The sequence below is a fragment of the Oncorhynchus nerka genome, linkage group LG27 (assembly GCF_034236695.1).
Source record: "Oncorhynchus nerka isolate Pitt River linkage group LG27, Oner_Uvic_2.0, whole genome shotgun sequence".
Classification (NCBI taxonomy): Eukaryota; Metazoa; Chordata; class Actinopteri; order Salmoniformes; family Salmonidae; genus Oncorhynchus; species Oncorhynchus nerka.
In genome coordinates this window covers 28478813-28550901 of record NC_088422.1, presented here as the reverse complement: position 1 = coordinate 28550901, position 72089 = coordinate 28478813, and the positions used below count along the sequence as shown (strand labels likewise).

Genomic DNA, 72089 nt, shown 5'->3' with positions numbered 1-72089 from the left:
AGTTGAATGACTAGTCTTGAAACCTGACTGATTTGGATCAAGAAGGTCATTCTGAGAGAGATAGCGGGAGAGCTGGCCAAGGACGGCACGTTCAAGAGTTTTGGAGAGAAAAGAAAGAAGGGATACTAGTCTGTAGTTGTTGACATCGGAGGGATCGAGTGTAGGTTTTTCAGAAGGGGTGCAACTCTCGCTCTCTTGAAGACGGAAGGGACGTAGCCAGCAGTCAGGGATGAGTTGATGAGCGAGGTGAGGTAAGGGAGAAGGTCTCCGGAAATGGTCTGGAGAAGAGAGGAGGGGATAGGGTCAAGCGGGCAGGTTGTTGGGCGGCCGGCCGTCACAAGACGCGAGATTTCAACTGGAGAGAGAGGAGAAAGAGGTCAGAGCACAGGGTAGGGCAGTGTGAGCAGAACCAGCGGTGTCGTTTGACTTAGCAAACGAGGATCGGATGTCGTCGACCTTCTTTTCAAAATGGTTGACGAAGTCATCTGCAGAGAGGGAGGAGGGGGAGGGGGGAGGATTCAGGAGGGAGGAGAAGGTTGCAAAGAGCTTCCTAGGGTTAGAGGCAGATGCTTGGAATTTAGAGTGGTAGAAAGTGGCTTTAGCAGCAGAGAGAGAAGAGGAAAATGTAGAGAGGAGGGAGTGAAAGGATGTCAGGTCCGCAGGGAGGCGAGATTTCCTCCATTTCCGCTCGGCTGCCCGGAGCCCTGTTCTGTGAGCTCGCAATGAGTCGTCGAGCCACGGAGCGGGAGGGGAGGACCGAGCCGGCCTGGAGGATAGGGGACATAGAGAGTCAAAGGATGCAGAAAGGGAGGAGAGGAGGGTTGAGGAGGCAGAATCAGGAGATAGGTTGGAGAAGGTTTGAGCAGAGGGAAGAGATGATAGGATGGAAGAGGAGAGAGTAGCGGGGGAGAGAGAGCGAAGGTTGGGACGGCGCGATACCATCCGAGTAGGGGCAGTGTGGGAAGTGTTGGATGAGAGCGAGAGGGAAAAGGATACAAGGTAGTGGTCGGAGACTTGGAGGGGAGTTGCAACGAGGTTAGTGGAAGAACAGCATCTAGTAAAGATGAGGTCGAGCGTATTTCCTGCCTTGTGAGTAGGGGGAAGGTGAGAGGGTGAGGTCAAAAGAGGAGAGGAGTGGAAAGAAGGAGGCAGAGAGGAATGAGTCAAAGGTAGACGTGGGGAGGTTAAAGTCGCCCAGAACTGTGAGAGGTGAGCTGTCCTCAGGAAAGGAGCTTATCAAGGCATCAAGCTCATTGATGAACTCTCCGAGGGAACCTGGAGGGCGATAAATGATAAGGATGTTAAGCTTGAAAGGGCTGGTAACTGTGACAGCATGGAATTCAAAGGAGGCGATAGACAGATGGGTAAGGGGAGAAAGAGAGAATGACCACTTGGGAGAGATGAGGATACCGGTGCCACCACCCCGCTGACCAGAAGCTCTCGGGGTGTGCGAGAACACGTGGGCAGACGAAGAGAGAGCAGTAGGAGTAGCAGTGTTGTCTGTGGTGATCCATGTTTCCGTCAGTGCCAAGAAGTCGAGGGACTGGAGGGAGGCATAGGCTGAGATGAACTCTGCCTTGTTGGCCGCAGATCGGCAGTTCCAGAGGCTACCGGAGACCTGGAACTCCACGTGGGTCGTGCGCGCTGGGACCACCAGATTAGGGTGGCCGCGGCCACGCGGTGTGGAGCGTTTGTATGGTCTGTGCAGAGAGGAGAGAACAGGGATAGACAGACACATAGTTGACAGGCTACACAAGAGGCTACGCTAATGCAAAGGAGATTGGAATGACAAGTGGACTACACGTCTCGAGTGTTCAGAAAGTTAAGCTTACGTAGCAAGAATCTTATTGACTAAAATGATTAAAATGATACAGTACTGCTGAAGTAGGCTAGCTGGCAGAGGCTGCGTTGTTGACTATGTAGGCTAGCTGGCATTGGCTGCGTTGTTGACACTACACTAATCAAGTCGTTCCGTTGAGTGTAATAGTTTCTACTGTGCTGCTATTCGGGGCTAGCTGGCTAGCTAGCAGTGTTGATTACGTTACGTTGCGTTAAAAGAACGACAATAGCTGGCTAGCTAACTTAGGAAATCGCTCTAGACTACACAATTATCTTTGATACAAAGACGGCTATGTAGCTAGCTATGTAGCTAGCTACGATCAAACAAATCAAGCCGTTGTACTGTAATGAAATGAAATGAAAAATGTGATACTACCTGTGGAGCGAAGCGAAATGCGACCGGATTGTTGAGTGCAGAAGTTCTGTTCGGTAGACGTTGGCTAGCTGTTGGCTAGCTAGCAGAGTCTCCTACGTTAAGGACGACATAAAACTACACACTCTAAACTACACAATTATCTTGGATACGAAGACAGCAAAGACAACTATGTAGCTAGCTAACACTACACTAATCAAGTCGTTCAGTTGAGTGTAATAGTTGTGCTGCTAATCGGTAGACGGTGGACTAGCTAACGGTGGACGTTAGCTAGCTGGCTAGCTGCAGGGCAGTGTAGACTGCGTTAGGACGACGAAATACGATAATTACGCAATTATCTATGATACAAAGACGGCTATGTAGCTAGCTAAGAAGAAATTGCTAAGATTAGACAAATCAAACCGTTGTACTATAATGAAATGTAATGAAATGTAATACTACCTGTGTGCAGATGCGACCACTCGCTCCAACGTAAGAGAAAAGTTAAATAGAAATTATATATATATATATGGGTATATATGCATATGATGATGTCTTTCTGCAAAACAATTTCACACAGGTTCTGTTATTCTGTCCACTAAAGTTACTATATTGATATCTGTATCATGACTAGCATTGACTAGTAATCACTGATGTCATACTTTATATTGTCTCCCTGACCCTTCTATCTTTGTAAATCCCAGCGTTGCTTCTGGACGATGAGTATTTTCAAGCAAGATCATTTGCATGTGATACACATGCGCATCAAATATCACATTTAAATTCTGAAAGCGATAAGCATGACAATAAAACAAAGAAAAGAAAACAGCAGCTTGCTTGCAGCGTCTTTGACCTAAATTGCTATGTTGCTAGGACTTTGCAGTGGGCCAGCTAATGCACGCAGATCCCACAGCACAATTAATCAGATTGGGCACCCCACCCTGACCCCAATCTCTGAAAATACAGGATTAATCTCTGAAAATACAGGATTTTCAGAGAATGATTTGGCTATGTTAGAAATGATAAGCTGTGCCATTGTTGTGTATCTTATGGTCATGATTAAGGCATGGCTGTCATTATCTCATGGAGGGTAGAGGTATGGACTCAGAACTGTAAAAAGGTAGAAGTATGTACTATGCAGTACCTAGGCTACTACTCAATTCTAGGTCTCTGTAGCCTACAGTATTCAGTACAGATCAGAACAGTCCTCTTCCCAAGGAAGTCATATATTCCTTTTGTAGAGTGCCCTGCATGTATTTCAATACATTCTTGAAAAATCAACAAATGCTCAAGATTAATACATAGTTAAACAGCATAAAGTCTAACCTGCTTTGACTGGAATGTAGAAACTATTTACCAACAGATTAATCATGTCAAAAGGTATATTTTAAAATGGTTATTTTCTCTGATTTTTTGTCTTAGATTAATTCTTTTTTTTAATTGAAGAAGTAAAAGCAATCAGGTAAAAGGCAAAAGGTAAAGCCTTTAAAACTTTTCTTTCATGGTTATCAGTTAAGTAGAACTTTAGGGCTGACTAAAGATATATGCCAAACTGATCTAGAGCCTGCCATTTCTGAGAGAAATTCAAAGACGCCCGGCTTATCTTACGCTTTATCTCGTGTGACCCAAGAGAGCATGTAAACAAACGTTGCTTATGTCTGCTGTAGTGTTAGCAGAATGCTAATTAAAAAGAAGTAATCTAACTTGTTATCATGCATCATGCCGTGCATCACGCCCTGCCACTCCTCCTGCCCATTATTCACTGCTGTGGTGAGCCCCGAGGTGAGTCCTGTGGTGAGCCCCGAGGTGAGTCCTGTGGTGAGCCCCGAGGTGAGTCCTGTGGTGAGCCCCGAGGTGAGCCCCGTGGTGAATCCCGTGGTGATTCCTGTGGTGAGCCCCGAGGTGAGCCCAGTGGTGAGTCCTGTGGTGAGCCCCGAGGTGAGTCCTGTGGTGAGCCCCGAGGTGAGCCCCGTGGTGAGTCCCGTGGTGATTCCTGTGGTGAGCCCTGAGGTGAGCCCCGTGGTGAGCCCCGTGGTGAGTCCTGTGGTGAGCCCCGAGGTGAGCCCCGTGGTGAGTCCCGTGGTGAGCCCCGAGGTGAGTCCCGTGGTGAGCCCCGAGGTGAGTCCTGTGGTGAGCCCCGAGGTGAGCCCCGTGGTGAGTCCTGTGGTGAGCCCCGAGGTGAGCCCCGTGGTGAGTCCCGAGGTGAGCCCCGGGGTGAGTCCTGTGGTGAGCCCCGAGGTGAGTCCTGTGGTGAGTCCCGTGGTGAGCCCTGTGGTGAGCCCTGTGGTGAGCCCTGTGGTGAGCCCCGAGGTGAGCTCCGTGGTGAGCTCCGTGGTGAGTCCCGTGGTGAGTCCCGTGGTGAGTCCCGTGGTGAGCCCTGTGTCACACAGTGCGCTGCTACTGCTGTGTTTCTCCAGATCAACAGGACAGAAGCCCTGGTTAACAGTTCAGTCTCAGAGGGGATGTCCTCGGAGAGTGAGGGATCACTATATAGGGCATAGTCAGGAAACATCTTTTTATCATCATAGTCATCATTGTCATAATTTTCAGTGGCATGCTCCGCCCCAAAAATATATCACAATGTATATTTTGTATCCGGCTCAGTTGGTGTAAGGTGTAGTTCTTTCAAGGCACCAATATTCATTACTACTCCAACTTGGGGACCTCATTATTTGCTTAGTGTTATCTGACCCGTGCCTGAACAATTATAATAATGAATAGCTTGTCATACTATCTTTTTATTCTTGTCATAGAGAATGGGGTGTAATCCTGTTAATCTGTTTTAATTACTGTAGATTAAAACGATCCACAGAAGGCTTAAACCCTGATTAGCATGTTTCACTTCAACAACCTGCTGAGGGGGTATTACCTGAATTAATTACAATGAAGTCCCAAGGGGATACCTACAAGTAAAGTCAATAAAGGCAGGTAGGTATCTAGCTAGCTAACAATAGCAGTTGTCAGGAGTGTGGGGTTTGATGTAGCTGTATCTGTTTCATGTTCTGTGTTGTTCAGGCAATGGATCTGGAGGTACCAGTGGAAATGCAGAAGAAAGACATAGCCACCAGCTGTAGCAACATAACTGAGCATAGCAGTACTTTTGGCTACTTGGCTACTTTAGGTATGAGGAGAGAGGCTTACGACCACTGAGGTGTATCAGACCCACTTAGAATGGGACGGTCTTTCCCCTGACACAGTCTGCTGTTTCTGAGGATTAACCTACTGAACTAGACACACTCTCCTCATGCTATTGTTTTTTGTAAAGCTTAAAATTACAACCATAATTTGACATGTCTCAGACGCTTAGACTTTCGTGAGAATGTACACTCAGGTGAAAGAGTCAAGATACAATAGTATCCACTGAACTATACAGTATAATGGTACACATTAGCAACCAAGCATGTGGAGAAAAAGAGAGTTCCTTGAAGGGTCTCTTTGACTGCTCAAAGAGAGGTTTGATGTGAAAAGAGTAAAGGTAGGTGTCAGCTGGCAGGGGGTACGTTCTCAGCCTGGCGTGGTGGCAGACAGGAGGGCAACATTAGCGTGATGCTACTATGATGCCATGAGATAAGGGACTGTACATTATTTATAATGAGGGTTACCTGGAGAAAATCGGATCTCTCTGAAATGAAAATGGATGGCCCTCTCTTCAGTGAAATATGTTTTTACCCGACCCTACCTGAACGCTTGAAAACAAAAAGTGACCCTATCCTATACCCAAAATATGAATGAAAACATAAAGTGGAAAGCAGAGGACATGCCAACCATTTAACCTCACTCCTAGTACAGACCAGAGCCTTAGATATGCAGTTTTAGAAACTGTTCTTTGTTTTTTAAGCATTACATGACAAAGTAGCCAAAAGGTTGTGGATTCGCAAACCACCGCGGACAAAGGTGAAAAGATATCCATTAAAAACACTGCATGAATTTATCTTATTTGCGGTCTGAGAAAAAAAACTGCCTTTAATAAACGCATTACATGCAATTATACCTCATTTCACATGACTGGAGACCAGCAGAATATTTTTTTTAATACCACAACAGAGCATGACAACATATGAGCTTATGCTGCAGCACCGGAGACGTTTTGATATCTATACGGGCTGTTGTTTAAAAAGAGGGCAGTCTAAGTTTGGAACAGTGCTAAAGTTGTCTGTCAACTTCAAAAATGTAGAACAACAGAACCAGCTACAACTGAAGTATCTGATCATCAATGATTTTGAGAAAAAGCCATTCAACACAGCAACCACATATTATCAGGTAATGCACTTGTAACTTTTTAAATTTGGGAAACTATCATTTTCTAATTTATTCTATTTTACTCAATGATATTGTTGTTACAACAGATTTGTGTTGACTGTGATTAGGGCATGGGAATATAAGAGCATCTGCTAGGCTAAATTAACAAACTAGGAATGCATAGCTCACCTCTCCGGGGAAGGTCACGACGCAAGTGCTCAGCTGAGCCATGGAGAAATCACTCTAACGGTGAACCTCACACACAGATGGCTGCAGAGACGAGGGTAAGCTAAACCATGACCTCTACCTAGTTTCAATTGGAACTCTCTCTGGCTGACACAACTTTCTCACACAGGATCATTTGCATGTTGCACAAGCCTTTCCCAGCACTGGCAATGTGTTATCAGCCATTCATTCATTTGTGTTGTTGACTTGTTCATTTGATACACCACAAACACTCCTCAAGAGTGTTGGAAAGGCACTATAGATCAAGCACTTGAATGCCTGGAGCCAGAACAACTGTAGTATATTTATTATAGAGTCCATTGATTATAGCATACTGCTCATAACTTGACGTTTAATTGTATTGGCGCCAACGATGGTTGCCCTCTTGCTAGCGCCTAGCCGATGTTGCAGTCTTTTGTTTCAGTACAGGGACATGGAATCGCTTTTCAACAGCTCCGACGCGAGATGCATGTGGCAAGGACTAGAAACCATTACGGATTTCAAAGGGAAAACCAGCTGCGCGGCAAACACGATGCCTCTCTCCAAGACGAGCAAAAACACTTTCTATGCTCGCTTACAGGTAATCAACACTGATCCTCCTACGAGAGCCCCCACTGCTGAAGAGGACAGTGAGCTCTCGATATCTGTGGCCGACCTAAGGCCTTCAAGCGTGTGCATACTCGCAAATCAGCCAGCCCAGACGGTATCCCCGGGCACGTCGTCAGAGCATGCAAAGACAAGTAGGCGGGAGTGTTTAAGGACATATTCAATCTCTCCCTGTAACAGTCTGTGATCACCACATGCTTCAAGATGTCCACCATTTTGCCTATACCCAAGCAAACTAAGAAACTGGTCAAGGACCATATCAGCTCCACCTTACCTGACACCCTGGGCCACGTCCAATATGCATACCGCCCAAAAAGATCCACAGATGATGCAATCGCCATTGCTCTGCACAATGCTCTATCCCACTTGGACAAACAGACACCTATGTGGAATACTGCTTCTCAACTACAGCTCAGCTTTCAACACCATAGTCCCCTCCAAGCTCCAAGCTCAGCATGTGCCCTCAGATCCTCAAGAAGTTCTACAGCTGCACAATCTAGAAGGTCTTGGCCGGCTCCATCACTGCCTTGTACAGCAACTGCACCACCCTCAGCCGGAAGGCTCTACAGAGGGTGGAACAGACGGCCAAATACATCACTGGGGGCGAGCTCCCTGCCCTCCAGGACATCTACACCAGTCGGTCTGAGGAAGGCCTGAAAGATCGTCAAGGATTCCAGTCAACCGAGCCACAGATTGTTCACTCTGTTACCATCTGGCAAGAGGTATCAGAGCATCAGGCCGTGGTCCAACAGGCTCCGTGACAGCTTCTACCACCAGGCCATCAGGCTGCTGAACAGCTAACCCTAGCTGTCACCTTGCACAGACCTGCACCGTAGAGAATATTTGAACCTTAAGGACTATCTGCACCTTAGAGATGATTTTCGCTGACCAACACACCCAACCATTACACACAAACTTACACACACTCGCACACATAAACACCCATAAACACACACACAAGAATATTTGGGGCGGCAGGGTAGCCTAGTGGTTAGAGCGTTGGACTAGTAACCGGAAGGTTGCAAGTTCAAATCCTTGAGCTGACAAGGTACAAATCTGTCGTTCTGCCCCTAAACAGGCAGTTAACCCAACTATTCCTAGGCCGTCATTGAAAATAAGAAATTGTTCTTAACTGACTTGCCTAGTTAAATAAAAAATATACATCCACTCAGAACTCTTTCTCACACACCACAATGCTGGTATTCTGTTACACAGTGCATTTGGAAAGTATTCAGACCCCTTGACTTTATCCACATTTTGTTACGTTAAAATGGATTAAATAAAAAAAAATCTTCTTCAATCTGATATAATGATGAAGTGAAAACAGGTAAAAAAAATGTTTTGAAACTTAATTACAGAATTATTCAGACTTATTCAGACCCTTTACTATGAGACTCGAAATTGACTCGAAATTGAGCTCAGGTGCATCCTGTGTCCGTAGATCATCCTTGAGATCATCCTTGAGATGTTTCCACAACTTGATTGGAGTCAAACTGTTGTAAATTAAATTGATTGGAAATTATTTGGAAAGGCACACACCTGTCTATATAAGGTCCCGCAGTTGATAGTGCAGTCACTACGGTGAAGCATGGTGGTGGCAGCATCATGCTGTGGGGATGTTTTTCAGTGGCAGGGACTGGGAGACTAGTCAGGATTGAGGCAAAGATGAACGTAGGAAAGTACAGAGAGCCTTGATGAAAACCTGCTCCAGAGCGCTCAGGACCTCAGACTGGGGTGAAGGTTCACCTTCCAACAGGACAATGACCCGAAGTACACAGCCAAGACAACACAGGAGTGGCTTCGGGACAAGTCTTTGAATGTCCTTGAAAATATCTGGAGAGACCTGAAAATAGAAGCATGTGCAGCGACGCTCCCCATCCAACCTGACAAAGCTTGAGAGGCTCTGTAATAGAAGAATGGGAGAAACTCCCCAAATACAGGTGTACCAAGCTCGTAGCATCATACAAAAATATTTGAGGCTGTAATCTCTACCAAAGGTCCTTCAACAAAGTACTGATTAAAGGGTCTGAATACTTATGTAAATGTGATATTTCTTTCTTTATTTTTTTACATTTCTTTGCAAACATTTCTACAACTCTGTTTTTGCTTTGTCATTATGGGGTATTGTGTGTAGAATGATGAGGGAAAAAATATTTAAATCCATTTTAGAGTAAGGCTGTAACGTAACAAAATGTGGAAAAAGTCAAGGGGTCTGAATACTTTCCGAATGCACTGTATACTATTTGTCATTACCCACTTCATATTTTTTAAATACAGTGCATTATTACTATGCATACTACCTCTTCCATTACTTCTAACACTTCTTATTTTTGACTTGACTCTTTTACTGTTATTTATATTGCTCAATATACTGCATGGTTGAGGGAGCTAGCACAAAAGCATTCCACTGCACCTTTTATACCTGCTGTGAATTGTGTATGTGACTAATACAGTTTTAATGTATTTATTGCTGGGAATTAATGGCTTCCTCGTATGGCTCCATCTCAAATGAAGATGCCCTCCAAACATGATCACATCACTTGAGTGAAGTGAAACAGCCTGCTGTTCTGGCGTTGGCTGCAGCTCTGTTTACCCACAAGGCTCTTTGCTCCAGGAGATCTTGGCTGCAGTGCCGGAGCAGGAGTCCTCACTGAACGGCTGTGTGAGTCTGTATTATGTTACGGGTCTGGTCCCAGCCTCCCAGGCCACTAAATGAGCTGCCAGAATCCAAAAAGGACCTTATGGGCTCCAAACATTTCCACCGGCGCTCAGGGATAATGTCATTACTCATTTCGTAATTGCTTGATATTTCTCCCCATCTCCTCCATCTCCTCCTGACAGCTGGTGTGGCAGGGCCATTAAATAGCATCAGACAGACACAGTTTGTGTTCTGCTCCCTTCATAAGCAAATAGGAAGCAGCAGACATCAGAATAGGTTGCAAAGGGCCATTGCACAGGCCTATTTGGAACTGGTCACAGATATCTCCATCAATTAGCAAGGCAATATGAGTTTACCTTTCAGAATAGCAACACTCCCTCATGTTATTCACTGCTGTTGTTGGTTACACCTCATAAACTCACTGCTTTCATGGGCTCTTAGAGGCTTGTTTCATAACAATTTTTTAGCAAGTAGTTTACTTTTGAGTAAAATACGAGTAAATATTTATACCGAAGCATTGATTGTACTCATCCCTCCTCCTCCAGGAATTTGTGCATGTGTCCCAGAGGGTGCTGGTAGATGGGGAGCTGAGGGAGCTGAGGGAGCTTTTGGTGAGGAATGGGAAGCGCTATGTGGAGGAGCACCACTGCCTGGACCATGAGAGGGAGGCCTACCAGCGGCTGGTGGACATACTGCACTGAGGCTGAGGCAGCCTTACTGTCTCTCAGGAATAACACCAACGCTGACCTAGACCTTCTCTCCATCTGGGGCTTAACATATCGCCGTGTGCTCATATATGAACTCTGCTGCTCCCTAACTATGCAGAGTTACAGCTGGGTTACACTTAAATCAGAAAGGCCAAAAGAGAGGCATTGCTTTAATGATCAGGTACACAACATGGCCAAAAGTAGGAGGACACCCCTTCAAATTAGTACATTTGGTTAATTCAGCCACACCCACTGCTGACAGGTGTATACAATTGAGCACACAGCCATGGAATCTCCATAGACAAACATGGGCAGTAAAATGGCCCGTACTGAAGAGCTCAGTGACTTTCAATGTGGCACTTTCATAGGATGCCACCTTTCCAACAAGTCAATTCGTCAAATTTCTGCCCTGCTAGAGCTGCCATGGTCAACTGTAAGTGCTGTTAAGTTGAAAGGTCTAGGAGCTACAATAGCTCAGCCGCAAAGTAGTAGGCCACACAAGCTCACAGAATGGGACCGCCAAGCGCGTAGGGCGCAACACTCACTACTGAATTCCAAACTGTCTCTGGAAGCAACGTCAGCACAAGAACTGTTCGTCGGGAGCTTCATGAAATGGGTTTCCATGTCCGAGCAGCCGCACATAAGCCTAAGATCACCATGTGCAATGCCATGTGTCCGATCGGACGGTGTAAAGCTTGCCACCATTGGACTCTGGAAACGCATTCACCATTGTTTTTATTTGACCTTTATTTAACTATTTAACTAAGTCAGTTAAGAACACATTCTTATTTTCAATGACGGCCTAGGAACAGTGGGTTAACTGCCTGTTCAGGGGCAGAACGACAGATTTGTACCTTGTCAGCTCGGGGGTTTGAACGTGCAACCTTCCGGTTACTAGTCCAACGCTCTAACCACTAGGCTACTCTGCCACCCCAACCACTAGGCTACCATCTGGCAGTCTGAAAAATGAATCTGGGTTTGGCGGATGCCAGGAGAACGCCACCTGCCCGAATGCATAGTGCCAACTATAAAGTTTGGTTGATTAGGAATAAGGGTCTAGGGCTGTTTTCCGTGGTTCAAGCTAGGCCCCTTAGTTCCAGTGAAGAGAAATCTTAACACTACAGCATACTATGGGATACTAGACGATTCTGGGCTTCCAACTTTGTGGTAACAGTTTGGGGAAGGCCCTTTCCTTTTTCAGCATGACAATGCCTCCGTGCACAAAACGAGGTCCATACAAAAATGGTTTGTCGAGATCGGTGTGGAAGAACTTGACTGGCCTGCACAGAGCTCTGACCTCAACCCCATCGAACAACTTTGGGAGCCTAATCTCCCTACACTAATGCTCTTGCGGCTGAATGGAAGCAAGTCCCTGCAGCAATGTTCCAACATCTAGTAGAAAGCCTTCCCAGATGAGTGGAGGTCATAGCAGGAAGAGGGGACCAACTCCATATTAATGCCCATGATTTTGGAATGAGATGTTCGACGAGCAGGTGTCCACATCGCTTGTCTTTTTTACAGGTATCTGTAAAAATCTACACTGCACAATCAAACCTGATTAGCCAAATGTACTTTAGGTACTGAAGGTGGCTGTTAACTTTTTATTCAAAACACAACAGTAGTCTTATTGAATTACTGGGTGAATTGGTGTCCATTGAAAGAAATATGTTCTGTGCTGCTACTCTATCATGCTTACTTTGCTTGATATATTCCAAGTAGCCTACAGAAAAACATTTTTTACTTATTTATTGACAGGTTGTAATGAAAGTTAATCTGTGAAAAATATGTATATTCTGCTTCTTACTGATGTATCATGTTCAATAAAATATGGTTAAATGATGCGTTGCTTTTGGTTAGGTGTCTATCCTTCAAAAAAAATCATTGAACAAATTGAGATCATAATCAGTCAACGTCTCTATGAAAGTCCTCCATATTTAGGTTGCCAATGGTCCTAGAATGTATAACTCCGACACTACAGTACCTCAGTGTCCATCTACAGTAGCATACCTTTTTCAAAGTGCAGAGGTTCGTGTCGTGCCAGATTACTCACATTCAAAGTCCCTACTATGGATACTCAATCTAGTTCCAAAGGGTAACTGGGCACTACAGGTCGATCTAATTTATGGTCTGAAATTATTATCTTTCCTGCAAGTCAAAGAAAGGAAAGTTCTCTCATTCTTATGTTTGTAAAATGTATTCATTCATAGAGGACAACACAGAGGTGGCAACATTCATTTTACTTCACTCAAAAGCTTGTGTCCACAATGAGCATACAGAGGAAGTATTGTGTTAATTTAAAGGATAAATCAAATGTCCTTTGCAGAACATCTTAGACCGGGCTTTGGCCTGCCGTAGACTGTCTCAGTCTAACAATTCCAACAACTATACTGAACAAAAACATAAAAATCAACATGCAACAATTTCAAAGATTTTACATAGAGTTACAGTTCATAAGGAAATCAGTCAATTGAAATAAATTCATTTGGCCCTAATCTCTAATCTCTGGATTGCACATGACATGGAATACAGAAATGCATCTTTTGCTCACAGACACAAAAACAAAATGGGTCTCACAATGTGCCTCAGGATCTCGTCACGGTATCGCTGCGTTCAAATTGCCATCGATAAAATGCAATTGTGTTTGTTGTCCTTAGCTTATGCCTGCCCATACCATTAACCCACCGCCACCATGGGGCACTCTGTTTACAACATTGACATCAGTAAACCGTTCACTCACACAACACCATACACATGGCCTGTGGTTGTGAGGCCGGCTGGACGTACTGCCAAATTCTCTAAAACAACGTTGACGGCAGCTTATGGTCGAGAAATTAACAATAAATTCTCTGGCAAACTCTCAGGTGGACAGGTAGCAGGTGTGCGCAATGATGGGGAGCAGGTGTGCGTAATGATGGGGAGCAGGTGTGCATAATGATGGTTGTCAGGACTGGTGGTTAGTAGACCGGCAACGTCTAGTGCTTGAGAGGGGGAGCGGGAGTAGGCGTAATGGCATTGTGGCATTGTGGATTTGTTTTGTGTGACAAAGCTACACATTTTAGAGTGGCCTTTTATTGTCCCAGCACAAGGTGCACCTGTGTAATGATTATGCTGTTCAATCAGCTTCTTGATATGCCACACCTATCAGGTGGATGGATTATCTTGGCAAAGAATAAATGCTCACTAACATGGATGTAAACACATTTGTGCTCATGAAACATGGTACCAACACTTTACATGTTACGTTTATATTTTTTTGCAGTGAATATAAACTCCCTATAGATTAGATTTTTAAAAACGCATCAACATTTACAGTAGCCTAACTCATACTGTGACATGGTGCATGGGGTGAAACTGTCTCTAAAATGTGAAGCTTAAAATAATAGAATTATTCAGGAATAAATCCTGTCTAGAAATGGTCATTCCCAGAGGCCCGATCCCAACCCGATTTGGAACATAATTCCCTTTTATGCACTTTTCTCTCTATGCATATTCTGACCTTGAACTCAAGCATGAGAATTCTGTGCTATTCACCTGCTATTCGTTAGGTCCCGGATTCCGGACCAAGTTATGTGGGCGTCAATGGAATTCAATTCCCTTTTTATACACAATTCCCTTTTTATGTGCTTTTCTCTATGCTATTCTGACCATGAACTTAAGCATGAGAATAACATGCTATTCTGATCATGAACTTAAGCATGAGAATAACATGCTATTCACCCACTATTCGTTTGAGGTGGAAATCAAATAAATGAAGGTCAGGTGGAGGTGTCTACAGATACACCATATTCTGACTTTGACTTAATTCCCTAGAAATGAGCGAGGAAACCATGAATAAGGTCAAGCGAACCTACCGGTTCCAAGTGGGAAAAGCATTTACTTTAATTTTTCTGATAGAAATAACAGCATTCTCCATGCACTGTAATGTATAAATGGATAAGGGCTATTATAAGAGAAAGTGAGTAATCCATTTGGAGAAGGGGATTGTAAATACACAACATTTGTTTTAGATGATTTTTCCTTATGGTCCCTGGGGAAGAATGTGAAACCAGTCCTATGGAAGCTAACTGAAAATCATACCAACATGACATGCATTGCAGCCCCTTTTCCACTGTCAAGTAGGCTATAAATGGCTGCACCTTTATTCAGAACTTTTATTGCGTGCCCTCATAATTTGCACGGATTAAATTTGGACACCCAAGCTACAGTCTTCTGTAGGACTAAACCTTGATGTATGCGCTTTAGAATGTTTTAATTGTGGCCTATGCCACGGCTTTTCTCAGTTTTATTTGACAAGGTTTATAATGTTAAATATTAGCCACTATCGAGAGTCACCCTCAGTAATACACATACATTTATAACATTTTGCGTCATTCCATTCCGTTTACCTTTCTTTCTTCTGTCACATCCGTGCTAGAATTAGTGGATCATATTAAGCTGATGTTGCGCAATGATTTGGGACATGTAGCCTATTTGAATCATTATGGAAATCAGACCACACCTAGCAGGTTAAACCTGAAGACTGTTGCATGGTTCACGACGTCTCACAGTTTCATGATTAGTGAGAATTAGGGTAGATTTATAGGACTTTCTTCCCACCTTCCAATATTTCATGAATTGAACTTGAAATTGACATCTTTCAGGATCCATCAAACTACTGTATTTTTGATTCATCAATATATTTAATGTGTAAAGTCTCTCCAAACCATTTTTTTGTATGATTTATACTTTACTAACCCTACAATTTGCCTAAATAATCTAATCTCAGCAACAAAAAAAGAAACGTCCCTTTTCAGGACCCTGTCTTTCAAAGATAATTTGTAAAAATCCAAATATCTTCACAGATCTTCATTGTAAAGCGTTTAAACACAGTTTCCCATGCTTGTTCAATGAACCATTTCCCCATCTGAGAAACAAAGTCAACGTTTTTGACTGTCTGTAATGTGGTGTGTAGCAGTGCACGGTGAAGGATTTTACCAGCTTCCTTCATTCAACAAAAATGTTTGTGAAAATCTAGAGGAGACCTCAGACTGAAAACAGGTGTGTTGCTCATTAACAGAAACGTGCTGAGGGAAGCAGAAATGAAACAATAGGTGAACCTTATCAACCCAAACACTTGTTACAGTCAGGTGGGGTTCTAGTCAATTCAATGGTGAAGTCAAGGCAAGACAGCTGTGGGAAAAGGATAGACCGTTCGTGTAACCGGTCTGTGACTTCATGTTTGAGCAGCTAATTAGGTCAGAACAACGTCTCCAGGAAGTTGTTAGGAGAGTAAGCTCCTACAGGCCTAGTTACGGTAAGGGAAACGGCGGGCCGTAAGTCTGATTTATAATAAAGATAAATCATTTTCTGCTCTCCCTTGTTCCCATTGGGATTCACTCATTAATTTATGACTTTTTTTCACAAGATACAGTCACTCACCCACAAGTAGGTCACTTCAAGTGACCTAGTATCAAGAGTAGGAACATGCAATATTATCCCCAAAAAAGCAGGAGAGTGCTCACCTTCTCTGTAAATCAAATGGGGTTGTGACAGGTTAGCAGCTCTGCCAATCACCACAGTAGGAGCTGTGCCCTTACATAGGGGGTGGGGTGATGATGTGGGCTCGTGACACAGGAGTGTGATGTCGGCTGACACAGCAGTCCCAGTGCTTAGCAAGCTGATGTGAAAGGTCAGAAGCCCTGGTTTATAACAACCTGCTGTAGGCATCGGCACGAGGGAGAAGAGATATACAAACCCCACTGGGCACAACATCAATTAAACGTCTACACCACGTTGGTTCAATGTCATTTAATTGAAATTATGTGTAAACAACATTGATTCAACCTGTGTGTCCCCAGTGGGACAAATATTAGAAACATTAGCCTCGCCCTCGTCAGCGTCTGCAAACAACTACAGCAACGAGTCAGTCTTTTTGGGTGGCACTCCAGACATACACATAGAAACAAACCCAGTCTACACAGACACAAACAACATATGTGTCATGTTATAATGTTACATAACTTATTTCAAAGTGTCAGACAGAGTCATGTACACAACCTTCCCCATAGTTCTTCAGGAGCTGACAGACACCCTATGTCCAGCGACTTACCTCAGCCCCAGGCCCAGGCCTACTCAGGTGACACCAGGCTGTGACCCCGGCCCCCTCGTCCCCCTGTCCCTGGGCGCCTGGGCATGATTTGTGGGGCCTGGGGTCTGGTGCATTGGTCGACAAATCAGGAGGGCCAATCTGTTTGTGGCTGACAGCTTTACATTTCAGGTCCCTGGTCACAGATTACACCCTCCATGACTTATGTCTCCCCCCAACTACTCCTCACCAGACTAGAGCTGACAGGTGTCCATTATAAATGTCCACAAGTTCCCTGTTATTGATCCCACTGAACTTTGTGTGAGTGAGATGCACAACAGACAAATTGCACCCTCTGCTCACTTGGTGTTAAGGGTATAATGGATGTTCAAAGAAATCCAGCTGTGTACATAGTTATTGTTTTATACTGAGGTAATTTAAGGCGATTTAAGCCAATAACCTGGTCTCAAACCATTTTGTATTATTCTGTACAGAAATCTGAGACACACCATTTTAACTCAGCAAAAAAGAAACTGACCTTTTTCAGGACCCTGTCTTTCAAAGATAACTAGTAAAAATCCAAATAACTTCACAGATCTTCATTGTAAAGGGTTTTAACACTGTTTTCCATGCTTGTTCAATGAACCATAAACAATTAATGAACATGCACCTGTGGAATGGTCGTTAAGACACTAACAGCTTACAAACGGTAGGCAATTAAGGTCACAGTTATGAAAACTTAGGACACTAAAGAGGCCTTTCTGCTGACTCTGAAAAACACCAAAAGAAAGATGCCCAGGGTCCCTGCTCATCTGTGTGAACGTGCCTTAGGCATGCTGCAAGGAGGCATGAGGACTGCAGATGTGGCCAGGGCAATAAATTGCAATGTCCGTACTGTGAGATGCCTAAGACAACGCTACAGGGAAACAAGATAGACAGCTGATCGTCCTCGCAGTGGCAGACCATGTGTAACAACACCTGCACAGGATCGGGACATGCGAACATCACACCTGGGTGACATTTACGTGGTGGCAACAATAACTGCCCGAGTTACATCAAGAGCAAACAATCCCTCCATCAGTGCTCAGCCTGTCCGCAATAGGCTGAGAGAGGCTGGACTGAGGGCTTATAGGCCTGTTGTAAGGCAGGTTCTCACCAGACATCACCGGCAACAACGTCGCCTATGGGCACAAACCCACCGTTGCTGGACCAGACAGGACTGGCAAAAAGTGCTCTTCACTGACGAGTCGCGGTTTTGTTCCATCAGTGGTGATGGCCGGATTTGCGTTTATCGTCGAAGGGATGAGCGTTACACCGAGGCTTGTACTCTGGAGCGGGATCAATTTGGAAGTGGAGGGTCTGTCATGGTCTGGGACTGTGTGTCACAGCATCATCGGATTGAGCTTGTTGTCATTACAGTCAATCTCAACGCTGTGCGTTACAGGGAAGACATCCTCCTCCCTCATGTGGTACTCTTCCTGCAGGCTCAACCGGACATGACCCTCCATCATGACAATGCCACCAGCCACACAGCTCGTTCTGTGCGTGAATTCCTGCAAGACAGGAATGTCAGTGTTCTGTCATTGCCAGCGAAGAGCCCAGATCTCAATCCCATTGAGCACGTCTGGGACCTGTTGGATCCGAAGGTGAGGGCTAGAGCCATTCCCCCCAGACATGTTCGGGAACTCTCAGGTGCCTTGGTGGAAGAGTGGGGTAACATCTCATAGCAAGAACTGGCAAATCTGGTGCAGTCCATGAGGAGGAGATGCACTACAGTACTTAATGCAGCTGGTGGCCACACAAGATACTGACTGTTACTTTTGATTTTGACCCCCCCCCCCCCTTTGTTCAGGGACACATTATTCCATTTCTGTTAGTCACATGTCTGTGGAACTTGTTCAGTTTATGTCTCACTTGTTGAATCTAGTTATGTTCATACAAATATTTACACATGTTAAGTTTCCTGAAAATAAACGCAGTTGACAGTGAGAGGACGTTTCTTTTTCTGCTGAGTTTACAAAATCAGAGCGTTTTTAAATCTACCAGTTGGTGCTAAATCGGAGATGAAGATGCATAGATAGCATTCTTTCATTGATCATATATTCTGAACACATTCTCTCTATGTATTCTATTGAGGCTGTGGACAAATTCCTAATTAAAGATACACTAAAGGGATGGCTTAAGATACGTTTACTGAAAACCCTATTAAATGAAAACTCTATTAGCCAGAAAATCTGTTGGCCAGCAAGCGGGAGGGTTTTCAGCAGTAGGTAGCCATACCTGCAGAGTGTGAATACCAAATACTAAGAAGTGTGTAGGGAAGGCATGTGTAGGAAAGGCGTCAATTCCTAAATCGGAAATTGCCCCAGACTGCAAAATAAATCAAGAATTCTAGGACTAACAGATTCGTCGAGTGCAGTATCTAGTCTACAATCATCGGATAGATCACATGATCAATACCATAGAACTAAATATATAATAGTGGAACTCTATGGAATACACACATCATTGAGATATATCTTTAATGAAAAATAATTTCAGACACAATCAAAAAACAAATCAAACATGAATGTACACAATATGAAGACATAAACAGTGCATATAGAAAAATACCACTTGCTTATGTTTAGTACCTTTAGGAGTGGCTCATATAATCACTCTGGATAAATTGTTTGTAAAGCGTGTCCGTTTATGGGTGAGGGGGATACCACCATGTGAGTAAAGGTAAGAGAATAAAAAATTTCACATGCAACAAAGACTCTCTTTAGCCCCGTTTATACTTGGTTCTAACATGCATTCTTTGTCCTGATCTAGTCCACAACTTCTGATTGATTTTCAGACAGGTGTAGACGATTAAAATATGCATTGCAATCTGATCTTCCTAACCACCTCTGGAGGTAGTCAGTGACCCGCTGTTACCTTACAAGTGTGGACGGATCCCGCTTTATAAAATTATTGACTTATGACATCAATATGGGTCTTAAAATAAATAAATATAATTTTGAAAGAACAGCTGTCAAACTATTTGCATACGGAGAGGGACCAGGAAATCTCGTCACGATGCGGACAAATACGACACACCTTTCAATACCATGTGTAGACATATTTCTGAAAATGTGGGCACAATCAGAATGTGGACAAAGCAGGAAAAAAGACACATGTTAGCACCAGGTATAAAAGAGGCTTTTGTGTCTATAAGCTTTGTAAAAATAAATCCTTCAACTAGTCAAATGGTTAAACCTCTCTCCACCACACAAAGTGCCATCAGTCAGTTTATGACAAGCATCCTCACACGTATTCACAGCATTTTGTCCAATATCTAATATAAAAATGTATCTCGCAAACCATTTGAGATATTTACATGTACAGTAAGACGCCTTTACAGATATTGAAATGAAGAAGGATCTTTGCGTAATCACATATAATGAATAAGTATAACCAGTAGTAGTGATGCTCCTTATGTTGTCTGCTTTTATCCATGAATAAAGGCATTGAGGTGATCGAAGCCACATATACACCCACAGTTGGGGTGAAACAGTCCCGATACGTATTATAAATGGTCCACGGGCTCTGTGATGGGCACTTGGGGTTCAACACAGTTCTCCTCCTTCCCCACCCAGTGGATCCCATGGCCGTTCTCTCTGGGGGGGTGTGGGGAGTGCTGACGGTCCAGAGAGGCAAAGGTGGTGAACTGGACCCTCTTCCTCTTGCTGGTGGGCGAATGGATGGACTCGTTGCGGTTCATGGGCTTGGCCCTGACAGAGCCCCCACAGCCCAGAGGAGAGGAGGGGCTGGAGGAGACTAGGCAGCTGGGTCGCCTGGGCAGAGAGGCAGTCTTATCAGACCCAATGTCTATGACTGTGGTGGCGCTTTGGTTGTCCTGCTGGGGAGGACTGCCAGGCACGTTCATCACCAGCTCAGCGTCCGTGCCCAGCCACACCCAGTCGTGCCTGTGCCCCGTGGGCTCCTGGCCATGAGAGGGGGGCTGTTTGTGCCTGAACTTTACCACATAGGAGATGCAGTTCACCAGGAAGACCAGGATGGCCAGACAGAAGACCCCCAGCAGGGCGTACATGCCAATCTCCAGGTCTGAGAGAGGCCGGTTGGACAGCATGTCCTCGCTGCCCATGTCCACCCCCATTGGCTCCTGGTCAGGCACCTCCTCTTGATAGGGGTTATTGTAGTTGACCAGGTTACCAGGTGCCTTCACAGTGCTACTGACTGCAACACTACCTATATCTTCAACTAGCCCACTGTCTGTCCCCTCAGCTGTCCTATAGTCACTAGGGCTACTATAATCACTGTCATTGATAGGGCTGGCAGGGCTGTTGAGGGTTCCAGCATTTAAGAAACTTCCTGTTTCAATGACTCCGCCTACACCGCCTTGGCTGTTTCCATCACTGGACACGCCTGGAGCAGAGTCACGCTCGGTGGATTTGGCGGTGGTGGTGACCTTGCGCATGGCACTCTCCTCCCGCTCAGAGGCAGAACTACTGGGCAGGGTCTGCTGGGGCTTCTGCTGCTTCCTCTCACTGTCCACCTCCTCCCCATCGTTCCCATAGTCACTGCTGCTGTCCTTACTTCTGCCACCGCCAACCCCACCTCCACCTCCATTACTGCTGCTGCTGTTGCTGCTGTCAAAGCGCCGGCTGTTGACCTGGAACTTGACCTTGAGGCTGCCACTGCCCACGGCAAGGGTGCTCTTCCGTTTGGACTTCTGGCAGGCCTCACAGATGGCCATCTCCACCCTGACCAGTACTCCCTGTCCCTCACCCTCTGCCACCACTGCAGGCGGGGAGCCCTGCACCGACACCACGCCCTCATCCAGAGAGGTCACCGTCACACGGTAGTAGGCAGGGTTATAGATGTCCAGAGGGGTCATGGAGTCATCGCTGAATTGGACCCAGGAACTAACCACAGCCTCCTGATGAGAACAAATAGCAATATTATTTTTTACTTGAATTGAATATTATTAAACTCAACAGTGCACCGGTGTCTGATCTGACTGACATTCAAGAAGATCGTAAACAGCACCTGTTTGGGGCTCTGCAGTACTTCCTGTGTGGTTGCCGTGGCGAGGATGGCCCTGTTGCTTCCTGGGCTGAGCTGCAGGGACAGAGCCAGGCCAGTGACCAGCTGCACCCCCAGTTCTGTGATGGTCACTTTGTCATCTACCACCGTCACAGTCTTCTCTGCCAGAATGGAGTCAGACAGCGGGGAGAACACCTGCTCAGGCACAAAACACAGACAGCATTACATATCCTATCATGTCAATATACAATGTCACATCTCTGGATGAAGGCCCAGTTAAACATTCAGTTAAACAGGCAATCAGCCATGCTTCCAATCAGACCTGATGGTTACCATACCTGGATGGAGGTGCTCCCCACGTCTCGTCCTGACAGCACCCTGCCTGCCTGCAGTCTGGCGATGTGAGGGTCCTCCACCTTGAGGAAGTAACGCACCAGCCTGGTAACGTCCACCTGCCAGTCTGAGCCCAGGAAGTAGGCCTGTGGCTCCCGGGGGTCCGACTGCTCGGCTATAAAGTGTGTGATCACCCGCACCAAGGCATGCTGGAACTGTAACATGCAGCCTTTGCCCTTCTTATCCTCCTCCTTCTCCTCGCTGTTCCAGCTGAGCCTAGGGAATGAAGAGAAACACTGTATTACGTTACAGCACAGGGCACACCTGTCTCAACACACCCGGGCATGCACGCACACAGACTCTTCCCTGTTAATCTCATCACTGTTTGTCATTGTCATTCTCTTACTCTGTAGATCCAAATAAAAAAATGGAAATCGGATCACATTGAGGTATTGTAATACATTAGGTAATGGTATTAAAACACAAGCCTGAGCTCTTTGCAAAGTATTATTTTTTATAAAAATGTAGACTCATTTTAGAGATAAGGCTGCCTTTCAGGCAACTAGCCCTCTATACTGGTCCCTTTACCCACTGTACCTACAGTATGTACGTACACTAGTATGTACAATGGGTGAAGGTTTTACTGTGTGACAGGAATGGGGGGTGGCTGTTGTATGGGTCCTACTGTACCTCTTGGTGGTGATGATGGGCACCCTCCACCCCTTGATCTGGCTGAGCACTGTGTCAGACACCTCGATCTGGAGGGGCAGCCGTGGGATCCACACGTTCATCTCCAGCTGAGCACTCAGGTAGCTGTAGGTGAAGTTCACCATCATCCCCACCTTGCCCTTCATCTCCTTCCCATTCACAAACACATAGTCACACCTGTCCGACACCTGGACACAGGAGGAGCAGACAAAATAACAATGGCTAAATCATCAAAACAGGTCTAACCAAAAACATACATTTCCTGTCATATGATATTCATGGGTAAATACTCAGTGGAGTAAAGTACTTACGTAAAAAATACTTTAAAGTACTACTGAAGTAGTACTGTACTTTACTTTACTATTCATATTTTTGGCAACTTTTACTTCACTACATTCCCGAAGGAAAATAATGTACTTTTTACTCAATACATTTTCCCTGACACCTAAAAGTATTCATTACATTTTAACAGGAAGATTGTCCAATTCACACACTTATCCAGAGAACATTCACACTAAACACAAAGCACAGGTCATAACAAGATATAACATTGCAAATGTATGTTAATTCAATAACACACTGTGCTATATTGGACATCAAAACACACAGAAAACACATTCATTACATTTTAATTTAATGTAACCTTGGCGAGTAGTTTCTGTCAGCCCATTGAGAAATCTCATGTGCTTTTTGAAACCCTGGAAGACATTGTGCAGAGTCGGCTTGGTTCTATCAACATCCCTTGCTTTAATCAATTGGATAATTTACTGAGCATCGAAATACAGTTGTCATTGGCTCCCGTAAGTGCTCAGGGTAGCAGAAAAAAAGATCAGTGACTTTGACAGACGGCTCAAGGAGGAATGCAAATGGCAGAGATTGCTTATCTATCTATTCATGAATTTAGCAATTAGAAGATGTACTGTCAGAGTAATGTCCTGTTGGTTGTGGGGGGGTCCTGTGACATCCTGTGACAATAATTAGCTTGCACTCATTAACTAAAATGGTGTTCTGGTTAAATGACTCTACCCCGATTCAACATGGAGAATTGAGTTGGAAAGGGAGTAAAAAGGTTCTGCAGCTACCTCGTCTAATCAAGCACTTATGTAACATTAGGGCCCACAATGCAGTTATGCAAAGTTATGAACAACTGTCCGTGCTATTATGCACTGATCTTTTTTCAATGAGATCATCAAGAGTTTTCATCCAGGCGGTAGACGAGGTCAGACAATCATCCTTAATCTGAGAGCATCTGTTCAGCCTGAGGCTCCCAGGTAAGAGTCCTCGTCCTCTCATCTCCAAAATACGCCATTTAGTTAACGCTCATTGAGTCACAAACCCTTCCATATTAACATGGCAACATAATCAAATAATTTCCCCAAAATATTTAATATACACTACATTACCATAAGAATGTGGACACCTGCTCATCGAACATCTCATTCCAAAATCATGGACATTAATATGGAGTTGATACCCCCTTTGCGGCCATAACAGCTTCGACTCTTCTGGGAAGGCTTTCCACTAGATGTTGGAAGATTGAAAGCAAATCCCTGAAGCATTCAGCCACAACCATTAGTGAGGTTGGGCACTGATGTTGGGAGATTAGGCCTGTTTCACAGTTGGCATTCCAATTCACCCGAAAGGTTTTTGATGGGGTTGAGGTCAGGGCTCTGTGCAGACCAGTCAAGTTCTTCCACACTGATCTCGACAAACTATTTCTATATAGACCTCGCTTTGTGCACAGGGGCATTGTTATGCTGAAACAGGAAAGGGCCTTCCCAAACTGTTGCCACAAAGTCAGTTGACAAAGAATCGTCTAGAATGTAATTGTGTGCTGTAGCATTAAGATTTCCCTTCACTGGAATTAAGACACCTAGCCCAAACCATTAAAAACATCCCCAGACCATTATTCCTCCTCCACCAAACTTTACAGTTGGCCCTATGCATCCAGGCAGGTAGCATTCTCCTGGCATCTGCCAAACCTAGATTCGTCATTCAGACTGCCAGATGGTGAAGCGTAATTCATCACTCCAGAGAACGCGTTTCCATTGCTCCAGAGTTCAGTGGCGGTGAGCTTTACACCACTCCAGCTGACGCTTGGCATTGTGCATGGTGATCTTAGGCTTGTGTGCGGTTGCTCGGCTATGGAGACCCATTTCATGAAATTCCCGAAGCACAGTCCTTGTGCTGATGTTGCTTCCAGAGGCAGTTTGGAACTCGGTAGTGAGTGTTGCAACAGAGGACAGGCAATTTTTGGGCACTACGCACCTCAGCAGTCAGTTGTCAAATTCTGTGAGCTTGTGTGGCCTACCACTTCACAACTGAGCCGTTGTTGCTCCTGGACATTTCCACTTCACAATGACAATTACAATTGGCCAGGGCAGCTTTAGCAAGGTAGAAATTTGACCAACTGACTTGTTGGAAAGGTGGCGTCTTATGGCGGTGCCACGTTGAAAGTCACTGAGCTCCTCAGTACCGGCCATTCTACTGCCAATGTTTGTCTATGGAGATTGCATGGCTGTGTGCTTGATTTTATACAACTGTCAGCAACGGGTGTGGCTGAAATAGCCAAATCCACTAATAGTTTTGTATATATAGTGTATATAATAATATATGCCATTTAGCAGACACTTTTATCCGCTTTTATTCACAGTCATGCGTACATACAATTGAAGTACAGTGGTCCCGGGAATCAAGCTTTCTATCCTCCTGAGTGTCACAGCGGTCTAAGACACTGCATCTCAGTGCTAAGAGGTGTCACTGCAGTCCCTGGTTTGAATCCAGGCTGCATCACATCCAGCCATGATTGAGAGTACCATAGGATGGTGCACACTTGGTCTGGGTTGGCCGGGGTAGGCTGTCGTTGTAAATAAAAATGTGTTCTTAACTGACTTGCCTACTAAAATAAAGGTTAAATAAAAGCCAAGGCTCCAAAGACACAATCTCAACATGGAGCACAGAATATAGCACAGAGTATAGCACAGAGTATAACTCAGTGTTGTACCGTGTCTGAAAGTTACGTTTCATTTGATGTTACTGATAAATGTTTGTGAGTCGAGTGAAAGATGCAAAGGAAATTCATCTTGTTGACCTGAAGGAGAGATGATCTCACTCTCCCTTGATACTGAGTGAAGTGAAGGAAGACAAATGACAGTGTGTGAAGTGATGAAAGACAAGTGGCATAGCAGTGAAAAGATCTCTTTTTCAGGTCAACAAAATGAATTTAATCTTTCTCTCGACTCACAAACTTTTATCAGTAACTGTGCTGACAGGGTGGATACCAACTGCATGGATTAGTGATCTTCCAAATAACCATCAAAGGTTGCAGTGAGTATACTGTATTCATGACACAAGATCCTAAAAATGTACAGAGAATAGACTTTTATTAATAGCCATTTGTCATTGTGCTTGATTTTGATATTTGATGTGCCAGATTAATCTTAATCTCATTGTTTTTCACAAAAGTACCCATTACTCTCTTCACACATAACTGACAAGGCAAATGTTTCCATACTTATTAAAAGCCTCTTTATCATCACAGATTTGACCTTGTTTTGGCATTTCAGCCCAGAATTATTTTTATGGAATAAAGCCTTGCCATTTATCATCTGTAGATATCATACTTTTTTTTCACTTGCATCATAAGAGCAAAGATATCTGAGTAGAGCCGCTAAACCAAGAAGCTTAGGGCAAATTTTGCGACTCAAACTTACTGATATCTGATCAGCAAACAAACACACACAGCTTGGGGGGGTCATTTTTTTAAATGAATGAACAGTGATTTACATTTTGTTGTCACTATCATAATCCCACTGATCTCATATCTAAAACATTACATTATATTACACAACAGACACTACACATTTCCAGTGGTCATGTACTAATGGGTCTCCTAAAATACAGAATAACAATAAAGAAATGTGTCTTGGATAAGCATTTGTTATATTCTATAATTATACTTATACTGGCCGAATGGCTGTAATAACAAAGTGACATTGTGCAACAATAACAAAAAGGAATATGAGTTTAGTTTTTCCCTTTGTTTCCCTGTCATTTCCTGTTATGTGTCCATTTCAGCAGCTGATTGGCTTGATGGAGGACATCACTGGAGTGTCACTCACTCTTCGTTTTCTGATGTGGTAGAGAGAATGTGGAGAGGTGACTTTGGTACAACTTCTTTGCCTTTAGCAGTCTCTCCTCCCCTCTTACACCCACCCTACATGGCCCTCCTGTCTCATTGGAGCCAGACAGGAAAAACATACATCCAGCACTATACTCCCTCCTGACCACAGTCAAAACAGTCTCGTCTTCATATGACCTCAAATCACCTCCTTGGTTATTGGACATGATTGTTCACACCACAGACCTGCAAAGTACCTGTCATGGCACTGACACCTGTACAAAAAGGTCCCTATAGGAGAACCCTTTGAAGAACCCTTTTGTGTTCCATGTAGAACCCTTTCCACAGAGGGTTCTACATGGAACCCAAACATGTTCTTCCTGGAACCAAAAATGTTCTATGAGGACAGCCAAAGAACCCCTTTGGAACCCTTTTTTCTAAGAGTGTTTGTACAGTAAAGTTGCTTTCAGTGAAAGAAATGAAGGTGAATGTTAGAGTAGCCCCAAAACCTCTGTGTTGCAATGCTCTGTGTTTAGCAACACTCAGTCTGACGTCTCCATGTCTACACGTTGAAGAAACACACTCTCACTTTCTTATTTGTGTCTGTTAAAGTGCCAAGTACTTCCACCAATAAGATGAGGTTTTAAAACACATACACCTTCTACACAACTGTAAATGCTAGGTACCACTGTGGCATCAAGTGGCAGGCAGCCTGCTGTACAGTACCTTCAGGATGTCCTCATCAGTGGAGCTGCAGTCGGTGAAGTCTGAGACATCAGTGACTGACCCATCCTCCTCCACAGCCACGGTCCTGACAGGCATCACCACCTTCTTCCCAGTTAGCACAGCCGTGTTCAGGATCGCTGAGTCCTAAAGGGAACACATCATCAGTCTGGCTATACACTAAGTGTACAAAACATTAGGAACACCTTCCTAATAGTGAGTTGCACCCCATTTTGCCCTCAGAACAGACTCAATTCGTTGGGGTAATGGATTCTATAAGGCATCGAAGGCATTCCACAGGCATGCTGACTCCAATGCCTCCCACAGTTGTGTCAAGTTGGCTGAATATCCTTTGGGTGTTGGACCATTCTTGATGCACACCGGAAATTGTTGAGCGTGAAAACCCCAGCAGCATTGCAGTTCTTAACACACTCAAACTGGCACCTACTAGCATACCCCGTTCAAAGGCACTTAAATATTTTGTTTTTCCCATTCACCCTTTCATTGGCACACATATACAATCCATGTCTCAATTGTCTCAAGGCTTAAAACTCCTTCTTTAACCAGTCTCCTCCCCTTCATCTACACTGATTGAAGTGGATTTAACATCAATAAGGGATCATAGCTGTCAACTGGATTTACCTGGTCAGTCTTTGTCATGGAAAGAGCATGTTTTGTACACTCAGTGTAGGTTTAATGAGATATCAGCCCACTGTAACCTCCTAACTACTGATGCTTAAGATATACAGGGCCTTCAGAAAGTAATCATACCCCTTGACTTATTCCACGTTTTGTTGTGATACAGCCTGAATTCAAAATATATGGACTCAATTGAAAACATGTTTTCACACATTTTTACTCCTGATGTTATGCAGGTGAGTGAGGACCCAAAAGCGGTTTAACAGAAACAGAGTATTTTAATGTCCAAACACAGGGAAGACATAAATCCTCTTCAGATGTATCGGTTGACAAAATAGACAACCCGCAGAGAGGGCGACAAATAAATCATAAAGTCCTCTGATCTTTACAGGAGAGTCCCCTTCTAGCAGCAGAGGAGAATAGCAGGGTTAGCGGCAACAGACTGCTGGTCTCTCCGGGTAGGCGCGGGTTGTAGAGGACAGAGGTACCTGATTACACGTAGCATCTGATGAAGAGGCAGATTACGACAGGACGGGACAAGGGTGAAGCAAACGAGAATCTGACAAAGACAGAAGCAGAAACAGAGAGAGAAATAGAGACCTAATCAGAGGGAAAAAAGGGAACAGGTGGGAGAGAGTAAACGAGGTAGTTAGAGGAGATGAGGAACAGCTGGGGGAAGGAAAGGGAGAGAAGGTAACCTAATACGACCAGCAGGGGGAAACGAAGTGAAGAGAAAGAACAGGAACAAGACATAACATGACAATACATGACACCTGAATTTATTTAGGCCATAACAAAAGGGTTGAATACTTATTGACTCAAGACATTTCGGCTTTTCATTTTTTATTAATTTCCAAAAACATAATTCCACTTTGACATTATGGGGTATTTTGTGTGAGCCAGTGACACAAAATCTCAATTGAATGAATTTCAAATTCAGGCTGTAACACAACAAAATGTGGAAAAAGACAAGGGGTTGGAATACTTTCTGAAGGCACTGTAGGCTTGTTGTATGTAGGAAACGGGAGCAGGGGAGGATTGCGTGTGGAAACATGACCTGAAGTTGTGAGTTCCCATTGCTGGTAGAAATATAGATTTTGGAATTAAACTGTGATATCAAAATTCCAGAAACCACATCTGTGCCAGAAAATACAATCAATCAGTACTAATCCTAATTTTATTAGCAATAAAACTGTAGCTCCAACCAGTATTGAACAACATTCAGCAGCATAGTAATGAGTGCTAGATCAGTCTAGACCTAATGGCCCCTCTGGCCAAACATCAAATCTACTCATGTTTGGCTCGCAGACTGAGGTCACCATCTAATCCATGATTGAGATGGACCATATCAAACAACCTAGTCTCAGAGCATTTTGTATTATTTTGTAGGTAAATCCGAGACTCTCCATTTGGATGTTATGTGTTAATTTGTTGATGTCCATCATCCATTTTGTATGATATGATTTAGCCAAAAGTAAAATTTGTTACACATTTTCTAAATGTACAATATGTTACAAATGATGATACAAAAATGATATGTTATGAATTCCAATTTGTTGTGGCTAATTTTAGCGAGCTGGCTAGTGCCAACGTTAGCTAGCTGGCTAACATTAGCTAGGCTAGGGTTTAGGGATAGGGCTTAGGGTCAAGGTTAGGAGTTAGGTTGAATGGTTAAGGGAGAGTTAGCTAAAAGAGTTAAGGTTAGGGAAAGGGTTAGATAACATGCTAAGTAGTTGCAAAGTAGCTAAAAAGTAGTTGAAAATGTACTAACTAGCTAAAATTCTAAGGTTGTCCGTGATGAGATTCGAACATACAACCGTTGGGTTGTGTTCTCAAGACACATCGGTGGCAGGGTAGCCTAGTGGTTAGAGCATTGGACTAGTACCCAGAAGGTTGCAAGTTCAAACCTGCAAGCTGACAATGTACAAATCTGTCATTCTGCCCTTGAACAGGCAATTAACCCACTGTTTCCTAGGCTGTCATTGAAAATAAGTATTTGTTCTTAACTGACTTGCCTGGTAAAATAAAAAAACATCCACCAAACACCCTCCTTGAGTAGCTCTAGTCTATTGTAACCATACCAAATCATACATATTATACTAATTCGAGTGTCCCGGATTTACATTTACTATGTTACATATAGTCCATGAGACCAGGCTGTGTCAAATTTCAAACCAAAATCAAGTTTCCAATGCCTTTATATTTCAGTGCCTTTCAACTGTATCATATTCAAAATACTGTCTATTGTATGATACAGAGTGATTGAACGACAGTCTTTTTGTAAGTAAATGGACCAACAAATTATCATAAAAGATGGAACATTTTGAAAGATATGATGTTGAAAATATTACTAGGCAGATATTGTAAATCTCCCATGAAAAAAAAAATGGCTTAAAGTCAAGGGCCCCTTGATTGTCATAGCACAAAGGGCTAATGGCAGATTGGATATTGTAATGCAAATTGCTCCCACAATTTATAACATCCACTATTTAGTGACAGAGATTATATGATGGATTAATTGCAGGAGTCCTATATTAAAAGATACAACATACAAACATAGAAAAATAAAAAATAGAGAAGCAGCAGTCAAAGATTGACAACCTCCTGGTAAATCATGTCACAGGCATCAATTAGCATTTCGCTACACCAGCAATAATATCTGCTAAATATGTGTATGTGACCAATACAATTTGATTTGAATGTCAAGAATACAGAGTGCATTAGGTCACAGTACCCACATGCAGGAGGCCACATCCAAGACCAAACACAACATTTGCAAAAGCATATGTCACAGGTGAAAATACTATATGCATATGGATGCTAGAAATTAATTGTTAGTCCGTGCTCACCATGACAAGTGGGGCTAGGCCCACAAAGTCTCTCTGGGTTGTGTAGATCCTCATGGAACCTTCTTTCTGTCCCCCATCCCTGGTGTTTGGTGGCAACTCCAGGTGCCATGTGAACACCTGGCTGTCTGATTGGCTGCTCAGCTCCTCTACCTCAAAGTCCATCTGTAGGACCTCCAGTAGACTGCTGTCTAGCCTGAGAGAAGATAGAAGAGTCAAGATCAGACGAGGAATCTCACTGCCAGAGGAACACACTCAGCTCAAGCTATTATTTTTGATACTACATTGAATACATACAGTATGTGATTGTAGTACGGTGAGATAAACATTACAGAAGGACGGGTAGTGAGCATTTAAAAAAAAAGGAAAAGCAAGCAAGGTGGGACAGCCAAGCCCAAAGTAATCAAGGTGGCACAGCAGTGATCCTGACACATCAACCACAGAGTAAACAGAAAAAAGCGAAGCAATAAAGAACAGAAAGTGGAGGGTGGGAGGATCTGCGTTCCTCAGTCAGATATATCAATTGTGTATGCTCCAAGGACAGACTGCAAAGCATCGTCCAGGTTGCAGAGGGTCATCGGCTGCCACCTGCCCTCCATCAAGGTCCTGCATGACTGCAGGGCAAGGAAGCATGCAGGAAAGATCAGGTAGTCACCTGGAATACATTTCAATTAACAGGTGCACTTTGTTAAACGTTAATTTGTTGAATTGCGTAACATTCAGTCAATGCGTAACATTTCAAGAACTTTGAAAGTTTCTTCAAGTGCAGTCCCAAAAACCATCAAGCGCTATGATGAAACTGGTCTCATGAGGACCGCCACAGGAAAGGAAGACCTAGAGTTACCTGTGCTGCAGGGGATAAGTTCATTAGAGTTAACTTCACCTCAGATTGCAGCCAAAATAAATGCTTCACAGAGCTCAACTAACAGACACATGTCAACATCAACTGTTCAGAGGAGACTGCATTAATCAGGCCTTCATGGTCAAATTGCTGCAAAGAAACCACCGCCAGAGTACCAATAAGAGGAAGAGACTTGCTTGCGCCAAGAAACACGAGCAATGGACATTAGACCAGTGGAAATCTGTCCTTTGGTCTGATGAGTCCAAATTTGAGAGTTTTGGCTCCAACTGACGTGTCTTTGTGAGATGCATAGGAGGTGAACGGATGATCTCTGCATGTGTGGTTCCCACCGTGAAGCATGGAGGCAGAGGTGTGATGATGTGGGGGTGCTTTGCTGGTGACACTGTGATTTATTTAGAATTCAAGGCACATTTAACCAGCATGGCTCCCTCAGCATTCTGCAGCAATACGCCATTCTATCTGGATTGCGCTTTGTGGGACTATCATTTGTTTTTCAACAGGACAATGACCCAAAACACACCTCTAGGCTGTGTAAGGGCTATTTGACCAAGAAGGAGAGTGATCAAATCTAATCAAATTGCATTTGTCACATGTGCCGAATACAACAGGTGTAGTAGACCTTACAGTGAAATGCTTACTTACAAGCCCTTCAAATTTCTTTGGGATAGGGGGCGGTATTTTGACGTCCGGATGAAAAGCGGGCCCAAAGTAAACTACCTGCTACTCAGGCCCAGAAGCTAGGATCTGTATATAGTCGGTAGGTTTGGATAGAAAACACTCTAAAGTTTCTAAAACGGTTAAAAATAATGTCCATGAGTATAACAGAACTGAAATGGCAGGAAAAACCCAGAGGACAAACCATCCCCCCCAAAACATTTTTTAATCCTACCACTGATTTCAATGGCTGGCACTTTTATAATAGGGTGAAATCGTGCCCGATTGCAGTTCCTAGGGCTTCCACTAGATGGCAACAGTCTTTAGAAAGAGTTTTAGGCTGGTTTTTGGAAAAATGAGGGAGAAGAAGTAGTTTTTCTAAGGGCTCCCATTTTGGCTGTAGTGTTTCCATGCGTATGGCCAAGATGGCACGTTATTTTTGTTTATCTCCGGTAAAGACAATAACGATTCTCCATCTTAAATTTGATTGTTTATTTGTGTATTAGGGTAGATAAGGATTGATTATAAACGTTGATTGACTTGTTTGGATAAGTTTATTGGTAACGTTTGGGATTAATTTTGTATGCATTTTGACCGATGGAAACCGAGTGGAATATTGACTGAAGCGTGCCAGTTTTTATGGATATAAAGAAGACATTTACCATTTGCAATGTAAATGAGACCTTTTGAAGTGCCAACAGAAGAAGATCTTCAAAGGTAAGGCATATATTATATCGCTATTTCTGACTTTCGTGTCGCAACTCCCTGGCTGAAAATGATTTGTTATGCATTTGTGTGCTGGACGCTGTCCTCAGATAATTGCATGGTTTGCTTTTGCCGTAAATCCTTTTTGAAATCTCACACCATGACTGGATTAACAACAAGTTAAGCTTTATTTTGATGTATTGCAAGTTTAATATTTATAGTAATTTAATTTGAATTTGGTGCTACCGTCCCACCTATCTACCGTCCCACCTATTTGGGACGCTACCGTCCTACCTATCTACCGTCCCACCTATCTACCGTCCCACCTATCTACCGTCCCACCTATCTACCGTCCCACCTATTTGGGACGCTACCGTCCCACCTATCTACCGTCCCACCTATTTGGGACGCTACCGTCCCACCTATCTACCGTCCCACCTATCTACCGTCCCACCTATTTGGGACGCTACCGTCCCACCTATCTACCGTCCCACCTATCTACCGTCCCACCTATTTGGGACGCTACCGTCCCACCTATCTACCGTCCCACCTATCTACCGTCCCACCTATTTGGGACGCTACCGTCCCACCTATCTACCGTCCCACCTATTTGGGACGCTACCGTCCCACCTATCTACCCTCCCACCTATTTGGGACGCTACCGTCCCACCTATTTGGGACGCTACCGTCCCACCTATCTACCGTCCCACCTATCTACCGTCCCACCTATTTGGGACGCTACCGTCCCACCTATCCCAAAGAAGTTTTAAACAGCAATTCAGTTAACCTCTCTTGGCTAGGGGGCAGTATTTTGACGTCCGGATGAAAAGCGTGCCCAAAGTAAACTGCCTGTTACTCAGGCCCAGAAGCTAGGATATGCATATAATTGGTAGATTTGGATAGAAAACACTCTAAAACTGTTAAAATTAAGAACTTGTCACTGGTGCTTCCTGCTTTAGTTTTGTATGGGGAGGAGGTTTATTTCTGCTTGTAAGCAGGAATCAGGAGGATAGCATTATTGGTCAGATTTGCTAAATGGAGGGCGAAGGAGAGCTTTGTATGCATCTTTGTGTGTGGAGTAAAGGTGGTCTAGAGTTTTTTTCACTCTGGTTGCACATTTAACATGATGGTAGAAATGAGGTAAAACGGATTTAAGTTTCCTTGCATTTAAGTCTACGGCCACTAGGAGCGCCGCCTCTGGATGAGTGTTTTCCTGTTTGCTTATGGCTGTATACAGTTCATTGAGTGCGGTCTTAGTGCCAGCATCGGTTTGTGGTGGTAAATAGACCACTACAAAGAATGTAAATAGTGTGAATAGTGTGTTCTACAGCTTATCATGAGATACTCTACCTCAGGCGTGCAAAACCTTGAGATTTTCGTGCACCAGCTGTTGTTTACAAATATACATAGACCGGCACCCCTTGTCTTACCAGAGGCGGGTGTTCTATGCTGCCGATACAGTGTAAAACCCGCCAGCAGTATGTTATTCATGTCGTCGTTTTGCCACGACTCGCAGAAACATAAGATATTACAGTTTTTTATGTCCCGTTGGTAGGATCGTTGTTAGGCTATTTCATTATCCAATGGTTGTACTTTTGGCTAAAATGGTGCTGCATCAGATGACCTGACCTCCACAATCACCCGGCCTCAAAAAATATAAAATATATTTTGATTTGTTTAACACATGTTTGGTTACTACATTATTCCATATGTGTTATTTCAATATTTGATATATTCACTATTATTCTACAAAGTAGAACATAGTAAAAATAAAGAAAAAACGTTGAATGAGAAGTTGTGTCCGGACTTTTGACTGGTCCTGTATTCATACTGATATTGTAAAATTGCACAACCACTGTATATCCACTGCTCATCCTCTTATAGCTCTATGCTCACTCACCCTAGTTGTATATAATGTATGTACACTTTGTTTAAACTTCCCTGTCTGTATTTTATCTCTAAATGTTGTCAATCACGAGCAGCACCATATCACCAAGTAAAATTTGGAGTGTATGTAAATGTACTTGGTAAATAAAGGTGATTCTGATTCTGAAGCGTTGTTTAAACCGAGGAGGAAAAACAGGAGGAATCCAGTTTATTAACCCTAACCTTGACTCTGTGATTGACTTCACTGCATTGTAAAAGCTTATTTCTTACATGTACCATGTGTTTAGTATAATAAACATCAGCATTGTCAAAGTGACTTCCTCCTTCCTCCTTCCTTCCTTCCGACTTCCTATGCCTAATAAGAAAACAACTCATTTATGATTCTGTTGTTTTTTTCAGTCTGTTTTAATACCCAATAATGACTTATTTCCTTGGTCTTTTGTCCTTCATCAAAATAACAACAAAACACTTCATCTTCTCACCGTCAGTAGCATAAAACAAGATGATCCACATAGAGGGTGTAATTTAATATTCTTTCCCACATTCATTTCCTGTTACTGTAAAGTAATCACATTGTTTGTGCACATGTAAGGTATGACTAGCTGAGCATGTCAAATGAGCATCAGGGATTTGATTGTGAGACAACAGATTAATGAGATGCACAATCTCCCGGCTCCACTGAAACCTATTACCCCTGGACAGACACACATGTCACTGCAGGCGTCAGGCTGAAGGAGAATGCACGCATGGGCTAAATAGGATAGATAGCTTGTAGCAGCAAAGTTCTCTGATAGCCTGATCCTCTCATTGTATATGATAATGCCTTGAATAGGACTTGGATAGGATCCCCTCTAATCTGATGAATCGGTTCAAAGTCTCTAAAGCGAAACATCTTTAAAGCATTACTGAAAGTGTTCGGCCTGTTTTAACTGACAGTACTTTAGATCATCATCATAAACATGGGGATTTACAAGAATGGGTAAGTGCAGTGATGGGTTTAGACAGCTTTTAACTATGGACTTTGAACTCTGAGTCAAGTGAGGTGCCATGAATTCATGAGATCTCCCTTGACATTTAATATTAAGCAGCTGGAATATTGCACAATTTGCACAGCTGGAACATTGACAATAAAGAATATCCATCCTATCCCTTTGTCATTGCAACTCCCTGTGAAACACACTACTGAATAGGGCCACATCCACTCACTCTCAAGTAAGACAGTCCTGTATCTGGCACACACCCTCCCTTCGCCACATCAAACACACAACCAACTGTCAAATATTTTCAAATGTACTGTGTGTGTCCCTTCAAAGCCAAATGCAAGCACAAAGCTACTTCTGATGAGTTCTCTATCATTTATTCTCTAAGAGCTTTTTTAAATTCTGCACAACACGTGAAAAGACGTAACAAGAGAGATTTACTGTAATTGAATCATCTTAGAATATTGCACAAAAACACACCGAAACACAAACCAACTGTAACAGTGTTTTAGTCAAGTATCAAAACAAGATGTGCAAGAGGGTCTCTATCCCCTAAAGTATACATTAAAACGGATTTTGCTCTTTTAATCTGGCATTACAGTGAAAAGGGGGACACCATTATAGCCTTCTGTCATTCTTGTGGGTGAAGCAGTGAAGTACTCCAAACCCCAGATTATTAAAGGGACAGCACTCTCACTAAGTGGCCATCTTAAATCTGATGATCTGTTGCAATGTATTGTCAAACAGAGGATCAAAAAATGGTTAATATCCAGATAGCCGCATAAACACTCACAGTGAGCTAGGAAGCTAAGAGACAAAGTCCATAAAAACCCAAAGAGGTGTGACATTAGACAGCCCCTGCAGGGGGTCTAGTAAGTTAAATGACATTTTAAGATGGATTATCCTTAACAAACGATTCTTCATCCACAAATATGTTCACAAAAACCTGTTCGATAAAGAATGGACTAATCCCCATCACATGGGGAAAACAAGAAAATGAGGCCAACCCAATAATAACTTCCTTTTACCAGGTCAGTGTTTCTATCACTCTGTGCTTATCAGTGTGAAGTGTATCCTGCTTGCCACGCTCAATGCAATCATGGACGCCATAATGCTCCAATTAAAATGACAAACTACAAAGATGTCCCACCTTTAAATTCACAGGAACATCTCATAGGCTATAAATACCTGGAGCCACAGCAGATCATAAAGGTCAGCCAAGTCACAGAGTTGGTCAATTACATGGAATGTCAATGGAAGGTCCTGTTCCTTCATGGACAGGTTCCTACATCTGGTGTATTGTCCAGAACTCCAAGGTAAATTGACCTCAAGCAAGGTAAAGGTTACACTTCAGAAAGAGCACCGTGACTCCAGATGTCTTTGTGACAGCAGCAATGGTACCAGAAACAGATCCCACAGGCTTCTAGGAACGGAAGAGGCATTAACAAAGCCACATATTCACATTGACTGGGCACACTAATGTTTAATTAATTGTTAATAATAATAATTGTTTAGTATTTGCCCAAGGTTTTAACAACATACTGTAAAGGAGACAGAAACACGTTAATATACTGAAAAGGGAACAGAAATACTTTTAAAAATACTTTATTTAACTAGGCAAGTCAGTTAAGAACAAATTCGTATTTACAATGACGGCCTACTCCGACACTGGGCCAATTGCCCCCACCACAACCACCACCCACCCTTTGTTAAGAGTGAATAACCCAGCAGTGTTGGAGTTCTTGACACAAACCGGTGTCAGGAACGTCAAGAATGCATGGCACCTACTACCCTACCCCGTTCAAAGGCACTGTAAATATTTTGTCACCATCTGAATGGCACACATACACAATCCATGTCTCAATTGTCTCAAGGCTTAAAAATCCTTCTTTAACCTGTCTCCTCCCCTTCATCTACACTGATTGGAGTGGATTTAACAAGTGACTTCAATAAGAGATCCTAGCTATCACCTCGATTCATCTGGTCAGTCTATGTCATGGAAAGAGCAAGTGTCCTTAATGTTTTGTACACTCAGTATAGATAAGCAATTAGAGACTTCCAGAGATTTTCTTACAGACGTAGCACTACTTAATGACTTGTGAGGACAATGGCCTCTTTAAGAAGCAGATTTACTTAAGCTTTTCTCAGCAGTAGACCTGTGCTTGTATAGCATAAGATTTCTTCTTCAGGTCAGATAGCCTAAGCCCCAGTCAAAATGCCATCGTGTGTGAGTGTTATTTATTCTGAGTCGTTAGCCTACTCATTGTATCACATATGCAAACTATTTTCAACTTACTCAGGCATAATGGAAGTAACTAACCCTCTGTATCATGTACACTACTATTAAAATGAATTAACTAACAAACCCATGACATTAACACCTTATAGAGTACAGTAATGTTTATTCAAGAGTATGTGTAAAGCTGTCTATGAGCAGACAAATTTGAAGGGTCCAGCCAATGGTTTAACACATAGTGGGTTTAATGGCGTTCACTGACAGTATATTGGGGGGGATTGTTGTGTATGTTCAGCAGACTTGCCTTTTTCCAGGTATGGCAGATTTCCTCTGACAAACAACAGCGATGGTGCCATCCGCTCCAGAGTCCAGCGTGATGTCCCACAACAACGAGTTACTGGGTGTTGCTGTGCGAAACGACACTCCTTTTTTTACAATCGCTCTAACAATGGAGACAATAACAAGAGAGACAGGAATAAGACACATGTTAAACAAACCAAGGTAACTAGAAAGTAAACTCTAAATCCTACACCTAGCAGTAAGTCCAATGGACATGGCTAACATGATGTTGGCTCCCATAGCTTGGGGCCTTGAAATGATTCATTCCTAAGACCTTCAGTCAATCAGAGTCCACTTTGCTCATAGCAAAGCCCTGCAATTTAAGAGGATTGGGCAAATCCCTGGGGATAGGTTTCAATAGACTGAGGAAAAATGCATTTTGAGTGTTTAGTATTCCTCATATACTATGGGCCTCTTTGTTCCTGTCTCGTACACAAATTATTCATGGTGTACTAATGGCTTGTTGGCCTGCTGGCCTCTCATTTGTAAATGATAAGCATTATCTAATGCAGCTGAACACTTACACTGTTCCAGTAGACAGCCATACTAGGGAGCTGAATGCTAATTCAAACATTACCCTGCAATTAATGACTAGTGTAAAAGGTCCTACAAGGGAGTTAGTGTAGCGTAAGAGTGGAGGTTGGATGTATATATCCATAGTATATATCTAACCTTAGTGTTGTGCAGGAGAGGCATCCCACTGTCCATCCTCTGACACTGTACAGGATTACAACACCGCACTCATTTGTCTCTCTTTAGAGCCATTCAAAGCATGTTTCCATAACAATTCAGCACCACCAAGTTGTTCCTTCATAAAATATTATTATAGTGCTGAATATTATCACTATAGTAGGGTGATTGCTCACAAAACTAGAACCAAAAAGATTTGGGGATTTTCAAAAACTGTAATCAATAGAAGGAACCTTTGGTGGAAGTATTGTTGACATACAGTATATTTGACATATAATTGAGAAATAATTAATTGAAGTTGAAACATTTGTGACATTTTGGCCTTACTCAGGCCTCCTTTAAGACTATGTTAAAAAGAAAAATGCTATTGCAACCTCTTTGCAATAAGGAATTGAGACCAAAAGCTCAAGAAAAGTTTCAAGGATACAGTCAGGTAGCAACACATCTGCCACGCTGATCCTCAACACTGGAGCTCCCCAGGAGTGCGTGCTCAGTCCCCTCCTGTACTCCCTGTTCACCCACGACTGCATGGCCAGGCACGACTCCAACACCATCATTCATTTTGCAGACGACACAACAGTGGTAGGCCTGATTACCGACAACGACGAGACAGCCTATGGGGAGGAGGTCAGAGACCTGGCCGGGTGGTGCCAGAATAACAACCTATCCCTCAACTTAACCAAGACTAAGGAGATGATTGTGGACTACAGGAAAAGGAGGACCGAGCACCCCCCCATTCTCATCGACAGGGCTGTAGTGGAGCAGGTTGAGAGCTTCAAGTTCCTTGGTGTCCACATCAACAACAAACTAGAATGGTCCAAACACACCAAGACAGAGATCCTCAAAAGGTTATACAGAAGCAACATCGAGAGCACTGGTTGTATCACTGCCTGGTATGGTAACTGCTCAGCCTCTGACCGCAAGGCACTACAGAGGGTAGTGTGTACGGCCCAGTACATCACTGGGGTTAAGCTGCCTGCCATCCAGAACCAAAATGGTCGCCCTCTGCTGGTAAAAAGATGGCTGTAATTGGTTACGTTGGCTACTATGCTAATTTATCTGTTTAGAACGGCCATATATGTTAAACTAGCAGAGATCCCACTTTGGAATTTTGGAGTAACTGTAGTATATTATGTTTGACAATGTATATATATTTTTTTTAAATCCAAATCCAAAATTGTATATTTTCAATATTCATGTTTATATTTGTCAATATTCATAAAATAAAGTAAGAAAATTGTTATTAAATTCAAAATACTACTCATATTACAGAGCTAGCGGTAAAGCTTCATATGACACCAACAGATTAATCATTATGGAGCCTTAAGGAGGCCTGGGTATGGCCAAAATGTCACAAAACAATTCATCATAATCAACAAATCATAATTTCTCAATTATGCTTTAAGATACAAATGTCAAATATGAATGAAAGTTATTGAAAATCCCCAAAATCATGGTCTTTTTAAAATGTATTTTTACCCCAGCTAACAATTTTAGGGAGAAAGAACGTTTTTGTAATGTTTCTCATAATGTTCCACTAATGTTTGAGTGTCCAGGTTTCTGTTAGTTAGGGGAACATTCCATCTATGTTAGTAAAAACCTTCTGAGAAACTTTATAGCATGTTCTGGTGTTAAAGTTAGGAGAACATTATCTTAATGTAAAGCAGAATTTACCTAGAACGTGGTTACACTGTTCTCAGAATATACAGCATTAATGTTGTAGATTAGTTTTATGGGACATGTCCAGTTAGGGGGTTAGGAGAATATCCCATCAACATTCCACCAAACATACACAGAACATTGTTGCCATGTTCTCACAATATGATATATTAATGTTCTAGACATGTTTCGTGGGAACCTTGCAATATTTCAGTAAACTTGTTACTGTTGCCAAGCCCATCAAGGCCCTGACTGGTGAAACACTGATCCACTCACAGCTCGGTTTCAGATGTTCACATAGAGTGCTTTTAACATACAATGTTTTCAATTGACATATTTGACATACAAGATTATATTGTACGTTTTCATAGTCATTATTATTCAACATGTCCTTAACTGGGATTTGAACTCACAACCTCTTGGTTCACAGATTCCCGATCTTCCTGCTATACCACCCTATCCGTGTAAGGTATCAGATCATTTGACTATTCTCTCATTATTGATTTGATTGACTAATTTCAACAATTTAAGGGCTTTCTGTATAGCTATTAAATGTTGGTGGAGAATATTAACCTGCTTTAATGATTAATACAAGTTTTTCTTGACTGTAGTTTTAACAGAGCTGAGATTTACTGAACTGGACACAATGTTTATGCCAGGTTCCCATGAATTGTGTCTAGAACATTAAAATATTATGTTCTGAAAACATGGCAACCATGTTCTTTGTATATTTAGTGGGATGTTGATGTAATATTCCCTGAAGAAGGCTCAGTGACGCAGAAACGTTGGTGGTTTACCCAATACATTACTGGGAGCTTGTATATAGAGTGTGCAACTCTTTATTTTTATAGCCTACAGTTTCCTCATCGTTAGTCAGCAACTCTACACAAATATTCTCTGGGTGTGCGCCAGCTCATGCTTTTTATTAGACTGAAAACTTGGCCACCATGTTCTTTGTATATTTGGTGGGATGTTGATGGAATATTCTCCTAACCCACAGAAAACTGGACACATAAATGTTCTTGCAACGTTTCCATTTAACGTGTCTAGAACATTAATATCTTATGTACTAAGAACATGGCAACCATGTTCTGTGTATATCTGGTGTGACATTGATGAAATATTCTCCTAACCCTCAGAAAACCGGACACAAATTTTCTTGCAACATTCCCATGAAACGTGTCTAGAACATTAATATCTTAAGTTCTGAGAACAATGTTACCACGTTCTGGATAAATTCCATTTGACATTAACTGAATGGTCTGTATTGTTATGTGTAACATCATGTGTAGCCTAACGCTTCTCAGGGGTTAATCCCAGACTCTTTCATATATACGTTATGGCAGTAAAACTAATTCTGAGCGCATTATGGGTCTCTGGGGGGGGGGGGGGGGGGTATAATCTACAATATAAGCATCCATCTGATCTTCCCTACTTCCCCTCCTGTTTGAGGGGGAGTGTACATTCAAGGTCATAGACAGATGCTCTACTCACGCTACTGCCATGCACAAAAACCAATGTACTCATCCCATTTAAAAACAAGTTTGAGTTATTGTAATTTGCCTTTGTGTGTTTGTGAGTGTTTTGTGTGTATGTGTGTCTATGCATATTTGTGTAGTGTAAGAGCATCTGCACATACAGCTCTTCCTAGATGAAATATGATGCACCCGTTGAAAGCTCAAGGGAGAACTAATCTTGGCATGGAGGTTGCTGAAATTGTCCTGTGATGCTGCCACATGGCGCACTGAAATGACCCAATGCCTTCGGCTCTCTCTCTCTCTCTCTCTCAACGTGAGGGGACATACTTGTGGTACTTGTGAGACAGGGACTCAGACATTCCAGCAAAATTTCACTGATCCTTCCATGTTACTGCTACAATCTCTGTCCGACAAAGTGCTAACAGTACTTACTAGACTGGCAAAGGTTAGAGGAGAATTACACATCCCCAAAGGGGCTGGATAATGTAAAAAGAGTTGCAAACAGCAAAAAATTCAGTTTGGGCAAGACAGTGAAGGTGAAGGTAGAGTAACCAACACAGTTCTCAATGTGTGTTTGTGCATGTGTGTGTGCATGTGTGTGTGTGTGTGTGTGTCTGTCTGTCTGTCTCAATGTGTGTTTGTGCGTGCGTGCGTGCGTGTGTGTGTGTAGGTGACCTGCCTCTCTTTGTACTGTCAGAGAGGGGCCCTCACTCAATTGTTAGCAGGAACCAGCAGGTTCTATGGAGGAAGCAGGAACAAAGGCACAGGGGACTGACAGGCTCTGAGGGGAAAGGGGAGAAGAGGAGCAGAGCAGCAGCCTCTGATTAACAGGGGGACAGGGACTGTGAGTGGAGGTGACTGGGTTAAAGGGGACATGCTGAGTCACTGGCTTACTAGTGCTCTTCCATGCCGTCCCTAGGAGGGCTGCATCACTTGAGTGGGTTGAGTCACTGACGTGATCTTCCTGTCTGGGTTGGCGCCCCCCCTTGGGTTGTGCCGTGGCGGAGATCTTTGTGGGCTATACACGGCCTTGTCTCAGGATGGTAAGTTGGTGGTTGAAGAAATCCCTCTAGTGGTGTGGGGGCTGTGCTTTGGCAAAGTGGGTGGAGGTATATCCTGCCTGTTTGACCCTGTCTGGGCGTCTCATCGGATGGGGCCACAGTGTCTCCTGACCCCTCCCGTCTCAGCCTCCAGTATTTATTCTGCAGTAGTTTATGTGTCGGGGCTAGGGTCAGTCTGTTATATCTGGAGTACTTCTCCTGTCTTATCCGGTGTCCTGTTTGAATTTAAGTATGCTCTCTCTAATTCTCTCTTTCTCTCTTTCTTTCTTTCTCTCTCTCGGAGGACCTGAGCCCTAGGACCATGCCTCAGGACTACCTGGCATGATGACTCCTTGCTGTCCCCAGTCCACCTGGCCGTGCTGCTGCTCCAGTTTCAACTGTTCTGCCTGCGGCTATGGAACCCTGACCTGTTCACTGGATGTGCTACCTGTCCCAGACCTGCTGTTTTCAACTCTCTAGAGACAGCAGGAGCGGTAGAGATACTCTCAATGATCGGCTATGAAAAGCCAAATGACATTTACTCCTGAGGTGCTGACTTGTTGTACCCTCAACAACTACTGTGATTATTATTATTTGACCATGCTGGTCATTTATGAATATTTGAACATCTTGGCCATGTTCTGTTATAATCTCCACCCAGCACAGCCAGAAGAGGACTGGCCACCCCTCATAGCCTGGTTCCTCTCTAGGTTTCTTCCTAGGTTTTGGCCTTTCTAGGGAGTTTTTCCTAGCCACCGTGCTTCTACGCCTGTATTGCTTGCTGTTTGGGGTTTTAGGCTGGGTTTCTGTACAGCACTTTGTGACATCAGCTGATGTAAGAAGGGCTATATAAATACATTTGATTTGATTTGATGCCTGTCACCATACACCACAACAACACTCCCGGAGCCAGGAAGACAGGTAACCTTGAGGCCTCTACAACCTCTGGGATAAAGGTATAGTACTAACTAACTAACAGTACCTGAAGATAAAAATGCTATTAAAAATAATTTTATAACTGGAGATAAAAAACCATAACATCCTGCCTCCACATGAACTTCTGTTAGTTTAGCAGTAACTATAGGAACAGGTCACAGCATCAGTCTGTCTCATAAGGATTTGCTGGAATCATAGTGGTAATACCAACAATGCTATTATTTGCCGTCACTGAAATGTATTTATTTTTTATTTTACCTTTATTTTACTAGGCAAGTCAGTTAAGAACAAATTCTTATTTTCAATGACGGCCTAGGAACAGTGAGTTAACTGCCTGTTCAAGGGCAGAACGACAGATTTTGTACCTTGTCAGCTCGGGGATTTGAACTTGCAACCTTTCGGTTACTAGTCCAATGCTCTAACCACTAAGCTACCCTACCGCCCCAAAATGAAATGGCATGTATTACAAAAAAAAAAGTACTGATGACACACTTCTTGTAATAAGAAGTTAGAAAACCTCTGAGAACAGTTAATCTAGTAATGGCATTCTAAATCCACCCACTCATGCTATTCGTGGGTTGTTTCGTCACATTAGTTAATAGGACTGAAGCACGACTGAGCATTCTCCTCAACGCAGTGTCAATTGGCGCTGATGAAGATTGAATCTAAAGTGCATTACGGTGGCTTGGAAATACAATTACATTCCTAAAGGAGGCAAATAATTATTAGGAAAACCTATTGTCGTCATTGTGATGTCACCAGATTGACTTTAGATGCAGTATAACTTTAGCTAGCTAGCTAAGATTGACCACCGGATTTTAGCTAGCTAACGTTAGCATTGCCAGCTATTTTTGATTAACTTTGCTAGCTATTTTTTAATTTTTTTTATTTATTTCACCTTTATTTAACCAGGTAGGCTAGTTGAGAACAAGTTCTCATTTGCAACTGCGACCTGGCCAAGATAAAGCATAGCAGTGTGAACAGACAACACAGAGTTACACATGGAGTAAACAATTAACAAGTCAGTAACACAGTAGAAAAAAAAGGGGGGAGTCTATATACAATGTGTGCAAAAGGCATGAGGTAGGCGAATAATTACAATTTTGCAGATTAACACTGGAGTGATAAATGATCAGATGGTCATGTACAGGTAGAGATATTGGTGTGCAAAAGAGCAGAAAAGTAAATAAATAAAACAGTATGGGGATGAGGTTATTGACAACATTGCCATCTGTCTAAAGTAAATTTGACGATTGATGATTAGTTGACAAGGTGAATCAGATGTACTTGTTCAGGGCTACAACAAAATATATGTGCTGTTGGGGGTACTTGAGGACTGAGGAGGAGTTTGTAAAAAAGAAACTGGTGTGGGATTTACTTAATAAAAAGGGATTGTTACAAGATTACCTATCTGAAGCCTTTTCTCCTCAAGGCCCTCTGGGCTCTAAGGGTGGAAGGGTTTTTGCAGGAACCATAGCAGTCAGTGGCTGTGGTTAGCCAGCGCTGACTGGAGAGGCAGGAGGAGGACGAGGCACCGAGGCACCAGGGCAGGGAAGATAGATTGGCCCATAGACTGGAACTGACATTGTGTGAGAAAATCAGCTCTCAGGTGCTGCACCTACCATCCATCTCACTTCTCTCCAAGTGAGGTTTGGGTGGCGGACTAATGCTGTGTATTTTGCATACCGGTTCCCCACCACCCGACCTCCCCGTAACCACACTGCCACAGGAAGCCATGACCTCCCTCACCTCTGTCACACACACTCATGGCAGCCCTCGGCCCCTGGTCCGCTCTAGTCAGAAACCCCCTCCCTTGTGATTGTTTTCTCTTCTCTATAAGCCTTATTTGTCTCAGACATAATAGAGAGAGTGAATAATGGCTAAGTCCTGAAAATCAAGCAAACAATCTTAAATGTAGCGCTGATATAATTTGCCATATAATTCAACATTTTAGTTGCTGTTTGTGAGTAATGAAATGCCACTCTTGGACCAATAATACAAATATTGTTGTTAAAATACCAATAACACAATCATTAAATGTAAGTATATGATTCTATGGATGATTGTATTAATATAAAAAAAACATATCCTAATCAGCATCAATCAGTATGGGCATGATGCTCCCCATCATCAATTGACCTGGTCTTGAGGAAACCCGAGAGCAGTGTTCCCAGTAAGACCCATTCTGCAGGCAGGCCCACCTGTTCTACTGCTGCCCAGGCGTTTACAATCCCCCCCTGATTCACTCTGCCTTCACATCCCTGGCTCTGTACAGATGAATCACTGCAGAGACATGGGGCCAATACTGAACGCAAATGCAATCTCAAACAGATGCAATCTTTAATTATGCAAGCAAATAACCATCGTTCAGCCACTCTGATGCTCCGCCAGTCATCAATGACGTGCTTGTCATTCTTATGGGGCAGTTTAGGGAGTTAGAGAGACTTTTAGGGCAATGTTAACGCCAGATGGCCAGGAATAAAAACACAGTAAATGGGATGAAAAAGTCCTATTTGTCAGACAGATGAATGATCGGTAGCCCACTGACTGCATCCACCGGATAGCAAAGCTTATTGTTTTTTATCCATGAGGCTGTCTTTGAATAAAATACATGTTATCAGAGAAAAATGTATTAAATGGTGTTTGATCAGATATCATCACGATTTAATCATTTAATCATTGCCTAAAAAATAATCTGTGATCTGGGGTTTTGCCAACTCAATCTGTATACTAGCTAGCTCATGGTGCACAGACTAAACACATTTCCTATAGTAATCTGATTCCCCCTCATGTAATTGGGGCTCCCGAGCGGCACAGCGGTCTAAGGCACTACATCGCAGTGCTACAGATGTCACTACAGATCCTGGTTCGATCCCGGGCTGTATCACAATCGGCCATGATCGGGAGTCCCAAGAATTTGTTCTTAACTGACTTGCCTAGTTAAATAAAATTAAAAACAATAATCATAATTTGACTATGCAGCATAGGGAGGTGAGGTTTTCACACATTGTCAATATGACCAGTAATACAGCTGTAATAGAGAGTTGACACCTGCAAAAATAACATCTCATGGAAATCTAATGAAACTATCAGGTATGGTTTGACCATGTTATCACACTGATTAGATCCCTGGTCCTCTTGTCACTAGCTATCACCAACACTGGGATCATCATGTTGACGACTGAGCATTAAGCCTGACTTAATGGGACACTTGAACAGTGACAAAACAGCCTGACAGCTGCTGAGGCCCAGACTAGAAGAGACACTGGCTGCGTGATGATGAAAAGGAGGGCTAGAACACAGGCTGTGTTGGCAGGGTGGTGAACAGTACAGAGACAGACACATATACATACACACATACAGTGGGGCAAAAAAGTATTTAGTCAGCCACCAATTGTATAAGTTCTCCCACTTAAAGGATGAGAGAGGCCTGTAATTTTCATCATAGGTACACTTCAACTATGACAGACAAAAATGAGAGAAAAAAATCCAGAAAATCACATTGTAGGATTTTTAATGAATTTATTTGCAAATGATGGTGGAAAATAAGTATCTGGTCAAAAACAAAAGTTTGTCTTAATACTTTGTTATATACCCTTTGTTGGCAATGACAGAGGTCAAACATTTTCTGTAAGTCTTCACAAGGTTTTCACACACGGTTGCTGGTATTTTGGCCCATTCCTCCATGCAGATCTCCTCTAGAGCAGTGATGTTTTGGGGCTGTTGCTGGGCAACACGGACTTTCAACTCCCTCCAAAGATTTTCTATGGGGTTGAGATCTGGAAACTGGCTAGGCCACTCCAGGACCTTGAAACGCTTCTTACGAAGCCACTCCTTTGTTGCCCGGGCGGTGTGTTTGAGATCATTGTCATGCTGAAAGACCCAGCCACGTTTCATCTTCAATGCCCTTGCTGATGGAAGGAGGTTTTCCCTCAAAATCTCACGATACATGGCCCCATTCATTATTTCCTTTACACAGATCAGTCGTCCTGGTCCCTTTGCAGAAAAACAGCCCCAAAGCATGATGTTTCCACCCCCATGCTTTACAGTAGGTATGGTGTTCTTTGGATGCAACTCAGCATTCTTTGTCCTCCAAACACCACGAGTTGAGTTTTTACCAAAAAGTTATATGTTGGTTTCATCTGACCATATGACATTCTCCCAATCTTCTTCTGGATCATCCAAATGCTCTCTAGCAAACTTCAGATGGGCCTGGACATGTACTGGCTTAAGCAGGGAGACACATCTGGCACTGCAGGATTTGAGTCCCTGGCGGCGTAGTGTGTTACTGATGGTAGGCTTTGTTACTTTGGTCCCAGCTCTCTGCAGGTCATTCACTAGGTCCCCCCGTGTGGTTCTGGGATTTTTGCTCACTGTTCTTGTGATCATTTTGACCCCACGGGGTGAGATCTTGCGTGGAGCCCCAGATCGAGGGAGATTATCAGTGGTCTTGTATGTCTTCCATTTCCTAATAATTGTTCCCACAGTTGATTTCTTCAAACCAAGCTGCTTACCTATTGCAGATTCAGTCTTCCCAGCCTGGTGCAGTTCTACAATTTAGTTTCTGGTGTCCTTTGACAGCTCTTTAGTCTTGGCCATAGTGGAGTTTGGAGTGTGACTGTTTGAGGTTGTGGACAGGTGTCTTTTATACTGATAACAAGTTCAAACAGTTGCCATTAATACAGGTAACGAGTGGAGGACAGAGGAGCCTCTTAAAGAAGAAGTCTGTGAGAGACAGAAATCTTGCTTGTTTGTAGGTGACCAAATACTTATTATCCACCATAATTTGCAAATAAATTCATTAAACATCCTACAATGTGATTTTCTGGGGGTTTTTCCCTCATTTTGTCTGTCATAGTTGATGTGTACCTATGATGAAAATTACAGGCCTCTCATCATTTTAAGTGGGAGAATTTGCACAATTGGTGGCTGACTAAATACTTTTTTGTACTCTTCTGTATGTACTCTTCTGTTTATGAGAGGCAAGGTGAGGAAGAGGAGAGGAGAAATAACTTGAGGAAGAGGAGAAATGACTTGAGGGAGAGGAGAGGAGAAATGACATGAGGTTGATGAGAAATGACTTGAGGGAGAGGAGAGGAGAAATGACATGAGGTAGATGAGAGGAGCTCCTACCATTGCTCCTGTTCCTTTACTCTCCTTGTTGTTGTTATGTGACCATTGACCCCATGAGGCAGAGACTGTGAGCAAGAGGCAATTTGAATTCAAACTAAAGCAAAAGGGATTAAGATACATGGGCACTGGGGTGGGTGAGAGAGAGCGAGAACCCAGGGAAAAGGCTTATTTTCAGCCCCACTGCTTAAGTATACATAGATTCCAACACATGAGAGTAGAACAGGAAGAGAGAGGCAGCTGTCAACTTGATTTAAATTAATCTCATTCAAATGAGTTGCCACACAAATGAGTTCGACATTAGAAAAACATAAGATAAATAAATAACTAGAAGTAGTAGAGAAACACATTTTTATCGAAAAACATTTACATTACTAAGACATTTACATTACATTTATGTCATTTAGCAGGCTCTCTCATGGCTCTATTTTACTCACGTTAGGCTGTCAACCATGTCCAATCACCGAATTTGCACATGCAAGCCAAGCACCACCACTACTATCAGTAGCACTGTCAAAGATGTACAAAAAAGTCTGCAAACAAGCAAACACCGGCCACGAACGATGTGTTTACAATACAGTGTTGGTAATAAAGCATGATTTGTTCGACCGCAACTTCTGAGGTAGCTAGCTTTAGCTTGGTACCTAGCTAGCACCAATACAAACAGCCTGAAGACAATGACCAGTAGAAACTGCAGTAATTTTCATCATTCTTAGCAATGATTTAGGAATCCTTGTGTGTAAGTATTGCGGGACTCTGAAACAACTGTGAATTGAGCCATATTTATTGTCAACCTATGTGTATTGAACACAATTCCCAAGGAAAAACAATACTGTGTGGATGTTTTGGAGTCTGATAACTCTGAGGAGGACGTTGGGAAAAAATATATTGGGTTTTGAGTAGACTGATACCCCATTTCATTGATCCCCAATCCTTAAGTAAAGCTGTACAGTGCAATATGAACGTCAATACACACAATAGGCTGACTGGGGAGGTGATTTCACACTGTCAATTTAACTAGGCAAGTCAGTTAAAAACAAATTATTATTTACAATGATGGCCAATCGGGGAACAGTGGGTTAACTGCTTTATTCAAGGGCTGAACAACAGAGTTTTACCTTGTCAGCTCGGGGATTCAATCCAACAACCTTTCGGTTACTGGCACAACGCTCTAAGCACTAGGCTGCCTGCCGCCCCAAAGATAAGCGATAAGAGCTACAACATTAATATTTGTGTAAACTCTTCACAGTTATGTTCTGTGGATGTCACCGGGTAGACTGACACCCCATTTCCTTGCTTCACATTCCAACCTTGCTTAACATTAACTAGTCTAAATATGGCATGATTCCACCAATTGTAACCACAAATTCCACTATTGTGCCTAATCCTTACTGTGGCTAGCTTCACAACACATAACCCGGTCCGGCAGAGAATCATTAGCCAGATGAAGCTAGCTGGCTGCTTATAACTTTGGGCAACAGGGTTAAATAGCTGGCTAGCTATTTATTTCCATGAACTGAAGTTCAATTTCAATAGGCGAACAACAAGTGGCTACCTCGCAATAAAAGCACCGCTAATGTTCTCTGGGTGTCACTGAGTAGACTGATACCCCATGTCATTGATCCACAATCAGATTTTTGTCAAATTAACAAATTATTGTCTTTTGTTGATTTCATATAACCTCATTCCTGTAACGCCGTTCTTCGGTTGTAGGAGAGTCGGACCGAAATGCAGCGTGTAGGTTACTCATGACTTTAATGAAAGAATACGTACATGAAATAACTCAATATCATACAAAGCAAAACAACAAACGGACCGTGAAACTAATTACAGCCTATCTGGTGACTACAACACAGAGACAGGACAAACACCCACAAAATACGACGCGAACTCAGGCTACCTAAATACGGTTCCCAATCAGAGACAACGATAAGCAGCTGACTCCAATTGAGAATCGCCTCAGGCAACCAAGCCTAACTAGACACACCCCTAATCAACACAATCCCAATTACTACAAACCCCAATACGAAACACAACATATAAACCCATGTCACACCCTGGCTTACCCAAACATATACCAAAAACACAAAATATAATGACCAAGGCGTGACAATTCCAACCTCGTTAAGCATGATCTATTCAAGTATGACATAATTCTACTATTTGTATTCATTTGCATCACTGTCAAAAACATACTTTTATTTTGAAGGCTAAACGCAAAGCTCACTATTGTGGCTAATCCTTATTGTGGCTAGTTTCACATAGATGGGTCCGACCACCATCAAACCACCATCAAATAAGAACTGTCTTGTAAATTAGGGTTATTTTAGATGATGACACCTAGCTATATAGTTAGCTAGCTTCTGAAACAGATTATGTCGTTTTGCAATGTTTTTGGGGAAGAGCTAGCTAGGTTTTTACTGGCCAGCACTGTAGGTGCGCGAGACAACTTTACCAGCATCATAGCATACGTATCGATGAATCGTTGTGACATATGAAATACGAGTGCTGGTGTAATCAATGGGTAATACCTACATAAAAAATTTATAAACACGTAAAATTATTATGTGACATGCAGTCATATTCAGGTCCTGATTGGTCATCAAGCTTATTTGACACGTCAAATAGTGTTATTTGACACGCAAAGACCCAAACGGTGTTCCATAGTATAGGAAATCCTGGTTGAGATTGAAACGACTGAATAAATTAACAACGAAACAGCACAGCTGGATGTGATACAGCCTGGATTCGAACCAGGGACTGTAGTGATGCCTCTTGCACTGAGATGCAGTGCCTTAGACCGCTATCTCCATGTGTGTGTTAACTATTTAACTGTACTAGAATGCTTCAAGGGACGCAAAAAAATGTAATATTGGATATCGGTATATTTTTGGGGGGGCAAGGAAAATATTGGATCGGTATCGCCCAAAAATGTAATATCGGTGAATCACTACTCCTGATACCATCAAATAAACTCCAGAATACATGCAACACAAATAAATAATTGCGACATATTGAGAAAATAGAGCTTTGGAACCCCTGACATGGCCATAATTTAGCACATATAGTAGTGTGGATGAAATATAGTAGCAGCAGAAAAAGTACTATCGAAGACAACGTAAATGTCCACCTGTCTGTGTTGACAGCAACCCTTGATGAAGATAGCTACAGTTGAAGTCAGAAGTTTACATACACATAGATTGGAGTCATTAAAACTCGTTTTTCAACCACTCCACAAATTTCTTGTTAACAAACTATAGTTTTGGCAAGTCGGTTAGGACATTTTCTTTGTGCATGACACAAGTAATTTTTCCAACAATTGTTGTTTACAGACAGATTATTTAACTTGTAATTCAATGCATCACAATTCCAGTGGGTCAGAAGTTTACATACACTAAGTTGACTGTGCCTTTAAACAGCTTAGAAAATTCCAGAAAATGATGTCATGTCTTTAGAAGTTTCTGATAGGCTAATTGACATCATTTGAGTCAATTGGAGGTGTAACTGAGGATGTATTTCAAGACCTACCTTCAAACTCAATGCCTCTTCGCTTGAAATCATCGGAAAACCAAAAGAAATCAGCCAAGACCTCAGACAAAAATTGTAGACCTCCACAAGTCTGGTTCATCCTTGAGAGCAATTTCCAAATGCCTGAAGGTACCACGTTCATCTGTACAAACAATAGTACACAAGTATAAACACCATGGGACCACGCAGCCGTCATACCGCTCAGGAAGGAGACTCATTCTGTCTCCTAGAGATTAACGTACTTTGGCGCGAAAAGTGCAACTCAATCCCAGAACACCAACAAAGGACCTTGTGAAGATGCTGGAGGAAACAGGTAAAAAAGTATCTATAGCCACAGTAAAACGAGTGCTATATTGACATAACCTGAAAGGCCGCTCAGCAAGGAAGAAGCCACTGCTCCAAAACCGTCCTAAAAAAGCCAGACTACGGTTTGCAACTGCACATGGGGACAAAAATCGTACTTTTTGGAGAAATGTCCTCTGGTCTGATGAAACAAAAATAAAACTGTTTGAGAACTGACCATCGTTATGTTTGGGGGGGAAAAGGAGGAAGGCTTGCAAGCCGAAGAACACCATCCCAAACATGAAGCACGGGGGTGGCAGCAACATATTGTGGGGGTGCTTTGCAGCAGGAGGGACTGCTGCACTTCACAAAATAGATGGTTTCTTGAGGTAGGAAATATTGAAGCAACATCTGAAGACATCAGTCAGGAAACTTGGTCGCAAATGGGTCTTCCAAATGGACAATGACCCAAAGCGTACTTCCAAAGTTGTGGCAAGATGGCTTAAGGACAACAAAGTCAAGGTATTGGAGTGGCCATCACTAAGCCCTGACCTCAATCCTATAGAACATTTGTAGGCAGAACTGAAAAAGCGTGTGCCAGCAAGAAAGCCTACAAACCTGACAGTTACACCAGCTCTGTCAGGAGGAATGGGCCAAAATTCACCCAACTTATTATGGGAAGCTTGTGGAAGGCTACCTGAAACATTTGACCCAAGTTAAACAATTTAAAGGCAATGATACTAAATACTAATTGAGAGTAGGTAAACTTCTGACCCACTAGGAATGTGATGAAAGAAATAAAAGCTAATAAATGATTCTCTCTACTATTATTCTGACATTTCACATTCTTAAAATAAAGTGGTGATCTTAACTGACCTAAGACAGGGAATTCATACTAGGATTAAATGTCAGGAATTGTGAAATACTGAGTTAAAATGTATTTAGCTAAGGTGTATGTAAACTTCCAACTTCAACTGTATGTGTTTATCAGTGAAAATACATTGGTCTAGGCAGGGGTTTGGCTGTGAACAAGGATGATGTGGAGATATTGAGGGCTGTGTGGAGACAATTTATACTGCACACACTATAGACAAGTCTATGAAAATGCTGGCAGAAACACCTCAATCTAAATATGATAACCCAGGGAACTAGAGAGAGACCACACCATCCTTATTACCTCGGCCCTGAGAGTCCTTGAAACCATAAGTTTCAATGCCTAGTGTAAATAATCAATAGGGTCTGGCAGCTGTGTGAACATAGCCACGGGAAGTAGGGGTACTGAGGGTACTGCAGCACCACCTGAGAAATCTAAATCAAATATTTTTATCCCACTAGTCCTTTATTACTCCTGTATGAGCGGAGAAAAATATTAGTCAGACAAAAAGTCTCAGCAGTATGGATATAAACCCTACATGCATGGCTGTCACACTATGATGTTGAAGTTCTGTAGTGTGCAGGTGCTCTGTCCTCGAGTACAACCGGGACATTTAACATAATGAACGGGCACTGCCTTGAAATTATGAAATTGGGCTTTGCCTGTAATCCCCACTATACACATACGCAGTCATTATAATAAGACGCACAGCACACTGTACGCAATCCTTTGACATCAGTCAGATATTGAGCCACTAGAAAGCAACATCCGAGCACACTTTATCTCCATCACAGTGACACAGAGACGCTTGATGACTGCATGGGAAGTTGAAATACAGTGGCAAGAAAAAGTATGTGAACCCTTTGGAAATACCTGGATTTCTGCATAAATTGGTCATAAAACTTGATCTGATCTTCATCTAGGTCACAACAATTGACAAACACAGTCTGCTTAAACTAATAACACAAACAATTATACATATTCATGAAATGTTAGCATGTTCCAGAGATTTCTGTGAGTCTTTGGCTGAACGGCCAATCCCAGGGAGAGTAGCAACAGTGCTGAACTTTCTCCATTTATACACAATTTGTCTTACCGTGGACTGATGAACATCAAGGCTTTTGGAGATGGTTCACATCAGGCAATGGTTCTTGTGAATAGCAAACTCAAATTTTGTGAGTGTTTTTTACAGGGCAAGGCAGCTCTAACCAACATCTCTAATCTCGCCTCATTGATTGGACTCCAGGTTAGCTGACTCCTGACTCCAATTAGCTTTTTGAGAAGTCCTTAGCCCAGGGGTTCACATACTTTACCAACCTACACTGTGAATGTTTAAATTATGTATTCAATATAGACAAGAAAAATACAATAATTTCTGTGTTATTAGTTTAAGCAAACTATGTTTGTCTATTGTTGTGACTTAGATGAAGATCAGATCAAATTTGATGACCAATTTATGCAGAAATCCAGGTAATTTTAAAGGGTTTACATACTTTTTCTTGCCACTGTAGCTCTGAATATCATTACTCTCCACAATTTTTCAATTTAACTTCAATAATCTGCCTCAATTCCCTGTAAGAACGCTAAAAACTATCATATTTTCAGATAAATATTTTAATCCACTTCAAATCTCATTGGATATTTCTAACGGACAGGGTTTAGGCATGTGTGGCTAAATCGTCGAGATAAGTAAGGCTACTGTGCAATACATTGGCAGTACTTCAGCAAATAGGGTTAACTGTTATTAACCAATTATAACCACAGTGTGCTGCAGAACAATTATTGGTCTGATAAGCACTTCACCATAGTTTTACCATAGTTTTTTCTTTATTTAATGGGTAAAATAGTTTCATTTGCATTTGGAATTCTGAATATTCAAGATGTTTTATTTAAGAACAAATTCTTATTTTCAATGACGGCCTAGGAACAGTGGGTTAACTGCCTGTTCAGGGGCAGAACGACAGATTTGTACCTTGTCAGCTCGGGGGTTTGAACTTGCAACCTTCCGGTTACAAGTCCACCGCTCTAACCACTAGGCTACCCTGCCGCCCCAATTAGATAACTAATTGTTTTATAATAATTGACTTGACATAATAAAAAGTCAAGGTTAGTATGAGTGAAAACATCAAACATGACATCTGAAACTCACCGCAGAGTGAAGTTCTCCAGGAAGGAGGAGCTGGCCGTGAGGATGTAGAAAGTGGCGATATCTGTCTTCTTCAGGGGTTTGGAGGAAGTCTGGATGACAACAGCCTTTCCCAGCTTGAGTTGAGACAGAGATGGAGCTCCCTTTGGCACCTGAAGGAGGCGCACACTGCTGATCCTCTGCATGGGAGTCACAGGGATGTACTCAGCCTGCTGCTGCTCTGAGCTGCCCCAGCGATCCCAATCGCCCTCCCTGCACTTCCCATATGCACTGGGCCGGGCCTGGTAGTACAGCTCTACTGTGTTTACCTCTGTTGGGTCCAACCTCCCCGGGCTAGAGCTCTCTGCTGCGGGACTGAACCAGCCGGCTACAGGCTCCAGCTCAGCCATGCATGTGCCCCTCAGACCTCCAAGGGCACAGGAGCCCCTCACCTCCTCAGTCTGCCAGAAGGCAAACACCGTAACACAGGGCAACTCATCCTTTAGCCCATCTGCTCCCCTGTCCCAGTCCCTCCCGGCCACATAGAACAACACCCGCACCTTGGGCATGGATGAGTAGACCCGGGGGGTCAGCACAAAGGACTGGACCTTCCAGTTGTAGGTGAATACCCCTGGGGCCCGGAACAGCTGCACAGACTGTACCAGGTCTAGAGGGACAGGCTGCTCCGTGGACAGGGGCCCATAGCTGGCGTTGACAGCAGGAGGCCGGCTGGCTCTCAGGATGACAAATGGCTGTGTCTGTGTCTGCATGCTGGAGTTCCTCATGATGTCCTGACCGGCCTCCTTCAAAAAGAAGTAATCTGCGTCTTTCACCTGGTAGTTCACTGGAAGGAACACAGGGAATGGCAGAGAGCTCTTAGTGTTGTCTGACATCTCCCGGCTGTCCAACTCTGTGGGAAAGCAAGAGACAAAACATTACCCGTAGGTTAACAGACAGTGTTGTTTTGATGACATGTAGAGGAAATTCATGTTCATCATTTTGTATGGACTACTGAGTTACTAGAGACCCTTAACCTCTGCTAATAGCCTACAAACCTTCCGGCTACTGGTCAGTTTCTCTCAACTCTGGGCTACAAACCACAATCAGGATCAGGAGTTTTATAACAGGATCCATTGTATCATGGTTATATGAAGTGGACAGGAATAATAGCTGGCCTCAATCATTAAGTACAAAATCATAATAATTACCTGAGTACAAAGATATCCCAATAAAATATTAGTTTAATGGGAATTGCCAAAAAGAAACCATCCAGAAATGTCCAGGAACTAGACATGAGGCAAGCTGATCAACTAGATGGGACGTCATCATTAAAGTGACCATTTACTTCATCTTCAAATTCCCATAGTATACAAGAGGGTCTTTATATTAGAAATCATAGCAGGAGCAGCTAAGAGTATTACTGTGTGTGATGCAGTGGCGAAGGAGCACTGGTGGGACAGCAGCAGAACAGACTACATTCCCTTGATATCATCCATCATCCAAATCAAGTCAATCCCATACCCAGATGAGAGTGATTTCTAGTGAAAATGACCAAAGTGCGGGACGGACTACCTGTCATGAACACTTGGTGTCATGGTTCCACCTGTCACCAGAGGGAGGCAGAGACCATCCTAGAGACAATTATGACACTCAGGTGTGTTCTATTACTCATTATGATTTCCCTGTTAAAAGAGGTGTGTTTTCTGTTGTGCTTTGCAGAAGTGACTTAACTTTCATCCTCCCTCTTCTTTCAGATCAAAACTTTTATGTAAAACCAAATGGCAAAGTAGCAAGCAATAATATCTGCATGATCCGATGACACACATCAGAGATGAATTAAATGGGATTACTCCCTGTAAATGATGTAATTCCAGCTACATTGACTTGTATGCCTTAAAACAACTTGATCTACCTAGGTGGAGGCTGATCTGGTCCTACACAGGGCAGCATGTTCATGGCGTGTGTGTTTGGAGTAGGGTTAGGGTGTCGAGGGGGACAACAGCATTAGAGCTCTCTGATCCGGCATAAAAGCATGAGGGGTATGACACAACTGTCTCTCTGGAAGTGAACTGAGCCGCAGGTCCACAGGCCAGCATCCACTCTCATTTGCCCCCATTTTGATAGATTACACATTATGGCTGCTGACCTGAGGCTGCACTGTCAATGGGAGGCTAATTGGCCTACTTGGTGGGAGAGAGAGAGAGAAGCAGCCTGGTATGTGCTCATTAACTGAGATGATCTCATACTCAATGGCACTCAACAGCACTCTGGCTTTGCTAATAAACTGTCTGTTAGAAAAAGTGTGAAACAGTCTATTCTCCACTTAAGTGTAGACCTATAGCTTGATTTTGCAGTATAATGACACAAAATACAATCAGTTGCTTGTTCATGACAAATTGCCACATTCTATTCTGCCCAGAGGACAGAGACTCTGAGCCCTGTAATGTAACGGAATTTGATTAATCATGAACTATGAACTAATACACAATGCATGCATCTTATGTGCCAGTGATGAGTCAACTGTTTGTAGCTATAATCAAAAATGTCCCTCTTTACTACTGTTGATCTTATAACTGTCATAAACGTGTCCTTACCACAGAGTTTAGATAGATTCCCCCCCAAAATGTCCATAATATTCCTTTCCTATAATGTTATCTGCATGTGTAGTGACACGCCTTTCTGTTCCATTGGTCAAATTATGACAAAAGATGTCAGAGAGAATGACATGTCTGTCACTGGATTGTTGTGGTTATTTTTCCTGAGGCGGAGGGCTTGGAGCTTTTTGTAAACGAAGTCTATCTAAGTCTTGTCCCTCACGGTTTGTGGCGTGTGACAGGTCTCTACATCATCCCTCCTTCGACCTGCTTTTATCACCAAGCAGACACCTGTGCAGTGCTTGGAGAGCTTTACACAGTCAGGGAAACAGTTTGTGTGTCACAACGGAGCCAAGTCTACAGAGTGACCTCCAAAGAGAAACACAAATGGATGTTTTTATTTTTCTCACACGGACATGTACAGTATCTCAATCATCTTCCTGGACTGGGACAGGGACGGTCTCCCCCTTAGCTCCACCAGTGACCATTGACAGATGTGCTGTTTAATACCAGAGCTGGCAGTATTTCCCACCACTGTGAATAAACACTCACTGAGCATTTTCTGCTTTGGCATCTCTGCAGGAGGGAGATACATATCACAGGCTGTTATATCTTTCTCAAGCTGGGTTTGACTGGTCATCTGTGCTCCCCAATGTATTTAAGAACACTTGAGTTAGCTCTAAAATCTGAGAGGGGTGGTACAATTGTGCTCAATGCAAATAATGCACTAGTGAGTATATACTGTATGTTAACAGTCTCATTTGCTGAGACAATAATCACTGATTCTCCACTGTGTAGGGAAGCTACAGTATATGTTTGCGTATGTACTGTATTTCCTCTCTCGCCATGATAAAGCTGATAAAGAAGGAGCCAAATTCCTCCACCAGCTGTTTCAGCACATAGCTGCTCCAATCACCCAACTTGGAGACTGACATCTTTGACTTTTCTATTTCCCTGTCCAGAAGAACAATATCTATTCTGGTCTGCAGAAATTCACTTGTCTCCATTGACATTGTTGTTTTCCCTCTTGGATTATTCTAAATCATTTCAATCACTTTTTGACTACACCCCTTTTTTATTTGAAGGAAACCTTCCATACTTGGTAGAAGTGATCAGAAAATGTTACTTTTTGGACCTGAATGCCAAAACATTTAGGAGATAAAAATTGCTCAAAGTTGACCCACTTTGCATTCCCCACGCTACTATGAGACATCCAATGCACAACCGAATCCATATGCCGAGCACAACACAATATGCTGTTAATCCATATGGCAAATTCTACAGTTGATTCCAAATGAAAACATCTGTGTATAGGTTACATTTGTACAATAGGATAGTCTATATTTCTTGAGAATATGAAACTGCAATTGCATTAAGCAATTTAAATATAGTATATTTGATATGAAACAAGGAGGGAGAGGGAGAGAGATTTTCAGATCTGATTAAACAAGACTGAGGCGACATTTAAACATAATCTTCAGGTCCCTTTTCTCAGAATAAGTCACTACTTGTGGGCCTGTTAGAAACAGCAAATAATCAAGGCATTAGAACACAAGGAACAGGGAGAAGGACAGGACTACATTAGGCCCTATGTTCTAAAGTTGGGGGTAACAACAACAGGGTTACAGTACCAGTAGGATCACTGGACACAGTCAAACAATTAAGGCCGCTAGAAAAGTGAGGAGACTGAGGCAAAAGCTAATTAATGACATGGTTATACATGTATGTAGGTCTGCTTGGCATTGTTCCTAGTAGTGGTAAAGCTGCCAGCTGACCAATGTCTGGACAGCACAGGATTGCTCACTTAAGAGTATAAGCTCTGTACTTACTGTAGGCTACTGTGCAATTACAGTAGGCTATTTGTTGGTACTAGGAAACAAAAGATTACCCATGCTGTCATTCGATGCTATTTTCAGCAGCATTATATTGAGACCAACAAGTATACATGTCAATGTCTCTTTTAATACAGAATTATCTATCACGCTCTGACAAGCTACTCAACTTGAGTTTGTCTTGATGGAACCCACGGATTTAAGATGACCACAAACCAAACAAACCTGGCCTATGCTGCGTGGTGTTTTGAAAGAACAGTAACAGTTCAACTCCATGCATTCCAATGTGCTATAAGGAATGTTTATATTCGTGAAGAACAGCCTGTGCGTGATCCGACTTCAAATGGCATGACAGAGTCATGACACAGATGTCTCACTTATTCCACTTCAAGTGTTGAATAGAGTCTGTAATTTTAGGTCAAGACACTGTTTACTTCCATATTGGCTGTGTCCTCTCCCCAGAGGAAAAGTCAGGCATGACCTAAGTATTTTAGGAAGAAAGCTCTCCTAATAGCAATGGTTTACTTGTTGAAAAGACCCTATGTCCCTGCAACCGCTACATAAAGATAGAAACTTGATAGAGCACTGATCATATGTGTACAGAAAGGGAGAGGAGGAGGGGAGGGAGATGCTTAGGCCTGTGTGGGGATTGGTAGGGATTGCTATATCCAATGAGACTCTTAAAGCTGGTTTTATCAGGATTTCTCCCTTTTTGTCCTCTTTATCCAGTCTGTTTATTATAATTCAGGAGGGCCACATCGTCTGGAAATAGCTGTCTTTGAGGCAGTTAAAAGCTTTTCAGCAATGCCTTTGTGATGTGGAATATTTGCTGGGTTTTTAATCAAAGTCCATAGGGTCCTGTCCATTTCATCACTGAGGTGATGTGAATGAGTACAATAATGTGTTCTGGACTTCTGCTAATATGCACTGAAACTCTTTTTAAGCTCTGCTGCACACTGAGACTAAACTAAGGAAATACAAATGTATGTCCATTTCATTATTGGAACTTAATGACAGTGCCAAATGTCCCATAAAGTACTGGTACACAGTACATAATCAAAAACATTTTCATCCTTATAAGGTTTGCTAATCTAAATGCAAGTTACATCAGCACTAACCCTCAATGACATAAACTCTAACTAAAAATCAAGCCTTAATAAGATTTGATTAGTCTTAACATGCACTTTGGAGTAATTAGACTAAGGTGGACCTCCTTGGCCTATTGTACCTTTATGCCCGTATTCTCACAAATCTGAGTGGCACCTAAACTGGACTAGGCACTCTCATTTCAAGCCATTGTCTTATTCAACTGGACAAATGAGACTTTTTGTGTCATATAGGGGCAGTTGACCACAACAACAAGTTACCATGGTGAAATTGCAGTCTGTAACTATGTTGCAAAGCCAATTGACTGATGGCAGTGTGCATATTGTATTCATAAAAGTATGGCATAACATTTCAGAGGAAACTATAAAAGTTAAATACATTTTCAACCACAAGGGTATACTGTCTATCTCATATCAGCTCATTGATCATATAATAAACTCGTTTGTTACACATTGTCTAATGGAATACAAATAATCCTAAATACTCATGTATACTATTTCAACATCATAAAGAGTCTGCAATTAAATATGTACCAAACAAAAACATACAAATATAACAGAATATACAGATAGTCACTCAGGCTGATTGTAACCCTTTTTGTATGGTACATACCTTGCGTGACAATTGTGACAATCGTCGCTAGGAATATCTGTAAAATCCTCCAGATATGAGAGTAAACACTCATTTTGGCATCCAACTGTCACTTTATTACATGTAAATTCCCAGGCTCGGAGTTTCATCAAAGTGAATAGGGGTATACTTCATTCATTTCTACCCAGGAAGAGAACTTGCCTAGTGTAGCCTACAAAATCACACCTGTAAGAAGAATACAGCCTTGTCGTGTGCACTCCGTGTATCACATAAACTATGCATTGAGCTATCAGATACGGTCTCAATGTTGGAAAAGTTCTGCGTAACGAGTTTGGAGACGTCCTGTCCAAGTCCTTGCGATCAACCTAGTTTCTTCTTTGTTTTCCTTTTTAACTTTATCCTTTATGCCGCCATATTGAATGCGATTATTTGATAGAGAAACTCCATCGGATTCATTTTGAAGTCCTTGCATCCGCTACTAGACTCAGACGTCTACCCAACTTTGACCATCGTCGGGACGCCGCTGCAATGTACAGTGAGATTCACAGATCATCGACTGCCTTGTGCACAATCCTTGGGGCACTAAAGGCATCATGTCATCCGGTCAGAGCACGTCCTATGCGGTGGCGACAGGATTTAACAGCATCTGTAAATTAAAAACAAAACCATGATAATTTGGGATTCCACATCCATGATGAGGAGATAGATGGACTGCGGATGATTTACAAAAATAGCCTGACTACTGTACATACTGCTAATTACACTTGACCAGTAGACTATAGCCTGTTAGGCCAGAACATAAATTACGTATTTGGGGTTTTGACAATATCCCATTGTAGGTTTTAGAGTAGAGGGTGCTCTTTAAAAATTAAACTTTTCTCCAATGATTTGTTCAATTATTTTTAGGGGAGATGTTCCTTCCTGTCCAGTTTTGAATCTGGGTGGGATATAACATGACATATTGCCATAACTTTCATCAACTTTTATAAGTGGGGCAATACGAATGTGATGGACATGGTGGACATGATGCTCTCCATCTCTGATTGGCTCATCTGTAAATGCATGAGGTAAATGAGGCTAAACGCCTACTGTTAATGCTATAGTGGTGGAATTCTAGTGCCCCCTGTTGGCTATAGATGAGGAATTATAAGAGTAGTTCACTGTATGTTGGTGGATTTGGAGTATTTTACATGCCTATATTCCTTACAGTCAGTTACATCAGCAATTATCAGTGTTTGGAGCTCATTGTCTAAAGGGTTGTCATGTCATTAGAATACAGAGAACTCTAGATTTTGACAAAGTTGTCAAGAGTAAGACAGGTCTATGCCATACTGCATGGAAGTTAAATATTTGTGTCAACCACAGTAATGTTGATATTCTCCTAAAGCTTTGGCAACAGTTTTAGACTGTGGGTTAACCCAACAAACATTGTGCTCGGGGTGTGCAGATATTGGATTAGGATATGTAACAAAGTGAACAAAGCCTCAAAAGCCTTCCTTACCTCTCATGTTGTGTTTTTTCTTCCCTATGCTGGCAAGATCTTGCAGCAAGAGGTACTGAAGTTTTCAACACGGCTGTAACTGCTGTCGCTTGCAGCTGTACTCCCCTGTATTGGAGCACCCTGTGAGCAGTGAGGGGCTTGTTCAAGTCAAGAATCCTAAGCAGATGCCAGGGAACACACACACACACACACACACACACTTCATATTTATTCAGGAATTGGGTTGGGGTTGAGGTGCTCCACTATGGCAATAGCTAACAGACTCTCTATGGCCACGCTTAACTCATTGTGTACCAGACTTCACGGATAGAGAGTCAGGGGGAAGATGCCAAAAGCAACATTGAGCTACACCTCTCCCCTCGCTGCAGCTCTGTCATAAACTGTGTGGTGGTGATATGATGGTACAGTACCTGGGCTCTGCTGCTGTAGTGCTGTGGTGCCATAGGGTCATTTAGATCCTCTATTTACCTACTCAAGCTGCACCATGGAGTACAAGCTAACTACAAGGTGTACAAGCACATCACAACAAGGTGAGTCCAAAAATGTCTTGTATGTTACTGCATAAATGATGTAATATGCCACGGAGATATGTATACTGTAGCTAAGAAGGTCAAATTAAGTGTATGTTGTGTAGTAAGCTGTTAGTAGCCCATGTGCCTCACCCTGATAATTTAGTCTATTTTCCTGTTCTGACTTGATGGTGCACATGTAGCCTGTAACCGGTTTTAGAGAAATATAATCATTGAATATTATAAGAGCTTTCACCGTCTGCTTACATGCCCCCTTTATTTATCCTACGGTTCTGACTTGGTGTACAGAGAGAACGCTGTAAGAATGGCCCATGTTCTGAATTCTCTCGCTGTACATTTCAAAAGTGCTGAACAAATAGTTATATTGACTACGTCCGTCCTAGCTCGTGTCACGTCTGCTGTTGGGACTCTGCTGTTGGGACAGCTTTATGTAGGCCCAAACAGTTTGTGGGCACCATTTGTCACCGTTATAGTACAATTCATGTATTTTTTATTGTTTTGTTGTAGCTTTGCTGGCATGCATCCCCCAATGTTTGTTTTTGTTTGCCCCACCAAGATTTACATGCTAAAATTGCCACTGATGGGTTCACAACTTAATTGAGATGTGTGCTGGTACAGTAATTGTACTCATGTCTATGAGCTGAATAATTCTAGATTGAATTTCATGCATTATGAATGGTAATTTATCATTGTATGATATGGCTGTTTCTCATTAGCCAATGCATTGTGGGTATTCCTATTTAAACCATGTCATATCTTTGTTTGTGTGAGAGAGAGAAAGTCAGGGTAAGGTTGGCATGCTGCCGGGTGTTCAGGCATTATTGTAGCCTGGGTTTTCTTTTGATAGAGCTACATTTATTTGATTAAGTTCAGTTTGCCTTAAGTTTTTTTTGTCCTGTTTATTGCATTGAAAATACCTGTACAGTTTCGTGGCCTTTCAAATGAAAGACTCACTCTGGGCAAGAAAAAACACATCTACTTCGTAAGCCTTTGTTAAAATCCGACCGCATGGTCAACCTCACATCCTTGCATAAGAAAAAAGAGACACCGGAGAAAAAAACTTAGCGAAAACAGCAGTGCCTCAGGAAATACAACTTAGTTGGGTTCTATTGTCATTGATGGATGTCAAAGCTACAGCAGCAGAGCTCTGCCAGAGTGGGAATAGAATAGTGTCCATAAGCTGCTGATAGATGTGGATGCCAAGGGAAACAATGTGTTTTCAATGTACAGTATGTCATTATTCTATTTGACAGATGGAGGTAGCTGATGTTGGGGAGTGCCTTCCCACGCACCTTGTTCAAGTGTTGAAACTCATTTTCATGTCAATGTCAGAGACTAGACACATTAACTATCATTGTCACTGACTACAGAGAGGGGTGTCTACCTTGGCTGTATTGTTTTGGGCAAACTCATATATCAAAAATACTGAGTGGATCCATCAATACAGAATATGAAGACGATTATGAGTCTTGTATATTTATTTGAGCATGTTGTTTTCTTTTACGTACCCTTTACTCTTGCAGTAGGGGTTTCTTATAGCTATGTGATTGTGAACTAACCCAAACTGGACCATAAGAAGACAGTCTAGTTGTACACACCCTGAGAGCTGAGGAGAGAGCTTGTTCAACTTCTTAATCTGTACTGTGTTTGTGATGGGTGACTCCTTCTCCCCCTGCTGTCCTGCCCATGTAATCTGATGTTGATTCATTTTAAGCCGCAGTGTACCGGAGGTTTGGAGTTGGGACTACATGATGATGGAAACTGTCATCTCTCCCATCGATGGAAGCTGCCAATGTGCCGCCCGGCAGGGCTGCTAATCCCTGGGGTAATCCTGGACTACAGAGAAATCATCCACACCGAGGCAAAGAGGACAGGGCTACACACAGCTGATCTGCCAGAGAAAGCCTCTTTCTCTCACACTCAACACTTATTGAATCTATCCAAGAAGATGGGTTCAAGGCAAACAGCTCATTGGGAAAGTATTCAGACCGCTTGACGTTTTCCACATGTTGTTATGTTACTGCGTTATTCTAAAATGTATTCAATTGTTTTTTCTTCCTCATCAATCTACACACAATATCCCAAAATGAAAAGGCAAAACAGGTTTTCATGATTTCAGCATTTAATTTTTTTTAAAATCTGAAATATCACCCTTGCATATGTGTTCAGACCCATTACTCAGTACTTTGTTGAAGCACCTTTGGCAGCGATTACAGGCTCGAGTTTTCTTGGGTATGACGCTACAAGCTTGGCACACCTGTATTTGGGGAGTTTCTCCCATTCTTCTCTGCAGATCCTCTCAAGTTCTGTCAGGTTGGATGGGGAGCATCGCTGCACAGCTATTTTCATGTCTCTCCAGAGATGTTCCATTGGGTTCAAGTCCTGGCTCTGGCTGAGCCACTCAAGGAAATTCAGAGTCTTGTCCCGAAGCCACTCCTGCATTGTCTTGGCTGTGTGCTTAGGGTCATTGTCCTGATGGAAGGTGAATCTTCTCCCCAGTCTATCCTGAGCGCTCTGGAGGTTTAATTAAGGATCTCTCTGTACTTTTCTCCATTCATCTTTCCCTCGATCCTGACTGGTCTCCCAGTCTCTGCCGCTGAAAAACACCCCCACAGCATGATGCTGCTACCATCATGCTTCACCGTAGGGATGGTGCCAGGTTTCCTCCAAATGTGACGTTTGGCATTCAAGCCAAAGAGTTCAATATTGGTTTCATCACACCGGATAATCTTGTTTCTCATGGTCTGAGAGTCTTTAGGTTCCTTTTGATTGATACCAAGTGTGCTGTCATGTGCCTTTTACTGAGGAGAGGCTTCCGTCTGGCCACTCTACCATAAATGCCTGATTGGTGGAGTGCTGCAGGGATGGTTGTCCTTCTAGAAGGTTCCTCCATCTCAACAGAGGAACTCTGGAGCTCTGTCAGAGTGACCATTGGGTTGTTGGTCACCTCCATGACCAAGGCCCTTCTCCCCCAATTGCTCAGTTTGTCCGGGCAGCCAGCTGTAGGAAGAGTCTTGGTGGTTCTAAACATCTTCCATTTAAGAATAATGGAGGCCACCTTGTTCTTGGGGACCTTCAGATATTTTTTTGGTACCCTTCCCCAGATCTGTGCCTCGACACAGCGCTCTATGGACAATTCTTTCGAACTCATGGCTTGGTTGTTGCTCTGACATGCACTGTCAACTGTAGGACCTTATATAGACAGGTGTGTACCTTTCCAAATCGTGTCCAATCAATTTAATTTACCACAGGTAGACTCCAATCAAGTTGTAGAAACAATTCATGGATTATCAATGGAAACAGGATGCACCTGAGCTCAATTTTGTGTCTCATAGCAAAGGGTCTGAATACTTATGTAAATAAGGTATTTCTGTTTTTATTTGTAGTAAATTTGCAAAAATTCAAAAAAGCTGCTTTCACTTTGTCATTATGGGTTATTGCGTGTACATTAATGAGGAAAAAATAATAATTTAATCTATTTTAGAATAAGGCTTTAACGTAACTAAATTAGGAAAAAGTCAAAGGGTCTGAATACTTTCCGAATGCACTGTATATAACATTTACAGTAGAAATATTTAATCAAGGCGAAGGGTGGCTATTTGAAGAATCTCAAATATAAAATATATTTGGATTTGTTTAACACTTTTTTGGTTACTACATGATTCCATATGTGTTATTTCATAGATTTGATGTCATCACTATTATTCTACAATGTAGAAAATAGTCCAATGAAAAAGAAAAACCTTTGAACGAGTAATCGTTCTAAAACTTTTGACCGGCAGTGTATGTACTGTATGGTAACCAGTAATAATCATATGCGAGTACACAAGGTACTACATCTCTGCAGGTGATCTCTAGCTCGTCGAGATCACTGACACAAGTCCCTCCCCACCCTCTGATATTTATAACTTTAATATTATGTCTCCAGAGGAACATTGATTCAAATAAATAGTTTTTTAGATTTGACCTAGAATAACTTTTGGGGGGAATACAAACCAATTCCGCTCTCTGTGTAGATTCAGAGCATATCTGAGTTATGTATTGCAGTTCTATCAATTATGTATACCATTGGAAGACATTCTATACCATTGACAGATTTTTAAATGCACAAAAAACAAGGTCATTTTGATTTTGTACACAGCTATACAATATGTGGTATAGAAAAGTAAAATCTTAAGAAAGTACATTGCAAGCTATATCCATAGCCACGGGAAGTAGGGGTGCTGAGGGTGCTGCAACACCCCCTGAATAATCAGAAGAAAAAATGTATATTCATAAAACAAAAATAGTGCACTGGGCCTTTACTAGTATTAGCGAACTGATATAGACATCTGTACTGCTGGCAAAAACATTTTTACTGCATCTCCGCTTTGGCCCAAAATGTAGTTGTATAATTAAAAACAGTATTATGCAGGATTCAATAGTTGGAATTGTAAGATTTGTTACCCTGTCCCTTTCTCTGCGATTGTCATTCCAATGGAATCAGAAAGAATACAATTCTGTCCTCAAATATTTTCATCAAAAGCTGCAAAGTTATGGGCAAAGACACAAAACATCCACATAAAATGTTATATTTTTCTTAATCAAATAACATGGAAAACATCCACTTTTTATGCAGTATCAATTTACCACCCTTACAAACTAGTTAACATAAATGTATGTTACTGTATTGTACATAGGCTGGTCATCTAGGTTTGTACCTGTAGACTTTCCATCACCATGAAGAAAAACTATGCACAATACAGTAATTGAGTTACATTGAGACATCAAGTGGTTTGTGATGTCAATTTATAATGTGGCTCAGTTGGTAGAGCATGGCACTTGCCCAAGTCCTGTCTTTGACATACTGAAACATTTCTGTGACACTGCTTTCTGAAGCATGCCCCTCGCTGACTTTTATGCCACGTTACCTCTGACTGGGGCACAGCCTGTTGGCTCAGACTGAACAGGGCATTGGAAGTTGTTGAGGACTGTTTGAAGAGACAGAATAAGAGTGTTTAAGACCCATCTCGAGAGCTCAGTCATGTTCCTCAGATATTGCCCTGATGCCGAACTGTCGCTTATTTTTAAGTTGCAAGCCATTACAGCGGTGGACCGCCCCAGTCATCAAAACATTGAAGCAAGAGGTTGTTGCTGTCACGCCTCCCACCATGCCTGCTGTTAGACCCGCCACTGTACCACCTAACCCGGTGCCTTCCATAGCCCAGGCTACTCAAGGCTCTGCTGAGCCGATGGACCGTATCCTTGCAATGCTGGAGCGTGTGCTGGAGCAGAGGCCACAACTGTCTAACCGTCAGTTCCAAAAGGGAATAGGAACAAAGTGAGGTTTTATGCGAACACACAGAGACTCTCTAGTTATGATGATTTATTTTATGTCAAAGTGTTAATAGGAGGCAAAGTGGAAGTGAGAGCTATGTTTCACAGTGGGTCGATGGCCTGTACCCTGAGCTCTAGTGTCTTACCGGAGCTGTTGCATGCAATAGTGTTGAGAAGCTTGTAATTGAGTCCTACAGAGCCGGTTTTGGTTGGTTGTGGTGAGTCGAAGACGAGTCTTTTGGGAGTTTGTGAACTGGAGATAAGAGGTGTACGGCTGTAGTGTCGCCATGCATTCATTGGTGGTTGAAGGCTAGATTGAAGACCTCATCTTAGGCAGTAATATCCTAAAGCACTTCCTTCACCAGCTGGATACACCTGGTGACTTCTGGAAAAAGGTGTCCACTGCTGAGAGTGACAGTGGTGAGGAGGGTAGGCTAATCAGCATGATGGCTAACATGGAGAGATGGAAAGACGGTGAAGTACCTGACAAAGTTGGAACTGTTAGACTAAAGGGGGCTGTGACTCTTGAGCCTATGCAGGAGCACTTAGTCTGGGGCAGACTAGGAAACACAGAACCAGATGGCATTGCTGTCATTAGTGAGCCCAGCAGTTCAAGGTCAACAAAAAGGTCAGTCAGGACTGTAGCTCTGTTGCGGGGGGATGGGTGGCTTCCTGTTAAAGTGATAAACCCTTCTCAGATGACCGTGTCATTGAGAAAAAATGCTACACTAGTCAATGTCTTTCCCTTTATGGCTTTAGAGGACTTTGACTTTGACTGCTTGCATGTGACTAATGATTTCCCCAGCAGTTTTGCAGCAACACGTACAGAAAAGACCTGACATTCTCACTGACGGCCAAGAAGACCTGACTATGACTGATGACGGTTCTAGTTGACTTGACAATACTGACGGACCTGACAATTCAAGCAGTCCTGGTGTTTTACGTGACTTAGGTTTGACTGATATTGACATTGACTCCTGCCATGACGTTGGCCTGTGGGTAAGGTTTATGACCCCCCCATAAATACCTTTCTCCCTTCCCTCTCTCTTGACTCTACAGAGGGACTCTTGAATAGCCTTTGTTAAACAGAGAGTCTGGGAACATCAAACAAGTGGAGGGAAAGGAACCATATTTCGGTAATAGAACCAGTTGAAAATATGCGTTGGTACTTAATGAATATGATGTCAGTTCGGTTGTCATGTGAGACATGACTGATGACAGGATGACCTAAACTGTATCTGGGGAAGTCTACACATTATAGTTATCTGATTCACATGGAATTGTTGTGCAATTCAAATGTTTAAATATAAAATGATTGGTGAAAAGAATAAATGTAATTTTTTCCAAATGAGAGATTTGGGCTCTGCTCAATCAGTGGCCCGCCCCTGTGAAGAGACATGGGCTATAAACTATGAAACACATCCTTCTCCCCCACTATATAAGCCCTTGACGAAAATGTAACCTCCTGTTCTGGGTACATTAGGATAACGATCCAATGTCAGAAGGATTCAGATAATAACTACAGAACGAAGCCAACTTCAGCGTGAACTATGGTTGCGAATGGTATGAACTTTGAACTCTTATTCGCTATAGAAGTGATACCTCCTAGCCGTTGAGTTAGCAGCGGCCGCTGTAAACGTGGGCTAGGAAAGGACGGACAGAGTATCCCGTCTACCACACAATGACGACACTGCAACGTTTCCCGTTCACCACCAGAGACACTCTTCAAAGGACTCAGTTGGGCAACATGGCCTTCAATCTACCACCAACCTATCGAAGCGCAGCTCAGAGTAAATATTTACTGAATTTTCCTTTTCCTAATGGGCGGTAATTTAGAATGCATAAGATACTGTATTTACAATAGCACAGCTTCTCCCTGTGTCCCTTAGTCTTCCCGCGCTTTCACTCAAACCCAGCCCTTTTCTTTTGTGGAACCATTTGTCATATCTGTTCAGCCCACTAGGGTTGTTTTCCTTTATGACCTAAATTGTAATCAAGTTATGATTAATTATGTCTGTATGTGTGATTAGTTAGGTATTTAGTAAATAAATAATTAAACCCAATTTTGTATTGCTGATTCAACTTGTTAGCCAGGGTTCGTGAAGATAACCAAGCATTTACA

The 72089-nt window shown here is 42.6% G+C and overlaps 1 protein-coding gene across 1 annotated transcript; it reads right to left on the bottom strand.

The window, feature by feature from the left end:
• Positions 1–19196: 19196 nt before the first annotated feature.
• LOC115111194 (transmembrane protein 132D-like) lies at positions 19197–63583 on the bottom strand. The gene is made up of 9 exons (XM_065011530.1): positions 62642–63583; positions 56521–57406; positions 38720–38857; positions 31095–31287; positions 27610–27753; positions 22746–22951; positions 22061–22331; positions 21726–21917; positions 19197–21615 (listed from the first exon to the last, which is right to left on the bottom strand). The coding sequence occupies exons 1-9, from the start codon at positions 62712–62714 to the stop codon at positions 20242–20244; spliced, it is 3477 nt and encodes a 1158-aa protein (XP_064867602.1). The 5' UTR covers positions 62715–63583; the 3' UTR covers positions 19197–20241.
• Between the last annotated feature and the right edge of the window lie 8506 nt (positions 63584–72089).

What these genes read in the sequence shown, in the direction of transcription:
- LOC115111194 (XM_065011530.1), bottom strand. Translation starts at nt 62,714, where the DNA reads ATGAGTGTTTACTCTCATATCTGGAGGATTTTACAGATATTCCTAGCG. An exon ending in CTGGAGAACTTCACTCTGCG is followed by an intron (nt 38,858 to 56,520) that starts GTGAGTTTCAGA and finishes CTCCATTGTTAG; the next exon opens with AGCGATTGTAAAAAAAGGAG. An exon ending in CTGATGAGGACATCCTGAAG is followed by an intron (nt 22,952 to 27,609) that starts GTACTGTACAGC and finishes TCCTGTGTCCAG; the next exon opens with GTGTCGGACAGGTGTGACTA.